At 43.5% G+C, this 70,473-nt stretch overlaps 3 protein-coding genes and 1 non-coding gene across 6 annotated transcripts in view; 3 read left to right on the forward strand and 1 right to left on the reverse strand.

Annotated features, from left to right (window-relative positions):
* The first annotated feature begins 7,536 nt into the window (after positions 1–7,536).
* On the forward strand, positions 7,537–12,537 carry Rgs16 (regulator of G protein signaling 16). Of its 2 annotated transcripts, none has more exons than XM_070034310.1 (5): positions 7,537–7,690; positions 8,418–8,528; positions 9,200–9,264; positions 9,549–9,715; positions 10,791–12,537. In XM_070034310.1, the coding sequence occupies exons 1-5, from the start codon at positions 7,647–7,649 to the stop codon at positions 11,013–11,015; spliced, it is 612 nt and encodes a 203-aa protein (XP_069890411.1). In that variant the 5' UTR covers positions 7,537–7,646; the 3' UTR covers positions 11,016–12,537. The 2 variants fall into 2 exon arrangements, with proteins under 2 accessions (XP_069890411.1, XP_069890412.1); XM_070034311.1 differs by having other exon boundaries at positions 9,203–9,264.
* Positions 12,538–19,831: 7,294 nt separating this feature from the next.
* Positions 19,832–33,551, forward strand: Rnasel (ribonuclease L). 2 transcript variants are annotated; one of them, XM_070034313.1, is made up of 8 exons: positions 19,832–19,877; positions 22,848–24,364; positions 25,026–25,111; positions 26,714–26,919; positions 27,817–27,946; positions 30,353–30,486; positions 31,652–31,808; positions 33,017–33,551. In XM_070034313.1, exons 2-8 carry the CDS (start codon positions 22,897–22,899, stop codon positions 33,026–33,028), a joined length of 2,193 nt encoding a protein of 730 aa, XP_069890414.1. In that variant the 5' UTR covers positions 19,832–19,877; positions 22,848–22,896; the 3' UTR covers positions 33,029–33,551. The 2 variants fall into 2 exon arrangements, with proteins under 2 accessions (XP_069890414.1, XP_069890413.1); XM_070034312.1 differs by having other exon boundaries at positions 31,652–33,551.
* On the forward strand, positions 21,956–22,058 carry LOC138835888 (small nucleolar RNA U13). The gene has a single exon (XR_011374775.1). It is a non-coding gene; the product is annotated as a small nucleolar RNA U13 (small nucleolar RNA).
* Positions 33,552–43,015: 9,464 nt separating the features above from the next.
* Rgsl1 (regulator of G protein signaling like 1) overlaps positions 43,016–70,473 on the reverse strand; it is a 56,628-nt gene continuing 29,170 nt past the window's right edge. Inside the window, exons 11-22 of the mRNA XM_070034114.1 lie at positions 68,700–68,805; positions 64,070–64,263; positions 62,317–62,434; positions 60,190–60,304; positions 56,860–56,989; positions 55,119–55,293; positions 51,345–51,483; positions 50,992–51,116; positions 48,354–48,463; positions 46,439–46,540; positions 44,179–44,276; positions 43,016–43,280 (exon numbers count right to left, since the gene is read on the reverse strand). Of these exons, the coding sequence (XP_069890215.1) occupies positions 43,254–43,280; positions 44,179–44,276; positions 46,439–46,540; positions 48,354–48,463; positions 50,992–51,116; positions 51,345–51,483; positions 55,119–55,293; positions 56,860–56,989; positions 60,190–60,304; positions 62,317–62,434; positions 64,070–64,263; positions 68,700–68,805 (1,439 nt within the window). The 3' untranslated portion in view covers positions 43,016–43,253. The remainder of the gene's footprint in view (positions 43,281–44,178; positions 44,277–46,438; positions 46,541–48,353; positions 48,464–50,991; positions 51,117–51,344; positions 51,484–55,118; positions 55,294–56,859; positions 56,990–60,189; positions 60,305–62,316; positions 62,435–64,069; positions 64,264–68,699; positions 68,806–70,473) is intronic.

Below are 70,473 nucleotides of genomic sequence, written 5' to 3' on the forward strand. Positions count from 1 at the left end.
TGACAAAAGGGAAGGAGACAGAGAAAGCTGGTAAGAAAGAGGAAGACATTGAGAAACTCAGGATCCTTGGGTAATCCCACCATGGAAATGGTGGCATTAAGATAAAATGTGGCCCACTTAAGCCAATGGTTTAGTCGGTCCTTTAGAGCATGCACCTACATAGCAACAGGGGTGGTGGGTAGAGCTGTGTGCAGATGAAAGCTGAGGTGGCTTGGGGTAAGCAAGTATAGGGAAAAGCCCCGGAACCTGGGCACTGCTGCTGGGAAAATCAGGAGTCTGGAGGCAGATGGACAGGCAGGCTCTGTGGTGTAGAGTAAAGCACACATAGCCAGGCAGATAAGCCCACACTTGTCCTACCAGGAAAGTCAGCATACAAGAACCAAGAGAGCTCAAACCTCAGAGAGCCAGGCTCCAGAGGGCGCAAAGGAACAAAGGTTCTCAGCTCCCAACACATTTCCCAAAGACTTTTGGAGCTGAAGCTGTGGCTCCAGGAAGCTGCTGTGGACTCTCTTCTAGATAAGAACTAGGGTCTTCTAGGAGCAAAAGGGGTTAGGGAACACAGGCTGGCAAGATGGCAGGGCAGTGCAGGGCTCAGATGCTGAGGGACGTTAGTAGAGAAAGGGGTTTTCCACGACCCACATGGGAACTTCAGACACAGGAAACTGGGAAGTAAAGAAGCAAATATTCCCAAGTCAGTGACAACACCATAGTGGAGGGCAAGGATGAAGTGGAAAATGTGAATGGGGAGAAAGGAATGGAGTGAGCAAAGACAAATGGTAGGGGGAGAATACAAGGAAACTGGATTATAGAAAACAGAAGGATGAGTTACAACATCCTGCCATTATTCCCCAAGGATGTGAAACCAGTTCTGTGGAAAACACCGCACAGCAGGGAAATGCCACACAGCAAGCCGACAGGGTGCATCCTTAGGAACACAGACTCTGAAGTTACACAGAGATCAGAATTCAGCACAGCCACTTCCTAGCTTTGTGCCCGTAGGCAAGTTACTTTCTCAAACTTTACTACATTAGCCCCAATTGCAAAATGAAAAAACCCCAAAACCCAGTATGATACCTCCTGTGACCAAGTAACGGTTTTTGTGAGAATTGAATGATAATTTGTCTTGAAGCACATAGAACAGAGTAAGTATTCAGTAAACATTAGCCTTTATTTGTATTGGAACAGAAGCCATCTTCCCAACCCATGTTCAGGGACCCTGCGCTTCAGTGAGCTTGTTGTTAGAGGCTGAAGATAAAAAGATGGCTTAAGCAATGGTTCCTCCTCTTCAGGTGACAGAAGTAACAGTAAGTACAGGGTAAGGGAGAAAAGGCTAAGTACAGGGATGGCTGAAAGGCCATCTTTGCTTAGAAATGAAGTATGGTGAGAGAATTAGGGAAGAAGAAGGCACTCGATCTAGGTAGAAAAGCCCCAAAGAGTTAACAGTCTATGGTTCTAGAACTCAGATCACTGTGTGTGTGTGTGTGTGTGTGTGTGTGTGTGTGTGTGTGTGTGTGTGTGTGTGTGTGTGTATGGTGGGGGGGTAGAGATGGGCTGTAAGAGCATAAAGGAAGTTTCTACAGTGATAGGATTATTCCACAGCTTGACTGGGTATTGATTACGTGAGGTCAATTGTTTGTCAAAGCTCATTAAACTGTCTAGAGATTGGAAGAACAATGGAAGGGGTGACACTGATTGAGAGGTATTATAAAGTGATATGTTGGATTGAAACTGATACGTTGAATTGTACAACTACTTCTGGATAATACTAAAATACAAACTATCCTACTATCTATGCATCTAGCAAGGTCTGGTAGTTCGAGTCTATAATCCTAGCTACTCAGGAAATGGAAATTGGATCAAGGTTCAAGGTCAGCACAGGTAAAACGTTTCTGTGATTCATCTTAAAAGAAAGAACTGGGTATGGTAGCATGTGCTTGTCATCCCTAGCTAAGTAGGAAATGCAAATAGAAGGACTGAAGACCATGCCAGAGTAGGAAAAAAAGTGAGATCCTGTCTTTGCCTTTTTTTTTTTTTTTTTTTTTTTTTTTTTAAGGTCTGGGGTGTGTTGGGCATAATCGAAGTGCTAGAGTGTCTGGAGCGCTTGCTTAGCAAGAATTCAAACCCTGGATTGCAAAGAGAGATGGGGGAAAGAGGGGTCCAAAATAAAATTGAAAAAGGGGGGGAACCTGTACATTTTATTATCTGAATTAAATATATAGATAAAAATCATTTATTGAAAAAATACTTTTAAATGGGGCAGGACTGAGAAATCCTTATGTAGGTATTGTCAGGATAAGAGCTCTCATGGTCAGGGATTTACAGTAAAGGCACAGTACCCATGGTAACCCTCTGACTTCTGAATGTGCCAGGACTTTAGGGTATGAAGTTCAGGACGTGAGACCAGAGCACTAGACCTTGAGATGCCACTGGAGTAACTATGTACCACTCTCTGGGTCTGAGGATGAAGGAGGGCAGGAAGAAAACAGAGAGGCTAACGTAATTCTAAATGAGCTGTACCTTGTGCCCTGGAAAAAAGAAGTTCTTTTCTGTACCCACTTCACATTTGGTATGTAGGGTACCCAATGTATATGCCATGACTTGACGTGGAAAATATTCCCAGGAACAAGTTCCTATTTTCTAGGGGGTGATTGCTGTTTTCTCATCAGCACACGTGTGGCCAATGCAGTTTTCCTGCTCTAAAATCCACAGCGGCCTTGTGTCCCACAGGCCTACGCAGCAATTCCAGTATCTAAGGAATTCTTTCTAAACTTCATTACTCTGCCCCCAAACGACAATGGCCTTTTTCTAACTGCTTCTCCCACTTTGAAGCATCATGTACCCAAGTCTCATTCCCTCCTGGGGCCCCCTAACCCCCTCACTTTTATAATACTTCCCATCTTCTCTGATCAGTTGGTTCAATGACAGACAGTGGTTCCGGTTACTTCACTCTGCTCTGTAGTTGCATTCCCTGGTGTGGGGGGTTGGGGGATGGGAAAGGATGGGAAGGGGAAACAAAGGAGGAGGCAACAATGCTTGATAAGAAATGTACTCATTACCTTGCTCATGTAATTGTAACCCCTCTGTACGGTATTTTCACACAAAAAATGTCTGGGAAGAGTCTTTCTGACTTGAGAATATTCTTAATGAATTTGGTAGATGGATGATTGAATTTGGGAGATCCTGGTCACTGTGAGTAGAATCAGACAGTGAGAAGATATTTTTGTCTCCCTCCCCCATGTATGTATGTATGTATGTATGTATGTATGTATGTATGTATGTATGTATGTATTTGAGACAAGGATCCTCTTGCCTCAACCTCCTGAGATTGCAGGCATGTACTACCACATTATTTTATGTAGGCTTCTACTGCTGTAGCAAGAATGGTGTTGTGGACAGGACTTGATGGAAATAAAAGACAATGTGGGGAAAAAACTACAACCAATTCTCCTAAAATCAGGAACAAGGCAAGGATGCCCACTGTCTCTACTCCTCTTCAATATAGTCCTGGAACCCTTAGCCAGGGCAATAAGGCAAGAAAAAAACATTAAAGGGATCCGCATAGGGAAAGAAGAAGTTAAACTATCCCTTTTTGCAGATGACATGATACTATACCTTCATGATCCCAAAAAATCCATCCCCAGACTCTTAGAAGTTATAAATCACTTGGGCAAAGTAGCAAGATACAATATCAACCCACAAAAATCAGTTGCCTTCCTGTACACTGACAATGTACAAGCAGAGAGGGAAATAAAGGAAGCAACCTCATTCACAATACCCCCCAAATAAAATATTTAGGAATTAACCTAGCCAAATACATAAAAGAACTATTTAACAAAAACTATAAAAACTTAAAGAGAGAACTTACAGAAGACACCAGGAAATGGAAAGACCTTCCACGCTCTTGGATAGGCAGACTTAATATAGTGAAAATGGCAATACTGCCAAAATTAATATATAAATTCAATGTAATTCCTATTAAAAATCCCAATGAAATACAGAAAACAGTCCAAAAGTTCATATGGAACAACAAATGACCTAGAATAGCCAAAACAATTCTAGGCAAAAAAGACAACATGGGAGGGATCTCTATGTTTCTTTGCTCTTGGCTTACCTCACTCAACATGATTTCTTCTAGCTCCATCCATGGTCTCCCTGATAAGTGGATGTTAAATCCAAAATGTTAGGTGATATGACAAAATTAACAAGACTTAAGAAACAAAGGACTTTCACTCATCTGGTCAAGTCACTACTGAATAACCTCACACTGCTGATCACATATATAGTATATATGTGCACACCGGAGGGAAACCAGGAGGACAACACAGAACTAGAGGGAATCAGGAAAAAACACACAACAGCAGGACCCATCAGCTGCACTGGACATGGATCAAAATGAACTAAGCAACTCAATGGCAGCGATGGGAGGGAGGGAACAAGTGGGAAAGAGGGAACAGCTGATGCTATGCAAAACAAAAGAAATGTACATATCACCCAATGTGGAAGAAATAACTGTATTGCAAAGCTCACAGAACTCAGAAATGTTACAGATCATGATAGACAATTTACCTCATGAAAGGTAGAATGTGCTTGTGATTTTAACTAAGCATCGCTATCCCACAGTACTGTGAAATTTGGGAAATTATGTAATCACTTACTCACAATAAAGAATTTGAAAAAAAAAAAAAGACAATGTGGTTAGAATATCAGGGATGTTTAATTCTGAGCCCATCTCTGTCTAGATTTCTTATCCCAGACAATTCATGCTACAAACTGTGTCCTCACACCCTCCATTAAAAAGATGGCAGGTTCGCTGGACATACTGAGCAAAAAGGAGGTCAGGTTTTGTGAAAGCCAGTGCAATTCACAAGTGAGTTCAACTGACTGGATTTACAGCAACCGCCGAGTCATCCACATTACAGAAATTGCAGCTACGAAACAACCTGCTGGGAAGAGAATTTGGGATACATTGTCAACTTCAAAAAAGTTTCTCCTGGAAACTGCAGAGGTAACCATGGCAACTGGGAGGCAGGTTGAACTCAGACAGGGCTCTTCATCTTCAGCAGGGAGCTCTATGCTCTCAGATGTGCCCGTCTGTGCTCTCTCTGTGCATTAAGATCCCTTTGTCTCTGCGTTCTTTGTGGAATAGGAGCAAGTACCAGTTCAGACAAGGGCAGATGCCCCCTTTCCCATTTGGGCTGTTTCCAGTTTCACTCTCCTTCACAAAGGCACTATGGACACGGCTGTTTTATTGTCTAAAACAGAAATGACAACACCTCCTCTGGCCTCCTCAGGGAGGAGGATTCGCTGCCTAGTCATTGTTGTTGCAATGTGACCATGTCCAGGTTAATTCATAAATGGTACTCCTGAGGGCAAGACTATGGGTTTAGTCCACCTATAAGCTCCTTTTTGTTGCACAGAGAACACCTGTCTCGTAGACAAACACCCACCTCTTCTCTTGGCAGCTGCATAATAAAATCATGCCTAGGGGCATGAGTAATACCAAGTGAAACACCAATGCTTACCTCAGCTGACCACCTCTGCTCAGCAAAACTCCTGCTGATGGGCTGAATGGATGAAGGACGGCAGAACTGAAGAGGTCTAACTGCCTGGCTGCACACCACTGCCCCACACCTGTTCAGAGGAAGGAAGAACCAGAGCTGAGGTTGGCAAGATTTGATTGTAAGGGCTGCGGTCCTGCCTGCCTCTGTTCTCCACTAAGCAATGGGAAGTTAGGGAAGGCCTGTTTGCCTTTTCAGAGCACATTCTTTTGACTAACTGGGTCATCCTCTACCAGCCCTCACTCAGTGAGAGAATCTACTTGTAGAAATCATACCCCACAGTGTTCTGATTTTTGCCTCTGTTACCCCAGAAGCCTGAAACACTAGCTCAAGGCCTCTCTCCATTTCTTCTCCCCCTCTGTTTTTTTTTTCCTTTTCATTCCTCTATTACCTTTTTTCTGCCTTCTCAATGAGCTCTCAAGTAGGGCCCTCTTCTCTCTTCCTTTCTTTCTCTCTCTTTTTTTGTGCTGGTCTTGAACTGAGTTCTTTGGTGCAGTCCCTGAGCTTTTGTGCTCAATGACAGCACTCTACCACTTGGGCCACAGCTCCACTTCCAGCTGTGTGTGTGTGTGTGTGTGTGTGTGTGTGTGTGTGTGTGTGTGTGTGTGTGTGTGTGTGTGATTAATTGGAGAGAATTGTGTCTCATGGACTTTCCTGTCTGGGCTAGCTTCAAACCACAACCCTCAGATCGTAGCTTCCTGAGTAACTAGGGTTACAGGTAGGTGTCACTAGTGCCCCGCCTTTCTCTCTTTTCTGACCTTTTACTTTCAGAAACACAGAACAGGTCTTCCTGAGAAATCATAATTCTGTTATGAATAATGCCTGTTGTGAAATTTTTAAAAAAAATCTGTATTCCAAAAACACTATTTTCTTTTATTGTTCTGAACTCCAGAGTTTCAGTGAAGGAAATCTTGAAGGCTGACGGCAGGCCCAGCCCTGGTTTAAACACCTTCTGTACCCCAGAGCCCCTCCTCAGGACTGTGGCCACGGTTTCCCAGCCTGGGGTCTGCTGCAGGCTCTCTCTGGGAGTTTCTCTTGGCCCAAGGAGCTGTCTTGCTTAATTAAGCTCAGGCCAGCTGTAGCTTATCTGGGATGTAAAGGCAGGAAGAACTGCGGAGGAGCAACCGGGTCCAGGTGATCTGGGGCCTCTGCCTAAGGCATCCGCTTTTCCCTTTCTAAGCTCTGCTGCCTTTGCTCTATCACAGTTCTGAGAACTTTGCCCCAGCAAACCTCCTGCATGGGTGTCAGTCTCCAATTTGGTCTGTATCCTGGGGAAAACTCTTAACTAAGCTACAGAGCTGGTGGTATTTGGGGGAGGGAGCGAGGAGAGCAATAGGAAAAGTCTGGTATAGTCACATCTGAATTCTGGCACCAACACTTTGAGCAAGGGGATTTCACAGTCTGTTCAGGGGTCTGAAACAGAGAAGCTGTTCCATAAAGTGGCCCCTTCCCATCTATCTGCCATTCCCAACTCTGAGGTCGGGTAAGATCAGATCTCGCTTTGTTGTTGTTGTTGTTTTCATCTGTGAAGAGCTCCCTTCGCGCCCCACCCCCTGCCGGCCCGGGCGCAGCTCAGTGCGCCCAGGTGCGGGGTCGCCCAGGCCGCACCCTCTGCGCCTGCCCTTCGGAGCCCAGCTAGGCCCGGGCTTCCCTGCGACCCCCCGCACAACCCCGCGACCCCGCGGGCTCCCTCGGCTGTCCGTGTGCGCTACTCATCCTCGCGCCTCCCCGCGGTTTCTGGCTTCCCACGTCCTCCAGGGACGGCGGGACGGAGTGGGGGCGCCGGGGCGGAGGGCTGGGGGGTGCGGGGCAGACCCTCCGTGGGTGCCCCGTGGGCCGGCTGCTCCCCAGCGGGCGGGCTCATCTCCGCCCTCGCGGAGCCAAGCCCCGCTCTCTGATTGGCCGTCGCCTTCCGGCCACGCCCACCCCCGATCCTAGAAAAGCCTGGGACCTGGGCCTGCCCGGCGCGTGCAGACAGTGGAGCTCAACCTGCGCGTGTTGGCGCTCGCTGCGCTCGGCCTTGCGCTCGGGGACCCTCCGGAGCCCTCCAGCTTCCCGTCCAAGACGTATTGCCCCTCGCCCGCCAGCATGTGCCGCACCCTGGCTGCCTTCCCCACCACCTGCCTGGAGAGGTAAGACGGAGACGTGTCCAGCTGTCCCCTAGGAAAGCGGCCCAGCCCCATCCAACTCGCAGGGACCTGGCTGGGCCGCGGAGTGCTGCGGTGGGGACTTGAGTTGGCAAGTCGATGCCAGGATCGGGAAGAAGCGAAAACAAAGGGAAACCTAACCACCCTGGCACCTCCAAGCAGAACCGAGGCTGCCTCAATTTCCTGAGCCCTTGCCTTTCATCCCACAGCTCAGGACTGGGAGCATGGTGTCCTTTGCCCCTGGGGAAGGCACTGTCTCATGGGAGAGAAATATGCAAACTTCCTAGCTATCCAGCAGCTTCCTGCGTTCGTGGAGCTGGTAGCTGGGAAGGAAAAGGTAAAGAGAAAAGCAGGAATCAATGTCCATACAGTTCCAGAAATACCCAACAAGCCTGGATGTGTTGAGCTGCTTTTTGGTTCATCAACAGGCAGAGGGACAGATTGGTGACTTTTCATAGGGAAAAGCTTATTTCTGTAGTTCCGTACACCCAGATACGCACATGGAGGCAAGCCCAGACATTGCTCTTGTTGCTTTGGGGGTGATGGCCCTAATGAGAAAGGGCATAGGCCGAACCCTGGGAACAGCCGAGTGTTCCCTTGAGCTCTTGACGCTGACATTTAGGTGCTAGAGTTCTCCTGGGTTTCCACCGATCTCCCTGAGCTGGCTGAGCTGACAATCCTTTTTCACATTCCTGATTTATTTGTCTTCCAGAGCCAAAGAGTTCAAGACACGTCTGGGGATCTTCCTTCACAAATCAGAGCTGGGCTCTGACTCTGGGAGTCTGGGCAAGTTCGACTGGGGCAGTAAACACAGCAAAGAAAGGTAAGTCCTGCCATCAAGCCCACCTGCCTGTGAACCTGGGGAGTAAGAGATAAGGAGAAACTAGGAGGTGCTAGAGTGGACCTGGGCAACCCCTCCTGGAGAGTTCAGCAGGACTTGGTGGCCTGCTGTGGCTGCGGGGTTCAGGGTAAACTGGTAGGTTGATCCAGGTCTCAAGTCCACCAGCAGACAATGTCCAGTCATTAGACTCTCCCACCTGGGATGCAGTACTGCTCCTGTAACCAGGGTCCAAGACCACCTGGCGTAGTTGCTAATAACTCTACTTACATGACCACACCTTGCCTAGAAGCCCTTTATTAAAGATTCTATGTTAGGCTCTGGGGAAATATAATCTCTCTGAGATCTTTATTTCCTTGGAAGAGAAAAAAAAAACACCCCCAAACAAACAAAACCCCTAAGCTTTGAGAGTCCTGGGAATCAAAGTAGTTTTGGACAGAGAAGAAGCAGCCTTAGGGATACTGAGGATTCCAAGCTCCCTGGCTTTGGTTCCTGGATGAACACCCTGATTCCAGCTGAGTTTGAGGAGCTAGTTCTGACAATTCCTGAGCAAGCCTTCGTGTGAATTATGCATCTTCCTAGCAGTTCTCACTAGGATTTTTTTTTTGTTATGTTTACTTGTTTAGATTTTAAAATCTTATGTGTTCTTTCTCTAGCAGAAGCTTCTCAGAAGATGTGTTGGGATGGAAAGAGTCCTTCGACTTGTTGCTGAGCAGTAAAAGTAAGTCGGACCCTGTTGTGTCTGTCTGTGGGTGACACGTGTGCACTCATGTGCTTTGGAGTCTGTCTGAGCGGTGTTGAAAACATGGGGAAAATAATAGTAGTAAGAAGAAGAATATGGATCCCCTAGTGTGCCAGCCTCTATTCAAAATACAAAGACAGGCCCTTGTTCAGGAAAATTACATTCTAAAAATAGAGCCATTAACTACAATTGCTGTCTTTTCTTTCTCTATTCCCGCTGTTCCCCAGTCTGACCTGTCTCCTCCTCTCTCCTCTCAACCCCAGATGGAGTGGCTGCCTTCCACGCTTTCCTGAAGACAGAGTTCAGTGAGGAGAACCTTGAGTTCTGGCTGGCCTGTGAGGAGTTCAAGAAGATCCGATCCGCAGCCAAGCTCAGCTCCAGGGCTCAGCGCATCTTTGATGAGTTCATTCGCAGCGAAGCCCCTAAAGAGGTCAGTATCTAAGCATAATCTCCATCACACACAGCTGCCCCTGCCCCACTGAAAATCATGGATAGCTGGGGCCAGGAGGTGAGGGGCTAGGTTTTGACGCAGTCTGACCTTTTCGTCACGGGGCAGCGGGCTTGTATGGCCAAAGACTAGGGTCTGTGCTGCTTGATGCTGTCACCCTCTGACTTCCCATAGGACAGGATGGTTTGTCAGGCGGTTATGGCTTCTCTGTATGCACCCTGGAAGATCAATTCTTTTAAGAGCCTTGCCAACTGGGGAAATAAAGTCATGACAGGGACCTTGCACAACCTGGCTCAGTCCCTGAATGCTGGACCTTGCAGTGTATGGCTGTTGCTCTGCCTGGCGGCTTCATCTGATAAAGAACGTGGAGCCACCTGGTGGCGAGATCAGGGTCCTGCCTCACTTTTGCATCATTTTATATTTTACTTTTTAACCTCTTTTATTCCATGGTTGCCCATAAAAATTTGGTAAGCACCAATTACGCACAAGACATTGTTATAGTCTCGGGGGGTATGTTCCTTAATAGAACATATCTTCTAGTGGGAGAAGAGGTTAATAACCAATTAAATATAAGTCTTATCAGATTTATGCTCTGATACAGATAAAGCAGGTAGTGAGAGACAGTGCCAGAGTCATGGAGTAGAGTGAGTAGAGGGATAGCTGGTAAGGTAACATAAACAGAGAGCTAAAAGAATTGAGGAATGCTCTAGTACAGGAGACTGCCAATGCAAAGGCCCCTTGAAGCCCCAGAACGACAAGCAGACCTACATAGAACATGGAGCAAAAGCAGGAGTGAGTTCAGGCAGAGGACCTAATGCAGGCCCCACAATTGCATGGGAAGACAACAGAAGTGCTATTAGACCAAGTGGGCTTTTGAAAGCCTCGCACTAATTCTGAGAGGCTGGGGGCCAGCCACGAGAGCTGATGCGGGGACAGGCCCTGAGCTGAACAGCTGCTTAGTGACTCCATTCAGAATCTGATGCTCTGTCCACAGCCCCGCCTGCCACTTGACCTCAAAGTCAGCCCACTCACTGTGTGTTTGCTCCCCTACCCACAGGTGAACATAGACCACGAGACCCGGGAGCTGACCAGAACAAATCTGCAAGCGGTCACAGTCACCTGTTTTGATGTGGCCCAAGGCAAGACGCGCACGCTGATGGAGAAGGACTCTTACCCGCGCTTCCTGAAGTCATCTGCTTACCAAGAGTTGGCTGCGCAAGCCTCAGCTGCCGCCACCACCTCCACATCCAGCTGCAGCCCAGCCGAACCCTCACACACATGAGCCTCTAGGCAGTGAGCCAGCCAGCTGGAAGCGAGGTGGGGTCACCCTTCCCCGAGGCGGCTGCCCCTGCATGGAAGGCAGGCTCTGCCCTGCAAGTGCAGGAGGACAGTGCAGGGCAAGGTTTCCCAGCAGCCTGGACAAAGCGAGCTCATCCACCCCCCTCCTCCAGACACTGTGGACAAGGGTTGACCACAGTGGCCACGTGGGGCTCTCTGGGGAAAAGAATGGGGCGCACAGCTAAGCACTGACTCTTCCCAGGGGTGAGGAAGCATTTCCAAGGTGGGAAATGAAGAGCGAGGAAGACGACCTGATCCAATGTTTGCCTGGACATCCGTTGACTTTGAGCGAATCTTCTTTTCCTAATTCCCAGATAGGGCCCAGAAGGAACTGTGGGTAGAGAACCTTCGTGTTGTCCCCTGCTCACCTGGCCCAGGGCACTCCAGGGTCCCTGAGCTTCGGCTTCTTAACACTGTACTGTACCCATCTTCAAAGTCTCAAGGTCAGTGAGTCAATGTGATTTCTTGCCCAGAATGAGATTTTGATACCTCAAAAGCTGGGCCTGAGTGCCCCTTCAGGTCAGGAGCGAGCTCTGAAAGAGAAACGATTGCTCCTGGGACCCCAGTTAGGGTGCTTTAGGGTGGCCTCTGACAGCTAGCTCCTCACCCTGTGTTTGCAGCAGAATCCACTTAAATCAGAGTCCATTGAAGGGCCTCCCTGACTTATTCCCTGCCCTGGAAGGTGGGGCGTGGAGAAGGGAGGGGGCAGGCCTTCCATGGCCAGTCCACTTCTCACTTCAAGCTGTGTGGAATGAGGGAGAGAAGGGTCCTAAGAAACAAATCTCTTGGCAAAGCCCAGAAGTCTGACTGGAATCAAGGAAAAAGAGAGACGCTCAGGGTAGAAGGAATGCTTGTGTTTCTTTCCCCAGGAACACTAGAGGGTGGGGAGTAACAGGGACCAGAGACCATGCTGGCCCTGGGACAGAAGATAGAAATTGGGAGTGAAATTGGAGAGCAGAGCCACTGGGAAGAGTAGCATCTGGGAGGAAGTTAGATTCTACCTATCACCTCAGGGCCTCACTGAACAAACTTTGTGTGCCGGGACTTCCTGTACTGAGCCCAGGAGAGGGAGATGAGTTTGCCAGGCAGCCCAATACCCCTTGCCCGGGGGAGGAGGGGGCTGGATGTCCAGGATCCCACTGTTCTCTCTGCACTTGAGCTGCTCCAGGAGGAAATTATTTAAGTACTATTGGTATTGTGTTGATTGTCAAAATTCTTTTATTTGTTGTTCCTTCTGTTGCTGGTATTATTTATTATGCCTCTACTGGAGAATTTCAGCAGGAGTTGCTGCCTGCCTGCCCCTTTCTCCACCAGACTCTACCTCTGCATGTATTAGGAACCACTGAGGAATGTCCGGAACTCCTCACTGTTTAAATAGTTATTTATTGTTGACAAAGGGAGCTGGATTCCTTGATTACGAATGATGTATGCAATCCCCATGTTCCTGTTTCAGCATGTTATATTCTTATAAAATAAATAAATAAAGCCGAATGCAAGCTCGTTCGCTAAGGACCGTGTGGTGAAGAGAGAGGAGGGGTCCTGGGGGACTGTGGTAGGCGCTGGCCTCTGGGGAGTCTGTAGGATAAGTGGGAGAGCCCCGTCATGCGGGTGCAGACACACGTGGTAGCACTCTGTTCACCTGTAGCAGGCTGAGCCAGAGGGAAGGAACAGGTAACTCCCTTAGCGGAGGGCAGTCACCCTGTATTGAACGGACTGCCATTACTGCACATCTGTTGCTTTTCTTTGCCCATCTGGCACTCACACAGGCCATTCCCGTGCCTGCCTGTAGCACGCTGTGGTCTGGTGGGTACCGCTTAGACACCTGCCTAGACCTGATGGGTTAGGCATTAGTCAGCTTTCCATCACTGTGACAAAGTATGGGAGAAAATCAACTTAGAATTTGGGTTCAGATTCAGTGGTCTTGGTGTGGGTACTTGGCTGTGTTGGCCTAGGACAAGGGCATATCTCCAAGGACTAGGCCTCTTGTTCTAGGTGATTTCTCTTTTTTCTTTTCTCTCTCCCTCCCTCCCTCTCTCTTCCTCTCTTTCTCCCTTCCTCTCTCTCTCCCTCTCACTCCCCCCCCCCCCCCGCTCTCCATGCTGTTCCTGGGGCTTGAACTCAGGGTCTGAGTGCTGTCCCTGAGCTTTTTTTTGCTCAGGGCTAGTGTTCTACCCTTTGAGCCACAGCTCTGCTTCCAGCTTTTTGCTGGTTAATTCAAGATAAAAGTCTCCTGAACTGCTGGGTGCTGATGGTTCACACCTGTAATCCTATCTCCTCAGGAGGCTGAGATCTGAGGATCACAGTTCAAAGCCAGCCAGGGCAGGAAAGTCTATGAGACTCTTACCTCCAATTAACCATGCTGTGGCTCCACGTGGTAAAGCACTAGCCTTGAGCAAAAGAGCTCAGGGGCAGTGCCCAGGCCTTGAGTTCAAGCCCCATGACAGGCAAAAAATAAAAATAAAGAAGAATTTTACAGACTTTTCTACCAAGGCTGGCTTTGAACAGAGACTCTCAGACCTCCGCCTCCTGAGCAGCTAAGATTACAGTTGTGCACCTAAGATTCCATCACCTTCCTATAGTGTAACAAACTATGAACCTATCAACAGATTAACCTATTGATGCAGCTAGAGCCTGGAGATCCAGTTACTTCTCAAAGGCTCTACTTATAGACTTTCGTATTCTAGACTACCTTCAAAACAAACTACAACTTTTATGACTTCCATTTAAATTTGAGGAGTTACTATTGTTTTATAATTTCATATATGTCTGAGATGAAGTACATAAAGCCACGGTATCTTTTCCACAGGCCAAGGGCATGTGAAGGTTGAATTGCTCCTAAAAGAATTTGGGAGAAGGGCTGGCAAGGTGGCTCAGTGGTAGAGTGCTTGCCTTGTATACATGAGGCCCTGGGTTCGATTCCTCAGCACCACATAAGCAGAAAAAGCCAGAAGTGGTGCTGTGGCTCAAGTGGTAGAGCACTAGCCTTGAGCTGAAGAGCTGAGGGACAGTGCCCAGGCCCAGAGTTCAGGCCCCACAATCGGCAAAAAAAAAAAAAAAGAATTTGGGAGAAGGTTTGTAAGAATACAAATCTGCTGCGTCCTGGGTCCACTCACCTTAGGAAGTTAGATAAGACGAGGTACAAAATGAGTCTCCTCAGAATGCCCCCCTTCCAGAGCATATTGAAGCAAAGCGAAGTGTTTGGTGCACTGTGGAAGCTCCATGCATATTAGCTATTGTTATTACCTAGTCTTAGTACAGAGCCTGTGCACAGAAGGCATTAGTTACTACAGTTTATTGTGTTTTTTAAAATAAATTCCACATCAAATTTTCTTTTTAGAAAAATGGATTCAGTACCATAGTTTGATGAATAGAGCATTCTAGAATTTCAGAGGAGGAAATGAATGGTGGGAGGTACTAAGCAAGCTAGTCATAGGAGACATGGAAATCACTCAAACACCGGTCAGCTGGTGCTGTTTGCTTGCAAGTACCAGGTGCTGCTTCCACAGTTGTGGAAGGCCAGCCTATCTCTCACTCTCTGCTGCCTCCCTGTGGCCATGCTTTGAAATGGCAGCTTTTTCTTAGGCACCACAACTTCTAACATTAGTCTGGCTTCTTCCTTTGGAATTCCATCTAAGGGCTAGACTTTGTTTTTACTGTAGCTCTTCTGTTAATTTATTTTAATAACACATGACATTAGAATTATCAATATAGTTGCTATCATACCGAGATTTCTTTAGTCCACAGAGCTAAAATTAACTTTAAAATCGAAATTCTTGCTTAGCTAAAAGGAAAAGGTCTTCAGAACCTTTTATTTTTTTTTTATTTTTATTTTTATTTTTTTTGGGTCCGGTCATGGGCCTGAACTCTGGGCCTGAACGCTGTCCCTCAGCTCTTCAGCTCAAGGCTAGCGCTCTACCACTTGAGCCACAGCGCCACTTCCGGCTTTTTTCTTTTTGCTTATGTGGTGCTGAGGAATCGAACCCAGGGCCTCTGGCATGCAAGGCATGCGCTCTACCACTGAGCCACCTTCCCAGCCCCTTTCAGAACCTTTTAAGTGCTCATCCCAAGTTAACTTATGGTCATTCGATATGAAATGATGCTAAGCAGAACGACCTTCAAGATATGGAAACAAGGATTTTTTTCCCCTACATGTACTGTGTGAATTTCTTTCCCTTCCTTCCTTCCTTTCTTCCTTCCTTCCTTCCTTCCTTCCCTCCTTCACCTCCTTGCCTCCCTCCCTCCCTCCCTCTTTCTTTCTTTCTTTCTTTCTTTCTTTCTTTCTTTCTTTCTTTCTTTCTTTCTTTCTTTCTTTCTTTCTTTCTTTCTTTCTTTCTTTCTTTCTTTCTTTCTTTCTTTCTTTCTTTCTTTCCTTTCTTTGTCATGGGACCTGAACTCTGGGTCTGGGCACAGTCCCTCAGCTCTTCAGCTCAGAACTAGCACCCTATCACTTGAGCCACAGCGCCACTTCCGGCTTTTTCTGCTTATGTGGTGCTGAGGAATTGAACCCAGGGCCTCATGCATGCAAGGCAAGAACTCTACCACTGAGCTACCTTCCCAACTCCGGTTATTTCTTTTTTCTTCCCCCCTCCCACCTTGGTTTATCCCCTGTTGTCACTGTTTTTGATTGTGGTCCCTGTGTCTTGTATATAGTTTATCTGATCTGGGGAAGGGAAGGAGAATAATAAAATGGTGAGACAAAGGACAAAGGGTGAACCAATGCAACAGTGATACCCATAAGACATTATGTTGGAAATAAACTTTGCAACTTGGGGGGAGGGAGAGGGGAGTCAGAAGGAAGGAAAGTGGGAGAAAAAGAGGGAGGGGGCAACAATGTTCAACAAAAAATGTTCTCATTACCTTACTTGCTGTTTATTAGCAAGTAATCTTCAACACACTACTTAATTTCTTAGAGTCTCACTTTTTTTTGCTAGAAAATGTGAATAGCAACATTTTGGGACTCAAAGAGCTTTGTGATGACCAAATCAACAAATTTATCAAGAGGATTTATCATAGGGCCCCATCGTAAATGCTTAAAAAAATAGTAGCTACTTGAATGCGACAAGTTCTGTTCTAAATAGTTCACATATTAATTTCTATAATCCTCATAAAAATTCCTATAAGGTGACTACTATTATTGTCATTCCCCACTTTACAAATACAGAAACAAAGGCCTGGAAAGTTGAAGCAAATTGTCTCAATGGAGCTAGCAGGGTAGCTACATCAGTTAGCTATTACGCACAACAAACTTTTGGACTATTCTCATATAACTGGTTTTCTATTTGATTCAACTTGATCCTATTTTCTTCTCATTGAGATCCCCAAAGAAGGTTATTGATAAGCTAAATGCAGGTCATTACCAAGCTCAGAGTCAGTCTGGAGGGTCTTTTTGGTTAAAGGAAGGAATGATTGAGGATTCTTCTCAATTTCAACATCTTGGGAATGGAGGCACTGGAAGACAGGCGGGAGATGGCCTTCCAGTTCTGTCTTGGCTTTGTTTAAACCTCCCAATGCTCCCAGTCTAAGATTCCCGCCCATTTTGGGTCCCTGCTGTCTTTTGCTTTTGTTGGTTTATTCCTTCCCTCTAGAGTCTGGACATCTGAGCCCATCTTAGTAGCTGGGGTCATGTTGTGAATGATCTCTCCTTTTGCCAGGACCCATTACTGTTGAGAATATGCCATTCTCTGGGGCAGGATGGTTGCCCTGGTTCGGGATGGTCCGGGGGCAATCACAGTTCCTTCCTCACACTCATTCCCATTGCCTAGCCTTCCTCCATGTTTTCACATCCTATCACACATGTTTTTTTTTTTTCTTTCTCAGGCGGGACAAGTAGCGCTAGGTACCTTCCCTCTGTGCACACTTCTGTGATACTTGTGCAACTGTAACTTGCCATTGCAAGCCAGATTTTGAACTTCTACATTGATATCTTTCCTTTATGGGACATGAATTTTTACAGTCTTTGATTTGATCTTGACCCAGAATTTCCCATTGAAACATGGTAGCTAGTTTCCTCATTGCATGTCTTGTTTTTGTGTTGATAATTTAAGGTTTTATTATACTTGTGCTTGTTATTATACATGGACTCAACCCTTATTTAATGGAAGTGACCATTAAACAGGCAGCTTCTGTATCACCAGAAAAATAACTGATAGCGCCTCTTCTGGCTCCTGAGAGTAGATAGCTCTAGCTCTACTTTGTTTTTTTCCCCAGATCCCAGGATGATAATAATTACAGTCTCAATACTAAAATGGCTCCTAACAGCACCCAACTTAGAACAAATCCCTGTTTCCTTGAGCTCCAAATCACTTAGTAGCCCAAATCCTGGGACAAGTCTGCTGTTCCATGCTGTCAGATGTTTCTCTTCTTAAGATACACTGTGGATCCTGGGCTGAGTTCTTTCTGGTGTCAATAGTGACCTTGAGTTTCACTGCAGGTGTGTCCCTACTCACTGGGCTGAAATACACATGTGTCATCATGACAAGAAAGACTGGCTTTCCAAGACTCTTTACCATCTCTTCTCTTTGGAACAAATTGATATCTACTGCTACCTCATTGGCATTGGATCTCAGCTGGGTTATTTGCCCTCTGTCAAAAGGAAAACTTAAGACAAATTACACTCAGTAGACTTTATGTGATCAAAGAATGACTTGTGGGTCAGATAGAACAAGTTTGGAGAATTCCAGGTCGGGCAGCATGTACGGAGAGAAAGTAGAAATGAGATTTCAAGACCTTTCAATTGGTTGCAGTTTGGCCTATCAGTTGGCTTCCCACAGTTCACTGAAGCTTCGCTGCTCTGATTGGCTGACACACAGCTATTTGTCACAGTTAGTGTACTCAGTGCAGCTGTAGTTCATTACACAAGGACTCAAATACGGAGTCAGCCTCAATTCCAACTCAGATTAATGCCTCCTACCTGACTTCCCAGTTCTACCTTTAATTCAAGTCTTTTTAACACAGCATTGAAAATGATCCTCTAAAAATAGAATGCAGACCATATTTGTTAGATATCTCCACTGGATAAAGCATACACACATGTCTGAGGGAGGGTTGGTGGGGGGGAGTTTAATGCCAGAGAGACTGGCAGGCTGACTCCATCAAGACAGAGGGTATAGACAGAACTGCATAGTCAGAGGGATGTAATTGGGAACTTTATGGTAAGGGATTGTTGCTGATGGTCAGGCCGGCTCAGGAGGACCTTGAGACTCAGACAGTCAGGTGGAACAAGCAGTCAGACCCAGAGAATCAGCCACCAGGTAATAATTTTACTCCTCGGTTGCACCCTGGTCATCTGGATGAGTAGAAGGGGAAGTCCTACTAATGTTCCCTAAGCCATAGGAAACCTCTCTCCTTACTGGCCTCCAGACTCCTCCTTGGTCACACCAGGAGTGTTCCTGTCTTAGCGACTAGGCACTTGCCCAGGCTTTCATACTCGTGTTTCTGCATTTTCCTCATCTTTGCTCAGATGTCACCTTCTGAATAAGGCCTTCCCAACTCCCCTGTGGAGAATTGCAGTCCCTGTCCTGCCATTGTTGATCCTTTTTATTCTACTATTCCCTGTACATTTCCACTGTAAAATATACTATACGGTGTGTTTCTTTTGTTCATTGTCTGGCTGCAATGAGAATGGAAGTCAGGTGTCTCTTCTGTGTTGTTCAGTGATAAGAGCCCAAAACTCCAGAATAGAGCAAGTAGTTAACCTCTTTATGCTTTGGTTTCCTCATCTGTAAAGAAGATTAGAGTATTTGAGTTAATTCCTGTAAAATATCCTTAGCAGTTCCTAGAATTCATTGAAAAGCTCTGTGAATGTCTGCTATCCTTAACCTGGTAATTATGTTCTTATTACTATTATTATGTATTTGCATATAACACAACATATACAAAGACACAAGTGTGAGAAGCAGTGTGATGTATTGGGCACTGGGTGGTTGGAGTGGGGACAGAGTCTACATCATAACTCGAAAACCTATTCTGTGGTAGGTTTTCTTCTCCCTGCTGATTATGATCCATTTCTTGCCACTAGGATAAACTCCACGCAGAACTCTGTGTGTGCAGGCAAACCACGGTATCCCAAGCAATAGTCACTGGCAACCTAGTGGCCCATGATTAAAGTGAATCACATAGATATTGGGTTAAGTGTTTATTTTGCATTCTTTTATATTTTTTCAACAACAGAGAAAAGATCCAGGAGTTGTGAATGACAAGTTGAGAGGCGCAAAGCTGGTCAGCATGACCCTTGACACTCAATCAGACATCAGAAGAAAGGGACAGGCCAGGGATTTGTTTAAAAGTGTCTGTTCTGGAGCTCATACCTGTAACCCTAGCTACTCAGGAGATCTAAGGATTGAAGTTTGAACCCAGCTTAGGTAGGAAAGTCCATGAGACTCTTACCTCCAATAAACGACTCAACAACAACAGCAACAAAAACAAAAAGCCAAAGTGGAGCTCTGGCTCAAGGGGTAGAGCACTAGCATTGAGCACAAAAACTCATGGACTGAGCCCAGACCTTGAGTTTAAGCTACAGGACTGGCGTGTGCACTCATGTATACACACACATGCACACACACACACACACACACACACACACACACACACACACACACACACACACACACACACACACACACACACGGTGTTTCTGTTGAGGGTGAGCCCCATCTGTGGCTTGCCCTTTGCTTTTCCCTTCCTCCACTTCTTTCTTTCGCTCCACCCAGTCAGCTCAGCAACCAGCCATTTCCTGCTGGGCACAGTCTTCAAGAACTCATTGCCACCGAACCAATGGCTGCAGAGGAGAGGAGCTGGAGTTGGGCAGGTAAGAAGGGCAGAAGAGCTGGGAAAGCTTGAGAAGATTCTTACCCGTGGGCTGTGGGGGTCTAGAGAGGAAAGGGACCAAAAGAGTAGTCAGAACTTTCTGTCCACCTCGAAGGCACCCAGGGCTTCTGAGCATAGATTTTTTTTGGCAAGAGTTTGTCATCATCCATCCATTACTTATTTAAGTCTGCTTTCTCAGACTCCTTTGTATGCCTGGAGCAAATGAAAGTGAAAGTGTGGGAGGTTTGCTGCCTGCTTTCTTCTCCTGGGGCTGCTGCTTCACTCACGCTCTCCCAGGCTGCTCTTTTCTTCTTTGCTCTTTAATTCATGCCTGTCTGCCTGCGATCAGGTAGTAAGTCACCAGGACTGTCCACTCAGACACTTTGCTTCAACAATTTCATCGCCAGACAATCCTGTTTATGTTGTAAAATTCATTAGACCTTACAAATTGTGGCTTTGTGGAATTTGTAGCTGATGCAGTAATATAAATGTTTAGGTAATAAACTGGCTGCCGATGGCTCAGGCCTCAAATCCTAGTTACTCAGGAGGCAAAGATCTGAGGTTCACAGTTTGAAGCTGGCCCAGGCAGGAAAGTCTGTGAGACTCTTATCTCTAATTGGCCACCAAAACCAAAACTAAATCAAAACAAAAGCAAGAAATAAAAACCAAACAAAAGTGGAACTATGACTTACCTGGAAGATCATCAGCCTTGAGTGAAACAACTAAGGTACAGCGCTCAGAGTCTGAATTCAAGCCCCAGAATCAGTGCATGCACACACACACACACACACACACACACACACACACACACACACACACACACACACACACACACACACACACACACACACACACAGAGCACACACAGTTTAAGGCTATCTGATGACTTAAATCTACAGTATCCAGAGCCGGTTGAGGGTAGATAGACTAAAGGTACATGTCCAGCTTCCTGTTTGAGTAATATTTACACAAACAGTGGTAGGCCAATAGTGTTCATAAAAATCTTTTTCAGTGAGGGCCTAATATTTGCTGCCCATTGTATTTTAACATACTTTACACACAGGATCATATTTATTGTGATCTTTCCATTTCAAGAAACAGAAAATTAGGACTCAACAATCTAAGATTATGCAACCAGGAAGTAACAGTCAAAAGCTACACAACCCGGGGCTCAAACTCAGCACTCACTGAGGTAGGAACCCACCACTACTTTGAATTGAGGTACACAGTCATAAAAAGAGTACGTGAGATAATCAAGCACAAGGACAGACCCTGATGGAGATTTAAAAAAATGTAAATGGACAAAAACCATGGAATACATTTTTCCTATGAGTAAAGTGTTGCTTATTTTTTTAAAGCCATTACTTGATGGTAAGAATATGTTTTTCTCTTCCTCTTTTTTATTAGCATGTATTAGCTATACAAAAGGGCTTCATTGTGATATTTCCATGTGCAATAGTATAAGAAAATAAGCTGAAAGAGGCTGAATTTATGGTATCATTGGAAATTGCTTAATTTTTTTTTTTTTTTTGGTTGGTCATGGTGCTTGAACTCTAGGCTTGGGCACTGTCCCTGTGCTCTTCAGCTCAAGGTGAATGCTCTACTCCTTGAGCCACAGTGCCACTTTTGGGTTTCTGGTGGTTAATTGGAGATAAGAGTCTGATGGACTTTCCTGCCCAGGCTGGCTTTGGACCGAGATCCTCAGATCTCAGCCTCCTGAGTAGCTAGGATTACAGGCGTGAGCCTGTAATTTAAATTTAAGCGGGAATTGCTTAAAAATTTTAAATTAAAAAATCATTTAAGCAGTTTAACAAAATGAATACTAGAGATTTGAAACTTCTTCTCTGAGGGGGGTGGGGATTAAAGAAAAGGAGGAGTATAAGTGAACAGAGGGATGGTGGGTAAATACAGTCATAATACTGAATGTACCTAAGTGAAAACAGAGCTAGGAAACTTGAGGAGATAGGTGGTTATGGGATAGATGGATGAGAGAATCATGGAAGAAATGCCACCGATCAAGATGCACTGACATGTTGAATTACAATGAAATGCCTTTGTACAACTAAAGGTAATAACAAGATCCTCTCCGGTTCACAGTGTGATGATTGGAGTTCTCAGGTGCTTGTGTGACGTGTACCTCTCTCAAACCTTCTTAGGATGTAAGCACATTACCGGTCTGAGGTAAAATAAATAAATAAATAGATAGATCATAAGTAAGTAAAAGAAAAAAAAACAGAACAAGAAAAATACTGTCCAAATATTTGGGGAACTCAGTCTGCGATAGGGAAATGAAACAAGCATACGATGGCATATTGAAACACCATTAAAATGTTTCAAAACTGGTTGGGTGCTGGTGGCTCGTGCCTGCAACTCTAGCTACTTGGGAGGCTGAGATCTGAGGATCACAGTTTGAAGCCAGCCTGCACAGGAAAGTCCATGAAACTCAACCACCAAAAAGCTGGAAGTGGAGTTGTAGCTCAAGTGGTAGAACACTAAAGCTCAGCGACAGTGCCCAGGCCCCGAATTCAAGCCCTAAAGCTGCCCCTCCCCCCAAAAAAGTTTGAAAATGCTTTGCAATAACTTAGGGAATTATAGTGAAGGTATCAGAATAAAAGGTTCCTTTATCCTGGTATAGAGCACAATCCCAACGAGATCCCAACTCTTAAGAAATCTATAGATACGTACTGAATATTACTAGTGGCTGTTTCTGGTAGTAGGATTCTAGAGTCATACGTTCATAATATTCTGTAATTTATAAATACCATAATAAATAGAAAAGGTAGCTAGCCAAAAATGACTTGTGAGATTCCGCTATGCCCCTCTCCCCCACCCCCCAATGCCACGATTTCCAAGTGGACTCCCATCAAACCGAGCCCATGCTCTTCCTCAGAGAACCCCACTGGGCCCCCAGAGGCCATGTCCCCTCGACTGTGATCCAGCCCCAAAGCAAAAACGTTTTCACTTTCTCGAGGGGGAAACAAAAAAGAAGCAGAAGGTTGTCACCACTGGCGCTGACCATCATGGAGACCCAGGGTGCTCAGCAAGAGGCCTCCAAGCCTTCCAGCTGTAGCGATTCCATGGCAGAACCCCGGCTTTGGGTGATCCAGGCTGTGCAAGAGGAGGACGTGGATGGGCTGCGGCGGCTGCTGGAGGAAGGAGCCGACGCCAACGAGAGCGACGAGTGGGGCTGGACCCCGCTGCACAACGCGGCGGCGTGCGGCCGGCAGGACCTGGTGGAGCTTCTGCTGCGTTATGGCGCCGAGCCTGCGCGCAGGAAGAGGAACGGGGCGACGCCCTTCATCGTGGCTGGCATCGGCGGCCATGTGCATCTCCTCCGGCTGTTCCTGTCTAGGGGCGCGGATGTCAACGAGCGTGACTCGAATGGCTTCACGGCCTTCATGGAGGCCGCCTGGCACGGCCGGGTGGAAGCGCTGCGGTTCCTCTTCGAGCAGGGAGCGGACGTGAATGCGAGCCGAGAGACCCAGGAGGACCGCAGGCCGCTGAGGGGAGGCGGGGCCACGGCGCTCATGGACGCGGCGGAAAAGGGCCACGCGGATGTGGTGAGGATCCTCCTGGAGGAGATGGGGGCCGACGTCAACGCCCGGGATAACATGGGCAGAAGCGCCCTGATCCACGCTCTTCTGGACGGCGGCGAGCAGGCGGAAGCGGTGGCCGGGCTCCTGCTGGACCACGGGGCTGACGTCCGGGTGAGAGGCGAGCAAGGGAAGACGCCGCTGATCCTGGCGGTGGAGAAGCGGCGCCTGGCGTTGGTGCGGATGCTTCTGGAACAGGACGCCTTGGAGATCGATGACACGGACCACGAGGGCACCACCGCCCTGCGCGCAGCCGTGGAGCTGGGAAGCCGGGAGATGGTGCGCGCCTTGTGCGATCACGGGGCCAGCGTAAGCTGCGGGGATCTGATGAGTATCGCCAGGCGGCATTACGACCAGGCCCTCCTCAAGCTTCTCCGCGAGTACGGGGCCCAAGAACATGTCCAGCCTCCTGCGGAGGACTGGGAGCCGCAGAGCTCACACTGGGGAAGAGCCCTGAAGAGCCTCCACCGGATAGACCGCCAACCCATCGGCAAGCTGAAGATCTTCAGGGAGGAGGAGTATAAAATCGCAGACACGTCGAAAGGGGGCATCTACCTGGGGTTCTACGAGGGCCGAGAGGCGGCTGTGAAACTGTTCCCTGAAGGCAGCCCAGAGGTGCGCCAGGAGATGGCCTGCTTGCAAAGCTGCCGCGAGAGCAGTCACTTCGTGACGCTCTACGGGAGTGAGAGCCACAGGGGGTGCGTGTACGTGTGCATGGCCCTCTGTGAACAGACCCTGGAAGAGCGCCTGCAGGGGCGCCCAGAGGAAGGCCTGCAGAGTCGGGAAGACGCCCTTGCCCCCAATACCCTACTGTCGATCTTTGAGGCTGTGCGAGATTTACACGTGTCTCATGGATACACTCACCAGGATCTGCAGCCACGAAACTTCTTAATAGGTGAGTCCTCGCCTTGGTCTTTTTTATGCCACTGTGACAGAAGACCACGGACGGGGTAGATGATAGAGAACAGAGATTTGTCTCTGTTCTAGAGGCTAGGAAGTCCAAGAGCAGCCTAGCATTAGCAAAGGTCCCCTTGCTGTGAAAGAAGGAAGGACCAGATAGTCTCAAAGGCGCTTTATCACAAACCCATTCTCTCAAGACTGCACAGATCCATTCCAGAGGCCAGATTAACTTTCAAAAAATATGATGTTATTGTTATCATTAAGGTGTTATACAGAGGGGTTACCATTTCACAATTCAGGTAATGTGTACATTTCTTTTTGGACAATGTCATACCCTTCCATCAGAGGTGATCTTAACTGCTACCAACAGCTCCTTATAAATCTGAGTACTTGGCCCTAGAAACTGAATGAATGAGGAACTTGTTCATCTATTTTCTTTATCCTTTTCGATTTTCTGGCCTGGAAAAATATGAAATGCATGTCCTTTTCTTGGCAGATACCTAGGAGATCAAATAAAATAATGAACACAGCAGGTTTTGAGGAGAAAATAGTATTACCTTGTAGAGAGATGATGAATTGTATAGCATGTCTAATGAGTTGACTGTCACAACATGGATAATGTGTATTTTCGTGTACCTCTGTAAACTATTCCTTAGATTCCAAGGATGCAGTTCGCCTGGCAGATTTTGATCAGAGCATTAAGGGGACTGGAGATCCACAGGAAATCAGGAGAGATCTAGAGGTAATTTTTGCAATCTAGATTTCTTTTTCTTCTGTTTCCTTATTTGTTCGTTACTTTAGTTTCTAGGGAAAACTAAAGAATGTCTTTATTTTAAAGAGGAAGGAGAGAAAGATCTTTCTAGGTTTCTGGTCTTTTCCACTGCCCTCTCTTGCTATAGACTGAAATGTTTCCTTGGGTTTCTTTTGTAGCTGAGTTTGCAAGCTGCTGAGAAGAGGTACAGGCAGGATCAATATGCAGTTGTCTTTTGCTATGACTCCTTTATGATTCTCCTCTCTCTTTCTCCTTTCATTAGCTAAAGAAGTAACTAAATTGAGCCTGTATTATCTCTTCCAGGAAATATTTCCAAATATCTCCTATATTCCTCTGAAATATATTCTTTTTGCCTTAGAGTAAAGTAAATGGGATTTCTTCTTCCACTCTATTCAGCTCTCTCATGTGCTGAGCTCTGAGGAAGGGTAGAGCTTTTCTGCAATGGGTGGGATTAGAATTAGTCCTGGACTTGGAAGAGATAAACCTTGGCCAAAAAAAAGTGAAGATCCTGAAATAGCTGTTAAGAGGACAAGAGGCCTGGGCATACAGACTGAACCCTCAAGACCCCTGTTGGGTAGTTCTGTTCTAGACAGTAACAAATAGGTAGGGGCTTTGCACCTACTTTGCTGGCTTCTTGGTTGGGTGGCTCCATATTTCCACACCTCTCTTACAGATATTTAATACTGATGACTCCTATGCCAATCCTTTATCTTTCTTCCCTGCAAAGGCCAGCCTTTATATCTCATCCAACCTACACAAATGCTATTATCTGCAACCTCATGTAACCCTAGACCCAAAGCCCCAGTTCCCCAGGTAGTACCAAGACACTCTCCTCTGTAAACACTCTCCTCTGGTTTATATATACTCTCTCAGGGTCCAACTCAAATCTCTTTGGTAACAAGAAGTTTTTTTTGTTCTTTTTTTCTTTTTCTGACAACTCTGGCCCAGGATTATCTTTTGTTCTATATAAGCCCAAATCACGTACTGCATTGAAGGGGCCTCTGTGTACAGATCTGTGTCTTCTCTCCTTAACATGCTGGCAGACTACATGAGATTTTCCCCCATCTTTCACTTGTACAAAACCAGCATCACAACTTCTCTGTTCATTACTTTTATATAGCTGTGATTAAAAAAATAAAGCACCAAGAGAATCATTTATTGGGGGAAACATTTTGATCACAGTTTCAGATCGTCATGGCAGGGAGGGTGTGGCTGAGCAGATTGCGTCATGGCAGACAGGAAGTAGAGCAGAGCTAGAGTAGGAAGGCGCTATGTCTCTAAGGATGTGTTTCCAGTGACTTATTTCCTCCAACCACACTCTGCCTTTCACAACCCCACCACCTCCTGGAGTCTGTTTAAATTTCAGGCTTTCAATGGATTAAACCATTCGTTAGTTTAGAATGCTCATGATCGAATGGTCTATAGAAACAACCTTCACAGATATACCCAGAGGTGTGGCTTTACTAACTTCTTCAACATTTCTCAGTTGAATCAAACCAAATGAACGGTTGTACTTTCAAGGTTACCCAAATAGAAAGCTATGTCATAAGCACCTTTGTGGCTTTTGTGTAGGCCCTTGGACGGCTGGTCCTCTATGTGGTAAAGAAAGGAGAGATTCCTTTTGAGACACTGAAGGGTAAAAATAATGAAGAAGTGGTTCAACTTTCTCCAGATAAGGAGACTGAGGATCTCATTCACCACCTCTTCTATCCTGGGGAAAGCATGACAGACTGTGTTGGTGACCTGCTAGGTCATCCCTTCTTCTGGACATGGGAGAAGTAAGTAAGACTTGAGTGTATGTCACAGTTCTCCAGAGTGGAGAAGGTGCAATTATGCAGGAGGGTTCAGGGCTGGGATGAACAGATCTAGGCTTTTCTGTCAGCTCGGTGTATACTGGCTATGTGATTCAACCTCCTAGATTCTGTTTCCTCTTCTGAACTGAAGGAAAAGATGGCTGCCACTCTCATCATGAAGAATTTTTGAAGAGTCTTACTTCTTAAAAAACAAAAAACAAAAGCAAAATATAGAAAGGTGCTGGTGGCTCATTCCTGTCATTCTGGGTACTAAGGAGGCTAATATCTGAGGATTATGATTCGAAGCCAGCCCAGCCAGGAAAGTCTTATTCTCAGTTAACCAGCAAAAAGCCAGAAGTGGAACTATGGCTCAAGTGGTAGAACACTAGCCTTACCAGTAAAACCCAAGTGCAAGGGCAAGGTCCTGAGTTCAAGCTCCAGTGTTGGTGCAAAAATAAAATACAATAAAAATCAAAATATATCTGTTTCTTATTTCTGAAAGAGTGGAAAACCCACATGGTATAACCCCTGTTGTCACTGTATTTGATTCTGGTGCCTTGCATCTTGTATATACATTTTTCTAATTTGGGGAGGGGAAGGGAAATAAAATGCTGAAACAAGGATACAGGTTGACCCATTGTAATAATGAGATGTACAAGACACTGTGTGGAAAATGAACTTTACAACTTTGGGAAGTGGGAGGGAAGAGTTGGGGAGGTGGGGAGGGAAGGGATGGTAGGAGACAAACAAAGGAGGGGGTAACAATACTTGATAGGAAATGTACTCATTACGTTACTCATGTAACTCTAACCCCTCTGTACAGTATCTTTACAAAAAAAAAGTGTAGGAAGAAAGAAATGACCCTAATTTTGTCATCTGCAGTAGGTACAGGACACTTCGGAATGTGGGAAACATATCCGATATCAAAACTCGAAAATGTACAAGTGAGATCTCCAGGCTACTGCATTCTGATCCATCTGTATCTTACAGCTTTGACAAGTGGACATCTAAGGTATGAACAATTCCTATGGTCTGGGAGTTCTTCCAGGAGAAGGGTCTGTCATATGTTACTATTTTCAATTTCTTTTGTACCATTTTGTACCAATATTATTTTGTACAATTTTCCTGTTCTTTAAGCATAAAATGAGTGAGATGATTTTCCTTCTTCTCTCCTTGTTATCTTTTTTTTTGGGGGGGGGTGAGGCATCCAGAACTCAGCACCCCTGATAGACTCCTTCTCAGGCTCCACCTTAGGCTGGCCTTTATCTAGCCCATAAACCTTTCCGTCAAGCCTGGCCAAGACTCCTGTGACCATAAAGGACTGTGATCCTTTGTGAGGGCTCAGTCCAGAGACAGTCTGGTTGCCTCTGCTGCCCATCAGCAGCTCAGCTCTGAGGAGCCACACATAAGAAGTACATTCTGTTGGATAGCACACACACAAAGAAGAGGTGATTTCAAATTTCCCCCTTCAAGAAAAGTCCACTTAACTTGAACTAAATAGTAGAACTCTACGGAGTCAATCATCATCTTAATTTAGTCTTCACTATCACAACTTTAATTACTATTAATTAGCAGACATCTATCAAGTACTGATTACATATTAGAGTGATGTGAAGGCCCGGGCACATAAATTAGAATAGACAGGAACATGTGGCACAGAAAGATCTACAGAAATGCAAAGCACTATGCAAAAGCCCGAGGAGAGAATCCATAAGCTTTAGTCCTTTGAAATCAATACCTTTCCTATCTTAGGTCTTTGCTGCTTGGCTTCTGGTTCTTATTATGTGTTTTCCAGCTGTCTTGCTGCTGACTGTATCCTTGGCATGGTGTAAGTGTGCCATGACTCTTTGCTCAATGATTGTGTATAAAACTCTGGGTTAGACTTTAAGCTTATAGAAATAGATAAATATAAACTAGAGCAGATGACAGTGACAGTTAACAGGGAGAGCTAGACTACTCTGTGGCAGATAGAGCTCTTAGGACTGTGTATTTGATCACATTTAATCCTTACAACAGCTTCTGTGGCAATTATCTCTATTTTGCAGATGGGTAAGCTGAGTCACTGACAATTTTCCCAGAGGCACATAGCCCGTGAGGGATGTGGCAGGCCTGGGTGCTGGGAAGTATAGCCATGTGCTGAAGCTAGCCACTCTACAACGTTCTGATGCCATCCACTCTACCAATTCATTTAATCCCACAGGAAATAGAGGTTGAGCAATAATACTTGAAGAATCCAGGATAGGACAGCCAGAGATTGGCTAGGCTGACAACAGAACTCCATTTAAACCCAGTTCATGGATTCTTTCCTTTAAGTTTCACTGAGCTATGTTACATTTTGACTGATTTCCAGTCTTACCCTTTAGGCTTTGCTTTTCTGTTGATGTCAGTGCATAGTTGTTTTGAGCAGGTCTTGAACCTAAGTTTTGTAGAAGTCACTCACTCCTACGTTTGCTTTTGGTTCTGCCCTATCATCCAGCTGCCCACACAGCTCGGCTCCTCTCGCATGCCATTCTCAGAGCGCACCTGTGCAGTCTCATGCGGGGCCCACACTACTGTGAGCCCAGTCTCCAGTCAGATACCTTCCCAAATGGCTCTGGTTTCAAGGTTATTGTATCTGGTCCTCTGATCCAAAACTTTCCCTACAAATGGGAGCCACATACGAGGGTGATGAGGTTGTCCTGGGGTATCAGAAGAAAGAGGAAACAAGCAGCCTTTTAGAAATAGACTAAACAAGCACCAACTCCACTCACTCACTCTACTCATTATGATAAGCTTTTTGTCAGAGGAAATATAATTGTGAAGTTACAAAGGGGTCATAAGGATAAAAATGATGTATAATATAATGAACAAGTTTCCTAATGTAGCAGATTGTGTGTGTGTGTGTGTGTGTGTGTGTGTGTGTGTGTGTGTGTGTGTGTGTGTGTGTGTGTGTGTGTGTGTGTGTGTACTGGGGCTGGCTTGAACTCAGGATCTGAGCACTGTCTCTGAGATTTTTTTTTTGCTCAAGGGTAGCATTCTACCACTTGAACCTCAGCTCCACTTCCTGCTTTTTTGCTGGTTAACTGAAGATAAGAGTCTCCTGGACTTTCCTGCTTAGGCTGGCTTTGAATCATGATCTCAGCTTCCTGAATAGGTAGGATTATAGGCATCAGCTACTGGTATCTAGCTGACAAAGATTAAAAAACAAACAAACAAACGGTTTAATATATTTAATCTTGTATGGAGACAATGCACTTAGACAAAAATGTTACTACACATCATGGTGTATATCATTTACTTTAATTATTTTCTATTATTTTGTTATATTAATTAGTAAGGGGTAATACATATTCAAATTTCTATTTTGCCTTACAGTATAGCACCATCAAAATTTATGTTGTACTGCTGCCATGTTTTTGTGTAATGGTCTGTTTTTTAGATTGATGAGCATGTTATGGAAAAAATGAATAAGTTCTATGCTAAAAATGGCAACTTCTATCAGGACATTGTGGGTGATCTGTTAAAGTTCATCCGGAATTTGGGAGAACACATCGATGAGGAACAAAATAGAAAGTGAGTATTGTTTTCTTTCTTATAAATCCAGTGTAGAATGAGAACATTTAAAAATCCAATTCTTGCCAGATTCCAGAGGCTTACATTTGTAGTCTTAGGTATTAAGGAAGTTGAGCCACAGAGGACTGACTGTTCAAAGCCAGCCCAGGAAGAGATTTCATCTCCAAAACAATCAGTCTAAGGCCAGCCTTGAGGCATGACTCAAGCGGTAGAGTAAGCAAACTGCACAAGTGTGAGGCTTGTGTTCAAGTTCTGGTACCATGAAAAACAATCCAACTCTAAATTCCTATCTGTGTGGAAAAAAGAAAATTAATTTTGATAAAAACCTAAAATATTCTTCTTTTCTGTGGTCTTCAAAATTAATCATGGACATGTCAGAAGCTCTCACCTTCTTTTAGAGTTTTGGCTGGGACCTACTGAACAGAAGTAGTGACTTTTTATGTAAATAACAGAAAACAGGACAGCTGGGTAAAGGGAGCATAGAGCTACGAAAGTCACAGTAACATGCTAGTTAAATCAGCTTTTGCTGCCAAAAATGTATCCTGCAAACTCACACAGACACAAGAAACCTTGTAATGCAGGGATTTTGTGGGGAGGAGAGGGGAATTTGAGGAACGTACTCAAGAGACTTATAAATTGTATTGTTTACAATTTTATGAATGAAAAATAAATTTCAGAAGGATTGAGTGGCCAAAGATTGCACAATTAGTGATGAGTGTTGCCAGATTCCAAACTTCTTATTAAACCTGCTTTAGGATGAGGGTATGGCTCATGTGGTAGAGTATCTGCTTGGCAAGTGTGAAGCCCTAAATTCAAACCCATGTACTCTCAAGAAGAAGAAGAAGGAGCTGGGAAGGTGGCTCAGTGGTAGAATTCTTGCCTTACATGCATGAGGCCCTGGGTTCGATTCCTCAGCACCACATAAGCAGTAAAAGTGGGAAGTGGTGCTGTGACTCAAGTGGTAGAGCGCTAACCTTGAACTGAAAAGCTGAAGGACAGCGCCCAGGCCCAGAGATCGTGCCCCATTACCAAGTAGGAGGAGGAGGAGGAGGAGGAAACAATTTACAGTAGACAGCAGAGGTACTTCTGGGCCAGATGGTCTGAGGCAGGAAGCAGGGGAAAAGAGCTTGGGACAAGTATGATAAACCATTTGTGTTTCTTTCAGGATAAAGGAGACAATTGGAGATCCATTCTGCTATTTTCAGAAGAAATTTCCAGATCTAGTGATCTATGTCTATAACAAACTAAAGAACACAGAATATAGAAAGCATTTTCCCCAAACCAACAAGCCAGCCCAGCCTCAGTGTGAAAGAGGTGTCAGGGTAGGTGAGCCCTGAGTGCTGACAGTCTCTCATGCTCAGGGAGATAATGATTAGCTGTGTAGTTCTTGATAAGTTGCAACTCTCTGGGCCCAACCAAGCTGTTAGTTTATGAAGGATCAGCCAGATAGCTGATGTGTCTGTTTCTGGCACACTGTGTTCAATATACATTTATAACAAAAGCAAGCAATGACACTAGTCCATTTTAGTGGACTAGTTAGCTTCCTGACTGGAACTAGAAGGGAAATCTATGATTCCTTTTGTTAACACAGGAAAGGAGTGAGTGCCAACACCTCAAAGATGGCATGTTTTACAACAATTATCTCAAGCAATTTTTCCAATAGCCTTGCAAAACAGAATTGATTATCCCCATCGAAGAAACAGAGGCTCAGAGAGTATGACATTTTTTTTTTTGCCTCAGACCAGATAATTACTATTGAATGCTATATAAATGGACGTGGTTATTATTATCTTCTAGTTGGACATTTTAAAACTTAATTCAAAGTTCATGATCTTTCTGATTGGAACCAAAAGAACATGGCAGAGTATCAGTGTAAGTCTAGGCACTGGTTGCATGACTTTTATTCCTTTATTTTCCATGACTTTTATTCCTACACTGGTTTTCCATGCTCTCAAGACAGTAATTCTCAACTGGGGGCATCTGAAAGACATTTTTGGTATCACAGATGGGGGCTGGAGGGAGTGGCCCTACTGGCACTGAGAAGGAATGATGCAATCAATGATGTAGATAAGATGCAAACAATAATGTAAAAAAGTAGAATGCAATGATGTAAACAAGACAATGCTACTACACCAAATTGATCAGTGATGCTGAGGTTAAGAAAACTTGTCTTATGAGCTCAGGATTCCAGACCATGGTGTCTCGAGCAGTGACCAGGCGCATTTTTTCTACTGGGTTTGTAATGAGGCTTTGCCATCCGATGTCAGTCACTAAAAGATGTCCGCCATCCATCTTCACTTCCCATGCTGCATTCTCAGTGCTGTCTGTAGGTTACTGATGTAGCACCCACAGCCACATCAGAACATGCTTATCTCCACCTCATGGATTTGGTTTCTCCACTGAAATGGAAGCTTCTTAGGGCTAAAGACTAGTTTTTGAACTTATCTCTTCACTGCTCAGTAAAATAATTATTCTATCTCTCTCTATCTCTCTATTTCTCTATCTATTTATCTATCTTTTTTTGTTCCAGACTGGGGCTTGAACTCAGGCCCTGCACACTGTCCCTGAACTTTTTTGCTTAAGACTAGTGCTCTATCACTTGAGCGTGGCTCCACTTCTGGCTTGTGATGGTTAATTGGAGATAAGAGTCTCAAGGACATTCCTGCCTGGACTGACTTTGAACTGTGATCCTCAAATCTCAGCCTCCTGAAAAGGAGCCTGTTTACAGGGGTGAGACACTGGTGGCCAGCCGATCTATGTATGTTTACCTCTATAAAGTCAGCACTATTCTGACACATTCTGGTGTTGAGGGAACTAAGGTTAGAAATACTTTGATTTATTGTAATACATATTGTGAGAAAGTATCCCTGCTTTCATCTGAACAGATTTTCTAGTGCTAAGTCTGATGTTATAAGATTTATCATTGTGGTAGTTAAGATAGTTTTGGAATGGGAATAAAATAATATCAGTTTCTTTCTGAAAAGAGGTGTCCCAGGGATGGACAAATGGGTGTCAATGGATGGAATTAAAATGTACTGGAAGAAATGAAATGTTTTTAATAAAAATGATTTTATAAGGAGTAATATTTCTTAAGGTTTTAAAATTAAACTTCGGTAGTCTGATTTGCAGTGAATACCTGCATATGTCAACCAAATGTCCATGTGAGAAGCATACTCAATAAAACTTTGAGTCATATCAAGTCTGACTATCTTTGAGTGACATTTCTACTTTGGACACTGGTGGTACCTACGATAGAAAAACAGAAAACATTAAATAAGCATTTCTAGCATAAGTTTTAAGAAAGGACATCTTTGTAGTTCAAAATGTTAAAAGAAGCCTAGCTTCAGCCCTCCTGTAATTCTGGAACACTGTAGGCCTCATGTGTCCTTAGAGAGAGAAAGGAGGAACTGTCACTTACCTTCTGCTCACATTCTCTGAGGCTTTCTACTGATAGTCATAAAATATTTCTCATTCAGAGAGAGAGAGAGAGAGAGAGAGAGAGAGAGAGAGAGAGAGAGAGAGAGAGAGAGAGAGAGAGAGAGAGAGAAAGAGTGAGCGAGAGAGAGGGAGAGAGAGAGAGATCTTCCCTTTCCCTGATGGGTGAGTACATTATCAGAGAAGGAAGCTGCCTTTTAAGTGAAGAAGAGAATCCTGGAATCAAATGAGAAAACCAAAGAAAAACAAGGAGCCAAATGGTCATCTTTGATCTTGGACTTCTAGTCTCCAAAACTGAGACATAAATGTCTACTCTTTTGGCCACTCAGTCTATAGCATTTTCTTATAGCAGTTCAAATTTACTAAGCCTACCACCTGGAATGTTTATGACTGTTTTTCTCTTACCAGCAGAAACAGAAATATTAAAGGAAAAAGAAAAGGATAGTACGATCTTCGTCATCTGTGTTTTTCATTTTCATACTTTATGGCAGTGCCTCCTCTTCCCATCTGGTTTTCTTTCTCCTGGTTGGTGCTCTATTACTTGAGCCATGCTCCTAGTTTAGCATTTTGATAACTAATTCAGTCTCAAGGACTTTTCTACTTAAGACTGAGCCTTGATCTTCAGGTCTCAGCCTTCTGTGTAGCTAGAATTACCTATGCCTGGCTCATTTGCATATATTAAAACTTGTCTTTTGAGTGGGGCACTTGTAGCTCATGCCTGTAATCATAGCTACTCAGGAAGCTAAGATCTGAGGATTGTGCTTCCAAGCCAGCTGAGCAGGAAAGTCTGTGAGACTCTTATCTCTAATAAATTACCAAAAAAGCTGGAAGTGGTGCTGTGGATCAAGTGGCAGAGCGCTAGTCTTGAGCAAAAGCAGCTTGGGTACAGGGCCTAAGCCCTGAGTTCAAGCCCCAGAATCAGCACAGCAAACCAGTTACCTTTTGATCTGTACATTTAGACTAAGAACAAGAGATGGTAGCTGCCAGCACAGAGAAGGAAGTGGGGAAGGAAACAGGTAATTGGATTTCTTTTTGAGGCTGCTGAAAACTATAAATGGGATTAGATGTAAATAACATTTGCTTCTTTGAAGCATTTAAAACCATAACAATACTACATTAGTCACTAAGATTGACCTGTTAAATTTGATACAAGAATCTTGAATGGGTTTGATAACCACAAAAGGATGAATTCTAAACAAAGATAAATGTAAACCCAGGTAATTTCACTTTCCGTTTCTTGAAAATTCTCTCTTCTCTGGGAATATTAGATAGGTGGCTTTTTTATCATATGTATTTTGTACAATAAGATAATCAGGTAGAATTTATTTAGCTGTTTCAACAGAGACCCAAGGGGAGTGACTCACACAAGGCAGAAGGCTTAGGATTCCGAGGTGTTAAATCCTCAGCCACTCAGTTCTCCAGAAGGTGAAGGGCAATGCCTGAGTCAACAGAATAGTATTTCCCCATCCTTGGTATCTGAACACCAGAGAAACCCTGCAGGGCAAATCAGGTCAAAGCTCCTGTCCTTATCTACAATTTCTTTTAATAATCTATCTGGAAAAGGCTGACTAGAGCCACAAAGGGCAAAGTCCTCTGTGTTCACTTTCAGTGCCCACTTTTCTCCTCCAACAATGGCATGTCTGTGATGCACATTGGTAGTTCACCCAGGCTGCATGTCAGGATCATTTGTATTCATTCCATGCCAATGGGGCCAGAACTTTAGGTGAGCCCCAGGCTCCAGATACTTCCAGATACTGGAAGTCCAGTATCTGACCTGCCATATAAGAAGCTTAAAAGCCACTAGCTCCATCCTCAATGACTTTTCTTAAATCCTTGGATAGTAGAGGGGTCATAGGGAAAATGGTTGCTCTCCGGAGTAGAAAGACAGGCAGGCAGATACAGAAAATCACCACTTACAAGGGGGAAAAGCTCACTTTCATGGGAACAAGTATTGAAATCGACAAGTTGCTGGGAGTCTGTGGGGAAATCTAGGGATAAAAATATGGAGGAAACACTCCATACTTACTGAAATTTCCTCCTGGAGATCTACGGCTCTAACAAGAAAGATCACAGAGAAAAATATCAGGATCTCATGGGGAAGAGGAAAAACAATTGTTTTGAAATGTGTCAGCATCATTTGTTCTTAAAAAAGACCTGCCCTCAAGAGAACAAACTATATTTACTAGAGCCCAACACACCAAAGTTTGGTCAGAGATGAAACAACCTGGTAGAAAGAAAATACTCAACTATGGTTCTGCAAATCATCCTCTTCTACTAAGGGGGTGAAAATCTCAACAACGACAGACTGACTAAAATTACTTACAAAGCTCACAGTTTAGGAGAATAAGCTCACTGAAAGCCAAATATTTCATCACAGGGAAGGGATGGTAGGGGAAAAACAGGAGGAGGTAACAATGCTCGATAGGAAATGTACTCATTACCTTACTCATGTAACTGTAACCCCTCTGTATACTATCTTTACAATAAAAAAGTATTAAAAATTTCATCACAGGAGCACTGATTTTTCCTCTTCCAGCACCTTAGGGCCACATTATTAAAGATCTATGTACCAATTTTTCTTTTACCCAGTAGATGAGGTTCAATATTTAACAAGAAACAACTAAAAGCAGGAAACACAGCGTGAATACAGAGAAACATCAGAAATAAAGCCACATATTACAAGGATATTGGAAGAATTTTTTAAAATTATGACTGCAGTAAGGACTTCCAAAGGAAAAAGTAGATGATACATTGTACATTACCCAATAGGGTAATGTAAGCAGAGAGACATTGTGTAACAGGACTGAAGGCATAGCTTATGTGGTAGAGCATCTGCTTAGCAAAAGAGAGCCAATGAGTTCAAATTCTAGTACCTCGAAAATGTAAAAAAAATTATGAATGCTTTGAATAGACTCTTTAGTAGACTGAGTAGAGCTGAGGAAAGAAAACTATGAGCTTTGAAAAGAAATGTATTCAGTGACTTAGTCATGTAACTGTAACCCCTCTGTAGAACATCTTTACAATAAAAAAAATTAAAAAAGAAAACTATGAGCTTGCCAGTAAGAAATTAATATTTTGAAAGAGAAAATACCCTGGACATGTAGAATTCTATATACTCAAAGAATGAAAATACAAGCCATAGTTTGGAAGAATATTTTCCAAAAACACATATTGATAAAGTATTTTTATTCCAAAACATGCAAATAAACTCTAAAAACTCAGCAACAAAAAGTGACAAATTTGATTAAGAAATGGATGAAAGGACTGAACACTTCTTAAGATATACAAATAGTGGCTTGTGCTTGTAATCCTAGTTACTCTGGAGGCTGACATGTGAGGGTTGTGGTTTCAAGTTGGGGGGAGGGGGTAGAAAAGTTTGTGAAATTCCATCTCCAATTACCAACAAAATGTCAGACTGAAAGTATGGCTCAAATGATAGAGGCACCTGTGAGTAAAAACGCCTATGGGAGCATGAGACCCTGAGTTCAAACCCAGGCATGGAGAGAGAGGAGAGAGAGAGAGGGAGGGGGAGGGAGGGCGGGGGAGAAACAAGATCTACAGATAGAAAAAAGCATATGAGAGAGAGAGGGAGAGCGAGAGGGAGGGGGAGAGAGGGGAAGGGGGAGGGAGGGAGGGAGAAGGAGAAACAAGATTTACAGATAGAAAAAAAGCATATAAAAATATTCAGGGAACTGCAAATTAAAACATCAATGACACCAATGCACACCTATCAGAATGGCCAAAATCTAAACTCTGGTAGCACCCAATGCTGGTGAAGATGTGGATTGACAGGCACTCTTATTCATTGCCAGTAGTAAGGCAAAAATGGTGCAGTCACTTTGGAAGACAATTTGGTAGTTTCTAAGAAAACTAGACACATTTTAACGTATGATCCAACAATCACACTATTTGGCATTTACCCAAAGGAACTGAAAACTTCCGTCTAGCCAAAAACCTGAACATGGATATTCATAGAAGTTTAATTCATGATTGCAGAAACATGCAAGTAATTAAGATGTTCTTTAGTATATGAATGGATTACAAATTTATACATTCAGACACAAAATATTTAGCACTGAGACATGGGAGACATGAGAAAAGACATCAGGGAAATCTTAAATGCATATTAGTATGTGAAAGAAAGCAACCTGAAAACATTATATATGTACTGTAGAGTTCCAGTTGTGTGACTGCAAGGAATAGCAAGACTAGGAAGACAATAAAGAGAGGTGTGGTTGCCAGAGGTTGGGAGTAAAAGGAAAGATGAATAGGTGGAGCAGCAGGAGCTTCAGGGCTGTGAAATGATTCTCTATGACTCTATCATGTCAGATATTTGTCCTTATACATTTGTCAGAACCCATAGAATTTACAATGCCCAGAGTGACCTTTGGTAAAACCTGTGGACTTTGGGTGGCAATTGCTGTGAGAGACCATATCAGAGGCACCACACTGGCACAAGGTGTTGACAGGGAGGAGTCGATGCCTGCATGGAGACAAGGAGTCTATGTGTGCTTTGTACTTCCTCTTCCTTTCACTGTGAACTTGAAACTGTTCTTAAAAATGAAGACAAAGCCAACAAAACCCCCCATGGATTCCAATGTGTAAGCAGGTTAGAAGAGCTACAGTTCACAGTTACTTATAGAAAGTCAGAGTCATGGTTAATAGTGGGGACTTTGGAGATAGGTTTTTAGGGGGTCTGATCCCAGATCTGCAGTTTCCTATCGACTGTGAACTTCCAGATGCTTGTTAAATTGATCTTCTTACTCACAAGAATATAAATAATATTGTATACTTCTGAGGCTTAGTAGACAGATTAAATAAGATGATACATGCAAAGTGTTAGTAATTGTCTTGCATATAAGAAGTAGTCAATAAATGCTAGTGATTATACTGTGTAATCCTATGATCATCCTGCACTACTGTTCCCTCATTTATGTAAGACTTACTAAAGCAGTGTGGTTCTGGAAACCTGCTGGGCTCCCTCTTCACATCCAGACATTGGTGAGCTTCTGCAGTCTCAACTGTCTCCTAACACCTCCTACTCTCCCCCATCCCCTGATCCTGAGACCTGTCAGATTGCAATCCTTCCTTCCCACCTCAGTTCAGGGATGGCCGATGGGGAGCATCTATGACTCTAGTGTGGACTGATTGTGTCCCCACCCTCTCCATCCTGATCTCTGTCCCCAGGACAGATGGGTCGCATCAATGAGCCTCCTCACTCTTGGGCTGAGAAGTGAGTTGAGCCAAGGTAAAGTCTTAGCAGGACGTCAGCTGGAGAAGAAAGATAAGGTCTGGATATTTATTTCTCCACTTTCTTCTTTTCAGGCATTTCCAGGGCTATGAAAGTACCAGGAAAGAAGTCCTAAAAGGAATCTTACAATTCTTTCCATCTTACATCAGTTACTAGGCATTCTATTTCCAGGGTCTCAGGCTGGTCTTGAAGCCCCTCTGTGATCTCTCTCTCCTCCACGACTCTATACAACCACACTTGTGCCTTTTAAATGGTTCCTGTACTAACCAACCACAGGACACCCTAAATTGAGAATGTCATCCGTTTGCTGTTGAGATCCTCTCATGTCCTCCTGCGGCTTCTCTCCTTCCTCATCATCTCTGTTTTCAGCATGAACAGTAGCTAGAGGCAGAATCAGAACGCCTTTCAGAAACAACTGCTCTTAGGTTTTAAAGATGGTAACATCAAATGCCCAAATAGACTGACTCCTGTCGGATCAGATCAGAATCTCCTAATTGGAGATTCTAGTTTTACATGGAGCTTTCTGGCTCTTCCTCAAGTTGCCCAGATAATTTGTGATTTCCCATCCCCCTGCTCCTTTCTGTGTCCCTTTGGGCATTGTCTTCACTAACTTGTAGAAACGCAGCTCCCCTGCATTCTCAGGAAATCCAGAACAGGGCTGTAGAGGACAGGGTTGGAGGAAGGCTACCTCTGCTCCCCGCCCTCACCCTGCCCGCCATTAAAGTAGATGCCTCCCTTCAGTCTTGCTAGGACTCATCTTGTTCCCTGTTCCAGTGCTGAGTATCCAAATCCCAAGGCATATCCCATTTTTTTGGAGGGTTGTAAGACCAAATATCGGCTAAACTGAATTTCAAGTGAGCAACAAATACTGTTCTCAGTACAAATCTCCCTCATGCAACATTTGGAATACTTATCTAAAATATTACTCATTGCTTATCAGAAAGAAAATCACATTTAGGTGAAATGTTGTATTTGTTTTGCTTTTTAACTGATAACTGCACGTATTTGTTGGGTACAGTGTGATGTTTCCATACATATCTACAATGTGTTTGTGATCAGATCAGGTACCCATTGCTTCAACCATTCATTTCTTTGAAACATTCCAAAGTAGCAGAGTGCCAGTATTGAGCAAAAAAAGCTAAGGAATGGCATTCAGGACCTGAGTTCAAGCCTTGGTATCAGCACATGAGCACACATGTGCACACACACGTATGCATACATACATGGTTAAAAATGTATGTATAATTAACATGTTGACCATACATACCTACTGTGCTATACAATATTAAAGTTTATTTATTCTATCCTATTTGAGTACCAATGTACTGCCAACCATTCTCTCTCTACCCACACCCCTTTTCAGACCCCTGGCAACCAATATTCTATTGCTTCTTTTTCTCCTTCTCCTTCTCCTCTCTCTCTTCTCCTCTCCCTCCACCCCCCATTCTTCTCTTCCTTCGTGCTAGTACTGAGGCCTGAACTCAGGGCCTTGGTGTTGTCCCTTAGCTTTTAGGCTCAAGGCTGATACTCTATCACTTGAGCTCCACTCCATTTCTGGGTGTTTTGCTGGTTAATTGAAGATAAGTGTCTCATAGACTTTCCTGGTGGATTGGGTTCTATCTGAAATCCTCAGATCTCTGTCTCCTGATTAGCAAGGATTACAGGCATGAGTCTTCAGAGGCAGGCTACGGCTTACTTCTCTGAGACAGCCTCCACATGAAATCACATGATGGTCTCTCAGTGCCTGACATTTCATTCACTATAATGTCTTCCAAGCTAATCCATGTTGATGAAAATTGATGGTATTTCCTCCCCCTACCCCCGCATAGTTACTTATTATCTTAATTGTGTCTCCCACTGATTGTGTAGCCACCTGAGCTATATAGCTCGGGCTGGTCTCAAACGCTGGCCATCTTGCCTCAGCCTCCTGAGTGCTAGAATTATAAGTGTACACTATTACTCCCACTTACTGCCTTGTTACTGAAAAATTGAAATGCCTAGATGGGGTACATGTATCTCTAAGAATTACTTCCATGGAGAGAGAAAGAGAAGTAAAATGCAAATATTTACTGAAGAAAAAGATAAGCAGAGCTTGTTAGGATACCACCTGGGGTGTTTTGTGCAGGGGTGAGTAAGGTGTCTCTAGTAGAGAATTACACGACCCTCAAAATCATTGGACAGTCTATAGGCCATAACAGTCCCCAGACCCAATCAGAGGCTCCACATGGCCTGCCCAAACTCTCTATGCTCCTTTAGCCCCTCTGACCGGGGGTGCCCATTCCAGCACATACCTCTTGGGTCCAATCAGTCTGCTGTTCACATTGCAAGTCTTCCAAGGGGAAATGAGCCATGATGTGATGTCCAGGAGCCCACATGGGAGACTGCTCAAGGACACAGTGATATGATGTCTAGAGGCCTGCGTACTGGACTGCTCAAAGCCATGGTGAAGGGTAAAGAACCTCTAGGGGAGGGGCCTTTGCCTGATTGCCCCTCAAGGCTCTATTTCTGCTATTAACATCTTTCCCTACTCATCTACTAATGGAGATGTCTGTATTTTTACTCACGGAGTCTAGCAAGTCTATAACTCTCCAGTCTTTTTTGTCTGTTCTCACTCCTGCCACCCTAAACCCACATCCTGGCACAATCACAATTCCCAAGGAAAAAGCACCAGTTAAGGATCCCTGATTTCCCTCTGACATTTATATGAAATAGCTTTCAGAATAGAATCTCAGCCTGGCACCATGAAGAATCACAGATCTTAAAGCTGCATGCCAGTTTTCTAAGTCTTGGGTGACATCTGACCTTTTTCTTCCCTTCATTACCTTACCTGAAGAATGAGGTTTCTGGTTTCTCTTCCTGCTATATATTCAATGGAAGGCTGTTATTTTCAAAGTGTCTATTAGAGCTCAGGATGAGTAAGTACTTAGAGAAGCAGAAGTCTTGTTTGTTCAATATTAATTGTAAACACATATCATGAAAATCTTCCAAAAAGCTGGGTGCCAGTGGCTCACGCCTGTAATCCTAGCTACTCAGGAGGCTGAGATCTGAGGATTGCAGTTCAAAGCTAGCCATGAGACTCATATTGCCAATGAACCACTAGAAAACCAGAAGTGGCACTGTAGCTCAAGTGGTAGAGTGCTAGACTTGAGCTGAAGAGCTGAGGGACAGCACCCAGGCCCAGAGTTCAAGCCCCATAACCGACAAAAACAAAACAAAACAAAACAAAAAATTCTCCAAAAGACCAGATTTGTGATATGCTGACCATTCTAGCCCCACCCCACAACGATGTAGTGTTTGGGAGGAAATGCATTGGGTCAACTACTTCCTAGTGTTCTGGGAAGCTTAGGGAAAAGATGGAAAGAGACACAGCAACCATTGCCCCAACCTCCAACTATGTGCCTGGCCCTGTACTGTGCACATGACCTACATTACCTCAACCCAACAACTCTAGAAGGTGTCTGCCAACTGTGATTTCACATGTAAGGGTGCTAAGGACTTTGTAAGGGTAAGAAATTTGATAGTAATTATAAAATTACTCAGGAACAGAGATAGGAATTAAAACCATTTTGCCTTATGGAAAACCTTGAGGTCTTAAAGAATAGCAGCAGGGCCTCCTACTTTGAACTCTGGGTCAGGGAAAGACTCACATTCACATGATGGGATTGGCTCTCCATCCCAGACAGCAAATATTAATGTCCACTCATCTTTTGCACTAGAAATGAGCCTGAAAACCCTCTGGGGAGCAACATACGCTTTTCCCTGTATCCCTTTCCTTAAGCAGAGGATGACAGGCCCACAGTAATGAGTATGGAAACCCTTTATTTTAGCTAATGACTTGCAGCTCTGGTTGAGTGGCAGAGGTGAGAACTAGCACCCTGAAGGGCTGTGCATACAGCTGTCCCCCTTTCTCTAGGGACAATACTCCAGTCAGTGGGAGACCCTTATGAGGAATAGATGTCTTCATACTTCTGGCAAAAGGCGAGACTTCATGTCACTCCCATGAACTCATTGGAAAAGGTTGGTCTAATGATGGAAGTAGATCTCTCAGCTTTCTTTGACTCTCTCGGTGATGCTTTATTCTTTATTCTGCACGGATTCTATGAACTTCCTAAAACAAAACAGACAGCTCTTAAAGTTCATATTTACTAGACTATTCAAAAGTTCCACCAAGACTGTAAACTTATCTGTTCAGGAGACTGAGATCTGAGGATCACGGTTCAAAGCCAGACTGGGCAGGTAAGTCTGAGAGACACTGAGCTCCAATCAACCCACTAAAGCCAAGAATGGAACTGTGGTTCAAGTGGTAGAGTGCCAGCCTTGACTAAAAAAGCTAAGGACAATGCCCAAGCCCTGAGTTAAGCCCCATCATGAGCACACGTGAACACACGTGCATGTGCGTGCACACACACACACACACACACACACACACACACACACACACACATTTACATCAAGAAAATGTATTTTTTCTCTTGATCTGGTCACAGTGTTTTATTATTTTCTAGTAATATGTCAGTATAAACTTCACATCCTATTTTCTTTTCTGTATTTGCAGTACCTATCACAATCCATTTATTCCGACACTTAATCCATATGTATGGGCAACTGATATCTGCATGCTACTATGTTCAATACTGAAGGTAGAAAGAGAAACAATGTGGAATCTACTCAATCAAAGTATACAGCTTATGTCTATGAAGGGCAAAGCCCTAGGTAGCTGTTTGTCACTCTGTTAATGCCAACTGGATTCTCATCTAAGTCATATTTTCTATTCCATTTTCACCACATTAGATCATTATTTTATAACAGTCTCTTTTAGCACACTGAAGAGACTATCTCTGATATATCTCAGGGTTGGGAAAAGCAGAGATGCATGGAACAGCAGAGATGCCCTTGCTCTCAGCCACATCTTATTCAACATAGTTTGTCCTGCTGTATCTGACTGTTACCCCATTCCCTTCCTTGATCTTTCCAGGGGAATTGGTGCCAGGGTGTATTATTCTTACCGGCAAAGGTTCTGTCAATGTTGGGTGGCTTCCTAGAGATGGTTTGCTTCCGTTGACTTGATTACTTATTCTCTTTTTTGATATGGGTTGAGTTTTGTCTAGGAAAAAAAAGGATATCAAATTATCACCATAGCAATGAAATAACTAGAATCCCACTATTGCCAGGTTGTTTTTTCCTTTAGAGATAACAATGGCCAAACTTAATACCCTTCCTTCAGAACAGAGTTTCCCATGGACTTAGTATCACCTTCTTGCCCAAGAGCTTAAGACTTCTGAAGTTATGCATTGTCTTTTCAAGGCAGAGCGATCCAGGCTTTCCTGGTTTGTTTCCCAGGTACCACCACAGGCAAATAATGTCGGGGGCAGTAATAAGTTCTTGTGGGAAGGACAAGTCTCGAAGCAGGTCTGAGCAGGTGGAAGAGCTAGTAAGGAAACCCAGCCTGCCATTCACAGAGGCTGCTATCTATAATGCGAACCTTCAAGCAACCTTTTGGTGGTACTCAGCTGTGGTTGCCATGGCCCCTGCAGACCTTCCCAGAGCCCTAACTTAGTTAGCATCGTTTCACCTTGATGCTTGTGCAGAAGTGAGATAGGCTCAATCAGAGTTTGGCAGGCTGGAACGATTCCTGGATTTTTCTACCAGTGTTCTACCAAGCACAATGGCTCCACCTTTTCCACCTTATGCTTCTTGCTGTTAGAGCTGGAATTTGTGGGAAGTTGGGAAACAAAAAGAGTCATTTGGAATACTCTTCCTCCAGCAATACAGGTCTATTGGAAGGTACAGCCAGGGTTTCAACTTCTTAAAAGTACATGGCCCCATTGGAGGACACTGAACAATCCTTTCCTAACTACCCTGACTCTAGAGGCAGCAGGCCAACTTGATTCTACATGTAGGAGTGTCAGGACTTGAAGTGAGGACTCTGGAAAATTTATCTCATCTCTCACTGGATGCTTGAACATAGCAGCTTTCAGGAGGAGGACTTTCTGTCTCATGCCTATCCTGGGACAGGATTCAGCTGCATGCTAGATGGTCTAGCTTTTGGTTGGGTGAAGTTGTTAGAGGAAGCTAAAGAGAAATATAAAGTGACAGAATTAGAGATCATAATACAGAGTTTGTTGGAAGAGCTGTGTGGGAGAATTAATCCAGAAGAGATTTCCCCTCCAGGAAAGGGTTGGGAAAATAAATGTCAAGTTGTTGTACCACTTGTTTATATTTAGAAACACAACTTGTATGCAGCAATATCGTTTTGTTCCCAAGACAATCTGGATATAAAGGATATGAGGCCCATATATATAGACCCTGGAAGTAAAAGCAAGGAAGTAGGAGGTAGACACCAGAATCACAAGACCTTCAGGCTGCCTGGGTTCATGGGCCAGGGGTCTTGCTTCATAGAGACCTCCTCCATCAGGGTGCAAGACAAGATGTGCATTGTAGGTGGTTCCTACAAGCTGGCATTCCATGCCTATGAGAAACAGCAAAGCAGTACCCCTGTCTTCCTCCCCAGGTCAAAGCTAGTAATTGGAATGGAAAGTAAAGGTTTATTGGGAGAGACCAAAAGTGAAATCGAAGGCACAGTTAGTGCTGTTGGATGAGAAATTGATTCCTTGAAGTTGAAGCTAGAGAAGAAAATGTCTGGGAGGTGAGAAACTAAGCAGCAGAAGCCTCCAAAAAGCAGAATAGAGGCACTATTCAAGCCTTATGGGGGGGGAAGCAACTATTGGGATGCTACAACGGTCATTAAAGATGGCACATCACACCTGAAATGGGCAGAGTAGTAAACACAGTGTAAGACTAATGGGGAGAAGGGAAGGGATAGTAGGAGAAAAACAAAGGTGAGGTGAACAATGTTCAACAAGAAATGTACTCATTACCTTACTCATGTAACTGTAACCTCTCTGTACCTCATCTTTACAATAAAATTAAGTTTTAAACAAGACTAATGGTACCTTCAAGGGGCCAGAAAGAATCCAGAAGATGGGCTAGAGGCATGGCGCAGTGGTAGAGCACCTGCCTAGTAAGCACAAGGATTTGAATTCCAGCTCAACTACCACCAAAAGAATCGCATGAGTGTGCAGATAAGACCTGTACCCAGAGCCCACAGAACCCTGGGGAGACCAGGAGAACCACTTGTCACTGATGTCTGCCACTCACGAGCTGTGTGACCTCGAGCAAGTCACTTCCCATTTGGGGGGCAGATCTCCTAAACAGACTGGCCAATCTGGCCTTGAGTCACTGTCTGACTGTGGGGTTGCAACTCACAGTTTTGAGTGGAACTTATTCCATCCCGCTGTGGCTGCTGAGGCCGTATCCACTCAAGACCTCTGATTAAGGAGAACCTTAAGACAGCGTGAGCATGATCACCTGGGGAAGGAAGGGAGCTCATTAAGAACAGCTGACAGAATCGACCTTCCCACGTAAGCACTACATGTCGTACATCCTCAGATTCCAGGATGTACATGAGAGAATGATATCTAGATCCAAACCTTGCGCCTGGGTTCAGTGGTCTGGGACTGAGAGTGTGAAGTATTGCTCAAGACCCCGCAGTTCAAGCTGAGACTCTGCAGACCTGGGACCCTGACCTCTTAATTTAGGGCATTCTTGCCACCCGCCTTCTCCTCTTCTTGAAACCAGAAGAGAATTTGGGAAATGACTTCCTTGGAGATCAGCATAGGACGTAAACCAAAGGCTGGAAGCACCTTTAGCTCCCACTAAGGGGCGTCACTAGTCTACCTGAATACTGTTTGCTTGCCCTGCCTACCTGCCTCTCCTTTGTTTCTTACAATTTGTTCTTCATTCACTGTCCTTGTCCCCATTCTAAATAAGACCGCTCACTCACAGGGATATTTGGCCCTAAGTTCTAAAGCAGTTGTTGGTGTTTAGCTGCTGCTAAGGCGAATAAACAAGGATACTGAGTAGTGTTCGTGTATTATTGGGCACTTCAGCCAGGAATGTAGGGATAGAAGTCAGGATGTCTAGCCAGCCAGCCTTGTTTCCTGTTTGCATGGATTTGGGTCTCCAGGGCACTTCTGCATTCTTAGCGGAAAGTGGGATGCATGCATGTGACAGCTGGTGTGAGAACAGAGGTAGCCATCTGGGTGTACAGACACGACAAGAAAGCGGGTTTGAGCTTGATAAGGAGCATGCTTGGCCCTATCCAAGGGCCGTCAGTTGCTGTCTTTAACATTCCTTGTCTTGGTCAGGCACTGCCCTGTCCACCCCTTCTCCTTTATGAAACTTCCTTCAGCTCAAGTATGGATTTGTGTCAAGAAAATATAATGTGTGTGCGCATACATATGTCATCTACACACATCATACACATACATCACATACTTATATACACATATCATATACACATAAATATACATATATTATACAATACAGATATATAAATCCTTCATAATCACTCAGCTATAACCCTATTTATATTTTATCTCTAAGCTTATTTCTATGCTTTCATAAAATGTACATATAGAAGTATGATTATCTATGTATATATATATATATATATATTACATTAAAGCTATATCATGTATTTAGCTTTTAAATTTTCCCACATATCTCTGTATCAAATTGGCTCTTTTCGGATGGTAGAGTCTATTTATTTATTTTCTTTTATGCCGGTACTGGAGGCTGAACTCGGGCAGAGCCTCATACTCTCACTTGGCTTTTCTGCTCAAGGCTAGCACTCTACCTCTTGAGCCACATCTTTACTTCTGAGATAGTAGACTTTAATGAAGTTCACAAATAGCTGTGGTTGGGGCTGGGAAGGTGGCTCAGTGGTAGAGCGCTTGCCTTGCATGCCTGAGGCCCTGGGTTCGATTCCTCAGCACCACATAAGCAAAAAGAAAAAAGCCGGAAGTGGCACTGGGGCTCAAGTGGTAGAGCGCTAGCCTTGAGCTGAAGAGTTGAGGGACAGCGCCCAGGCCCAGAGTTTAGGCCCCACAACCGGACCCAAAAAAAACCCCCAAAAAACAAATAGCTGTGGTCACCACCGTGATGTGAATCAGGAAGAAGTTCATGGGTAAACAGTCTAGTTTCTCTAAGGGTCACACTAAGGAGATGCCCACTGGGCCAGCAAACACTCCCAGAACCCCAGAAGGTCATAGAATTCATTATCTCTCATCCCATGTCTCAGTGGCTAGAGAATAGGAACATGAGTCATTGTGGAGCTTACCTGCATTCCAGACAGGGCTCTTGTATATAGTTTTGGGAAGAATTTTTCTCTCCCTGTGCACCTTCCCTACGTAGTGCAAGTAAGAACAGACTGCCTTCCAGGAACAAAACCTGTGGGAAGAATGGCTTCTGATCACAGAGGAGACCTGGGTGGGACCAGTCCTCACAGTGTAGGTGTCCAACAGAGAAAGGGAGATGAGGCTGACCTTTGAGGGCTACCTGTCAGAGGCCCTTCTTCTGGGCTTTCTTCTTTGTGCAGACCTGGCTCAAGTGAGGGCTTGGCCTGTGGGCAAGGCTTTCTTCTGGAACCACCAGTGGATAGAGCCTGTGTAAAACTTGCTGTGCCAAAGCTTAGGCTGCCATTTAATCTCTGGGTGCTCATTTGTGCATCAGAGTATAATAATCTCATAACTAGCCAGGCACCGGTGGCTCACGCCTGTAATCCTAGCTACTCAGGAGGCTGAGATCTGAGGATTGCGGTTCAAAGCTAGCCCAGGAGGAAAGTCCGTGAGACACTTATCACCGATAAACCACCAGAAAACCAGAAGTGGCGCTGTGGCTCAAGTGGGAGAGCGCTCGCCTTGAACTGAAGAGCTGAGGAACAGCGCTCACGCCCAGAGTTCAAGCCCCATGACTGACAAAAAAGAAAAAAAGAAAAATCTCCTGACTAGTGCCCCCCAGTGCAGGCATCAAATGTCTCTTTCCAGCATCCCCTCGTGTAGACAGTGTCTGACTGGTTTCTACCTGCTCCTTCCTGAGAGCCTGACTACCATATTCCTGGAATGCACCCAGGTTCCTCAGACTCATGGCCCATGAACTCTTGCTCTCAAAAGCCCTCACCACATTTGCCATTGCTTCCTCCCTGTTTCCCTAGCTCCTTGTTATGTCTGCCTTCAGCCAGCTCTGGGATTGGACCCCTCCCCATTCCCCCCCCCCTGCAACTTTGGTCAGTTCTTGATAAGACTAGATTTATTTTTTATGCTCCCTTGGCTTTGGTGGACTTGCTACCATGCCCCCCTCTTCAAGGGGCAGAGTATTCTATTACTGTTGGTTTCTCCCATTCCAGTTGCTGAACAGTTTCTTTCCCTCTTGGAACTTCCAGTATGTCACACTTGCATTATTAGTAGCAGTGGCAAGTGACTAGGAGATCTGGATTTACCTCTTACTAAGTGATCCTAGGCAAGTCCCTTAGCTCCTCTGAACCTCATTGTCCTTGTGGAAAGCAGAGATACAATACAGTGCTCAACCCACCTCAGAGGGTTGTTGGAGATGATCTCTTGTTTGATCTTTGGTGGAGATAATTTCTTCACTGGGGATAATACCCACTAATGTGGGTTGTACAATGTAAGCAAGAATGAGAAAGCAAGAAAAGAACCAACTACCCCAGAATCAGGGATTTGAAACCTCCTTGAAAGAACTCGGATCTTCCAAAATTCATAAGGAGGGAGCTGAGCTTTCAATCAAGCCAGGAGATACATATATTTTCTAAAAATATCTGATCCTTCAACGGTCTCAGGATGAGTTTGTATTTAGTCCTGGTTAGAAGCACTAGAATGAAGTGCTAGATAGCAATGAAGATTCAAAAGGCTAATTACTTGTCTTGATCAAAGATTTTGTGTATATTTAATTCTGGATTTAAAAAATACTATTTTTGGAACTTAAAAATAAGAATTAGACTTAGTGCCTGTGGCTCACACCGATAATCCTAGCCACTCAGGAGGCTGAGATTTGAGGATTGCAGTTCAAAGCCAGCCCAGGCAGAAAAGTCCCCAGGAGACTCTTCTCTCCAATGAACCACCAGAAAACTGGAGGTGAAGATGTGGCCCAAAGTGGTAGTGTGCTAGCCTTGAACAATAGAGCTCAGGGACAGCGCCCAGGCCCTGAGTTCAAGCCCCACAACTGACAAAAAGAAAAGGTTATTGATGTTAAGCATTTTTTTAACCATTGTTACTATAATAAAATAATTTAATTTTGGAGGACAAGAACCCTAGAAGACAGAGTTAAATAATGATCCAAGCATTCCTTTAGCTAGGCTTGGGGAAACCTCAGTCACTTGTTCTATGGCCATTGTCATGCCCCAGGTAGAGGACATAAACAAGGGCTAGGGTAGACCCAGGAGTCAGCCAGTGACCAGCTGAGAGAGCTCAGACTTCCCTCTCAGCCAGAATCTTAGCAGAACAGGCTAAGTGGGTATGGGCTGCATGTGCTCCATGGGCATTTTATTGGATTCATTTCTGTGTTTGAGCCTTTTCAGTCTTCTCACCACGTTTTCATTTCTAGTTACCTGCCACCTTGCCCCTCAGAAAACCCCTCTAAGCCTACACCTTCTATAAGCCTTCTGTGTCTAAGCAAGTGTGTTTCGCTTTGACAGAATTGCTCCCAAAGAACTATAATAGCCTAGCTAAGAAAAACTCATACCCTCAATCCATAAACACACACAGGAAGAAGAGAGGTAGGAAACCCAGAAGATTTGTTCTTGGTGCCATTCATGCTTCCATCCTTTAGTTCAGGATTCACTGTGAGGAGCAGAGTAGGCAGAGTAGGATTAGAATGAAACTGGGAACAACGAGACACAGGCCCAGAGGAAGAGCGGAAATTATTTTTCTAGCTTGGCAGTCATCAGGTGGGGAGATAGTTACCTTTTCCAGAAGTACATAATGACGGGGAAGATAGTCAAGATAGCCCCATGGAAGATGCTCCGGTCCATGTGGCCCTCTGTAATGGCAGCAATGATCGTGTCCTTCTGAGACTCAGAGATGTTTACCTACCCACGGAGTGGGGACCTGTCACTTGAGGGGTTCCAGGACAGGCAATTACCTCTTGGTCCCCAGGATCCTCCAGACCACCCCTTGTCTTGAAAGCAAAGCTTTTTATGGGCTTGCTAGGGAAAGGCAAGGAGTTGGTTCAGGACTGAGGAGGCACCTGGCAATTCACTTGCAGGATTTTAGGAGGAAAATTCTAGAGGCCCAAGTGGAGGGGGATTCCCCCTTACCCTGAGCTTGGGAGGGATGTCAGAATGAAGGAAGAGCTTCAGGATAATGTTAAGTTTTGACCGTAGCAGGATCACGTCATTCTCATTATATGCTTTGTTGATCAGCAGCATATGAGCTGAACTCACCATTTCATTAAACCTAAAACAAAAGAGGAGTTAAATTTGAAATCAGCAGGGAGGAGATGACAGCGGAGGTTGGATAGAATAGGCTCAGACCTATTTTGGGCCTGTATATTGAAAAGAAAAAGTAAAGACAGAGGCCAGCACTGATGGCTCATATCTATCATCCTAGTTACTCAGGAGGCTGAGATCTGAGGGTTGCCATTCAAAACCAGCCCAAGCAGGAAAGTCAATGAAATTAATCTCCAATTAACCAGCACAAAGTAGAGTTGTGGCTCAAGTGGTGGAGTGCTAGCTTTGAGCACAAAAGTTTAGGGAGAATGTCCAGGCCCTGAGTTCAAGCCCCATGACCATCACAATAATAATAATAATAATAATAATAATAATAATAATAATAATAATAATAATAATAATAATAATAATAAAGTGAACCAATTCTGAGCCAGGTTGTGATGTCATCCATTCAATTACAATTCAGCCACTGGCAAATACTGAGTACAACCAATGTATCTGACAATATGCTAACACTCCTTCCAGTGCTTTTCTGTACCACAAACTCCCTTCTCCATTCAGTGTTCTTTTTGTTGTTGTTGGTGGTAGTGGTGGTTGTGGGGCTTGAACTCTGGGTCTAAGCACTGTCCCTACACTCTTCCGCTCAAAGTGAGCACTCTACTCTTTGAGCCACAGCGTCACTTCCAGTTTTCTGAGTGGTTAATTGGAGATAAGAGTCACACCAACTTTCCTGTTTGGGCTGGCTTTGAATGGTGATCCTCAGATCTCAGCCTCCCGAGTAGCTAGGATTACAGGCGTGAGCCACCAACGCCTGGCATCCTGTGTTCTTATTTACCTATCTAGGCAAATCACTTCAGCTTTTCCTTCTGAGGATCTCAAAGACTGAGGATTGTGTTGCTCTTTCCTCTTCTGAACTGGTGTGAGGCTCACCTGGGATGCAGGCAGGCCCTGCTTATGGAGACAGAGTAATGGAAGATCTGGACTTCGTTCAAATAGTAATGGGAAGCCTCTGGAGCATTTTAGGGAAGAGGGTAACTTGACTTCTTTTTGTGTTTTTTAACAGGCTACTCATTGCTTTGCAAAGCAGAATTTGTAGAGGGCGAGCAAGGCAGCAGATGATAGAGGCAGCAGATATTAGCCTATTCTGACTGATATCTGATGTCGAACTATGCTCCCTACCACCTCCCTGCTACACAGTTTGTCATCTAACCCTTACCTGTCTTCAAAGTTCAGCTCAGGATGCATTTGGGCATGGTAGCCTAGACGTGTAATTCCAGCTACTCTTTTTTTTTTTTCCGGTCATGGGGCTTGAACTCAAGGCCTGAGACTGTCCCTGAGCTTTTTGCTCAATGATAGAGCTCTACCACTTAAGCCGCAGTGCCACTTCTGGCTTTTTCTGTGTATGTGGTACTGAAGAATAGAACCCAGGGCTTCATGCATGCTAAACAAGTACTTTACCACTAAGCCACATTCCCAGCCCATCAGCTATTCTGTTTGAGGGCTAGCCCTGGAAAAAAAAACCTTAGAAAGTTACCTTTCTTTGTAGATGGGAGAAAGGCTTAATATGCACAGAATAAAAGAAAGCCAGATAATATATTATAGCAAGTATTCACTGTACGTGGTTAGTTTACTTCTGTGGAAATTTAATATCAATAAAAGCATGCGTGGGGGTGAGGTTATAGCTAAGCATGTGCTTAGCATGCAAAATCTCTTAGTTTGATCCTCAGCATTCATGCCCCACCCCCCAAATCCCATGAACATCTGTGACAAGAAAGCGCAGTGTGACAGGAGAATTTAAGAACAAAGGAGTGTGAATCATCAGAGGTGAGGTTGTTTAAAGAGCCTTCCAGTGAGGAACAGTCGGTGGTCTATGTGAAGTTTCTACTGAATGTGTCTGGAAAAATGACTGTACCTTAGGGAGAAGGTAATGGTTTACCAAAATATTTTTCATCCTAAATGCTGACTGGCTTGTTGCTACCTCTGCTCATTGAAGCTCTTCTGGGAAGCATCTTGCAGAAGGACCACTTACAGAACACAGTGACTGCATTATAAATGCATAAAGGACAGGAAAGCTTTTGAGTCTGAGATACTATATTCTGAATTTAAGTTGAGTAGTGATGGCGACTTCATAAACAGTTTTACTCATTCTCCACTTTAAAATACTTATTGGTAATGTGCTTCAGTTATGAAGAGGCTAATGTTGTTATTTTAATATTTAAAAATAAGTAAAGTGTAAATTCTTTAACAATTGAAGCATGTGGTATGTGAATCTCTAAAGAAATGGCTTAATAGTTCTCTATTGGAATTTACTCATGACAGATTTCTGACTGGCAATTCTTATCTGAAAACCTAATTGGTATAAGAATTTATGTCATAAATATGGATGCCACATAATTCCCAACTAGAATGATGACTCCTGGGTGAGTAACAACATTGTTATTTAATGGGCAGGCCTCAAAAAATTCGTTTCTACTTTAAAAATTCAGAATTCAAGCCAGTTGACAGAATTTGGGGTATAATTTAGAATTTACAGAAGAAAAATACATGACTCTCCTACTAGTGGACTGGCTTTGGCATTACATAAAAAATTGGCAAGTGAATGGGGATGTTCTAATTTTAAAATATCAGTTACAAGTCACACATACACATAACTGTTAATTATGACACTTCCTGCCTTTGATGGAATAGTTAGTGGCCATTTGTGTTATGTAAGAAGACTTCCATATTCATAAATCATGGAATATGTAAATGTCAATACTGGGGATTTAAGAATACTGAAGAACTTTACAACTCTCCATAAAGAATGGTAGAACTTGGTGAAGTGACAGCAGACTGGGATTTTTAGAAGATTAGATTCCTACTTGGCAGAGCTGAAATCTCGAAGTCTCATACAAGTTAAACCAGTATTTTCGGGGAAGGTAATTCTTTTTTTATTTATTATTTATTTTTGAGACGGGGCCTTATTATACAGTCTGAGCTGGCCTCAAAACAATGCTCGACAAGAAATGTACTCATAGCTTTACTCATGTAACTGTAACCCCTCTGTACAGCATATTTACAATAAAATAAAAAACCGTAATCCTTCTCTTCTGTCTTCTGAGTACTATTTTCCAGGTATATGTCACCACACTTGCCTTTTAAGGATGACATTGTGGTCAAGATAGGAAGTGATCACCAAAGACCCATGAATTGAAGGCTTGGTCTCTAATGTAATATTCACAGGTGAGTCTTTAGGGATATGATTAGCTCATAGGACTTTCACCCAATCAATGGATTACTGATGGATTCATAATTTGATGACATTAGTGGGAGGTGGTAGGATCTAGAGGATGGAGCCTTGTTGGAGGAAGTAGATCGATGCAGGTATGCTTATGAAGCATATATTTGTCCCCTGTCCCTTCCTCTCTTGCTCTTGCTTCCTGGCCACCATGAAGCGAGTAGATTTTTTCTACCTTGCTTTTCCCCTGTAATGTTTCTGCCTTGCCATGGATTTAAAGACAAGGACTATCTGACCTTGGGCTGAAACTCTAAAACCATAAGCCAAAATTAATCTTATCCCTTTTTAAATTGCTTACCTGAGGTATTTTGTCAGGGTGATGAAAAGTGAATGTCACAAAGAGAAATACAAGAGAAGAAACTTACTTTTCCATTTCACTAAAGAAATATAAATCATTAATTGCAAAGTTGACAACGATAATCCTGTGTCCATATATCCGGCGCCTTGTGAGGACTCCTTCTCCATTCTCAGATTCTGTGTTCCGAGAACTTGGGGACACTGGGGTTGGCCGTCCTGATGGAGTAGGGGATGAGGTGATGTCTAGGAAAGAAAGAGGAAGAAGGTCCAATCTGGTTTGATCAAGACCCTTGCAAACCTGTTAGCCTTTAACCTGGGTGAAATACGGTGAAGGAAGGAGACTGTGGCCCAACCCCATAGGTCTATGGAAGAGACACTCCTTATCATTGGGTGTCACTGCAAAGACTTGGAGAGCTGAGCATAGAGATGTGATCAACTTCTAAATGGGGAGTGTGTGGGGTTGAGAGCAGAGTCCAGGTGGAAGAGCGTTTTTCTAGCAAGCATTTTTCACGCACGCATGCATGCACACACAGAGCAGAACCTTGTCTATAATAAAGTCCTGCCAGTGGAAGTATACTCAAATGTCTGTGCATGTATGCTCACACACAGAGACGACCACAAGAATGTTTATTGAACTATAAACAATAGTTATTTTGGGTTCTAGTCAAGTGGAGAGTACAGTTTGGACAATTCTTGTTTCAGGCAAGTAATGTAGAATTGGGCAAACAACATAAAGAAAAAGGCCAAACTTATGAGATGAAGAAATTCATTGAAAAAGCAGAGAGAAAGCTAGAGCACAAGATAGATAAGAATAAGTAAAGGGGGACAGAGAAAGTTCTAGAAGATGTAGATTGCCTAAGCTGTGTGCTGTATTCCTTGGCATCTAGCAGAGTGCCACACAGAGGGTCCCCCAAAAACACTGTGAGTGAAGGAATTTGTGAATGAAATAGTTGGCTGTATCTATTCAGTGGACCCTTTAGAGAAGAAAAAAACAAGTACAAGATGTATACTGACATTTTAAAAAAATGTCCAAGATACAACATTAAGGAAACACCAAGTTACAAATAGAAGTTATGGCATTTTGTGAGAAGGGAGGGGAAATTGGCAGGTAAGTTTATGAAGCATTAACAATGTTCTCTCTCTCTCTCTCTCAGTGGTACTGGGATTTGAAGTTAGGTCCTCTTGATGACTTAGCTTATTTGGCTGGTGCTCTACTATTTAAACCACACCTCTAGCCCAGCCTCTGCCAGTAATTTTGGAGGCAAAGTCTCATGAACTTTTCTACCCAGACTAACTTTGAAGAATGAACCTCTGGATCTTAGTCTCTTGAGTAGATAGAATTCCAGCCTTGAGCTACTAGAGTCGAACAGCAATTTTATCTCATAGGGGAATTTTTACCTGTACCCCCGCTCCCCACCACATTTAAATATATATTATATATATATATATATGTGTGTGTGTATATGTATTGTATATATGTGTGTGTACTCATTTTTATTACCTATTTTAGAAGCATATATTAATTTCACAGGTAGAAAAATATTTTCAAAGAATTTTTAAGACAAAATAACTCAAGGAAATGGTTTTAAAAAATGTGAGACCCTGCAGTTCTTTAAATTATTGGTTGTCCACATGCTGGCTGGCTCCCAGAGCAGAGGTCCAGCATGTCTAAGCATAGCTTGGTACCGGGGACCTGGGGTTTTTGCTTGTTCTAGGCTGATGCAGGCCTGACACAGCAATGTACACTGCAGCTACTTATTTGGGCTAAGCCTAGGTTGAGATCCCATCAGGAAAGTGGGATAAACTTACTTTCTTTGACATTATACATTTCCTGGTGAAGAAAGTCTACAAATTCCTGGAACTTCAAAGGGTTTGACAACCATCTGCGGTACTTGCAGAAACACTTGATGAAGGCGAACATTTTCAGCCAGCCTTTCTCCTTGAGAGGAAAAAAAGGGACTTGATATAATAATTAGTTCACCACTATGTACCAGTATCTTGGCATCTATCACATTTAAAACCCTTATAATATGTCTGAGACAAGCAGAAAAGGTCAGATAAGTTATGTTAGGTAAAATTAACCCCAGGATAAGGATTCAAATGTTTTTTCTTTCTTGCAATTGCTTCTAACATATTTATAAGATGATTTCTTTGTTGCTTTGTATGTCCCTCCTCCAAGGTATAACCCCTGTTTTCACTGTATTTGATATTGGTATAATTTGTGGAGGGGAAGGGTAAAAACAAATTGTTTAAATAGGGATACACGTGGACCCATTGCAACAATCAGATGTACCAGTCATTATGTTGAAAACGAACTTTAGGGCTGGGAAGTTGGCTCAGTGGTAGAGTGCTTGCCTTGCATGCATGAGGCCCTGGGTTCGATTCCTCAGCACCACATAAGCAAAAAGAAAAAAGCGGGAAGTGGTGCTGTGGCTCAAGTGGTAGAGTGCTAGCCTTGAGCTGAAGAGCTGAGGGACAGCGCCCAAGCCCAGAATTCAGGCCCCACAACTGGACCCAAAAAAAAAAGAAAAAGAAAAGAAAGAAAAACGAACTTTACAACTTTGGGCAGGGGGTGGGAGGTGTTGTGGAGGGGGGGGGAGATGGGAAGGGATGGGAAGGGGCAACAAAGGAGGAGACAAAATGCTTGGTAAGAAATGTACTCATTACCTTGTCCATGTAATTGTAACCCCTCTGTACCGTATTGTCACAATAAAAAATAAAAAAAAAAACAAAAACAAAAACAAAACCCTTATAATAAGCCAGATACTAGCAGATCATGCCTGTAATTCTAGCTACTTGCAGGGCAGAGATCTGAGGATCAAGATTAAAGCCAGACCAGGCAGAAAAGTCCATAAGACTCATCTCCAGTTATCCAGCAAAATCAAAACAAAACAAAAAATCCAACAGAAGTGGAGGTGTGGCTCAAGTGGTAGAGTTCCAGCTTTGAGTGAAAATTCCAAGAGCTCAAAGTCTCGAGTTCAGTGTCTAATACTAACACACACACACACACACACACACACACACACACACACACACACACACACACACACACACACACCAACAAAATAAAAGTCCTCATCAAAGGAGTAGCTCCAATTGAAAGATGAGGAAACTCAGGTCAGAGAATAACATGTCTCAGAGTTAGAAGCTGTGGGAGGAGGATTCTGTCCGTATTCTGGCATAGCAAGAGCTGCTGATCCTGCCTCTGCTACCCCTCTTTCAACAGTGGTACGTGGGAATGCTGAGAATGAGAGGGAAGAAACAAGCCAGAGAAAAATGCCACTCAGGTAAAGGGCTGAATGGCTCAGACGGGTTTTGAAATGTAATAAGGAAATGAGTAAAGCCATAGCTGAACATTTTTTAAAATGTATCAACTCACAACTCACAACACACACACACACACACACACACACACACACACACACACACACGCACACACGTGCACAGGAATATACTTTTTGTGTTCCTTTCTCTCCGGTTTTACTCCCAGCTCAATGGATACTGACAGCCAGAAAGAATGTTGGCCAACAAGTTCAGTGGTTTCAGTCTACAGAGAAGTAACGACAAAGTGTGGAGTCCAGTACAGGAAGTACTAGGGTGCTAAAACTTCCAGTCTTGGAACTAGCTTCTTGATAATTGTATCATTTGGGTCAGTTTGCTTGACCCAGTGTCTGAGATCTGAAGATTAAGATTCAAAGCTAGCCCAGGCAAGAAAGTCTGTGAGATTCTTATTGCGAGTCAACCACCAAAAAGCTAGAAGTGGAGCTGTGGCTCAAGTGGTAGAACTCCAGGTCTGAGTGAAAAAAGCTAAGGGACAGCACACAGGCTCTGAGTTCAAGCCCCAGTTGCCTGGGGGGGTGGGGAGCGGTATACTGCTGCATTCAAGCATCGTGCCGGGCACTGAGGTGCTTTAAGTACATACTGGTTTCCTTTAAGTTTAACTAGAGTTCCTGGGGTTAAACCAAGTACCGTAGCTCTGTGCACATTACTCTTTTATTCTTCTTTGTTTATTTTGCTTTAGTTATTTTTTAGAAAGTCTCTTGCTTTGGCCCAGGCCTTTCTGGGGCTCTAACTTTCCCACTTACAGTCTCTCATGGCTGGGACTCCAGGCATGCACACACATGCCCAGCCATGATATTATTCTTTTAAGCTTCCTGGGTGCTTATAGCACCCAGAGAGTCTGCTCTTACACAGAAGAGATAGGAAAGAGTGTCTCCTTTTCTTTTCTAAAGTAGTGGATCAATGCATCTTGCCACTATGTTTAGTGATATTTTAGCAGGATTTTTGCACTCAGGTAACACTGGACTTAATTCTTTTCCTGATCTGGGGGCTTGAATTCAGGGCCTGGATGCTGTCCTTGAACTACGTCTGCTTAAGGCTAGCGCTCTACCACACCACTATGAGCCACAGCTCCACTTCTGGTTTTCTGGTGGTTAATTGGAGATAAAAGTCGCATGGACTTTCATGGCTGGGCTGGCTTTGAAACTTGATCCTCATCTCAGCCTCCTGAGTAGCTAGGATTACAGGCGGGAGCCACAGGCACCTAACTAGGACTCAAATGTTTCTCTGATCTATTTGACTTTGAAACACATTGAGTGAGAGAATTTTTAACAGGAGACAGGTATTTTACTTTCCAAACACAAAAGAAGACTTGCCTAAGTAACATTCTTGTTTCCTGTTTCTCCCCCACACCCCTCTTTTTTTTCTGTTATGGGGACAAAAAATGAACTAGGGCATCATGGGTAGACAGGAGTGAGCATGCTCTGTTTGCTGGGAGCTGCCTGTCTACAGAACATTGCCCCCCGGTCAGACAGTGAGGTGCTCGACTTAATAGTAGGGTCTTCAGTTCTAGTGAACAGTTTTGTAAACCAGTCTAATTTGGGTGCAGAGTAGATTAGTGAAGCCACTTGGCCATATGACTGGTGACTGGACAGCCCAGGTCTGACAAATAAGCCTGTGGCAGTTAATGAACAGCTTCATGGCCCTGTGTCTAACCCTCATGTCCATCTCCCAGTTGGTTCTGAGTACAAGAGAGAAGGGGACTTCAATGCCCAGTATAACAACTTCTCTCAACCTCTGATTCTTCTGTCTTTCTTGGCCTCCAAGGCCAAGAAAGTTTTCAAGTTCTTTCTTACTCACCTGGCATTTCTGTAGGTTAACCGCTGTCTTCGAGGGCTTCCTAGGGAAAGCTGGTACCACTGATTCTAACTCTGTAATAACACGAGCTGGGAACAGTTGCTGGTATTCTACTAACCTGACAGAAGAAGGATCAAGAGCATCAACAGATTCTTGTGGATATGCCCACCAATACATGACTGGATGAAGAAAATGTAGTACATACATATATATATATATATATATAGTGGACAATTGTTCAGCCGCAAGAAAAGAATAACATTGCTATTGGTAGCAAAATGGATGGAAGTAGCAATTATCATGTTAAGCGAGATAAGCAAAGCTCAGTAAAACAAATAATCACATTTTTACTAATCTGTAGAATCTAGATCCACTTCCCAAATATGGTGTAATTGTAAAACAGGGACTGTTTTATGGTGAAAGAACTAGTATTCTGAGGAGGAGATGGTGTTGGATGTGAATATTATAGTAGTATATTGATATGTATAAATATAAGTGTATATATATGACTAACTCAAAATTGTCAAAATGCAGGGGGAAGCGAGGGAAGGTAGCCATGAAAGAGGAATAAAAGGAGTGAATTTGTTCAAAGTATATATACATATTTTAAATATCACAATAAAACACCTTGGTACAATTAATTTGTAATTATATATATATATATATATTTTAATTTTGGGGGGAGGTCCAGTAGTGGGGCCTGATCTCTGGGCCTGGGCGCTGTCCCTCAGCTCTTCAGCTCAAGGCTAGCACCCTACCACTTGAGCCACAGCGCCACTTCTGGCTTTTTTCTTTTTTGCTTATGTGGTGCTGAGGAATCGAACACAGGGCCTCAAGCATGCAAGGCAAGCGGTCTACCACTGAGCCACCTTCCCAGCCCCAATAATATATTTTTTTAAGTATAGCAAAGAAGGAAACAACTTGACACATCTAATAGCCAATAGCAAACTTTCCCTCAGCTTTTGGAGGTAGCTGCTGTGAGCAGGGAAAAAACAGTAACACTCAAAATACTCTTTCTGTGTGTTTGTCTGTGCTGGTCCTGGGGTTTGAACTCAAGGCTTGGCTGCTATTCCTGAGCTTTTGTGCTCAAGGCTAATGCTTTACCAGTTGAGCCACAGTTCCACTTCTGGCTTCTGGTGGCTAATTGGAGATAAGAATACAGACTTTTCTACCCAGGCTGGCTTTGAACCATGATCATCAGATCTCAGCTTCCTGAGCAGCTAGGATAATAGACATAAGCCACCACCATAGGGCTTCAAAAGTCTTCCTGTGATCATGTTAATGCTTTACTAATGTCTTTTCTTTTTTTTTTTTATACTAAAGTTTTATTCCTCTCCACAATGTTTCTTTTCTTCCACAAGGTTTTTTTCATAACAACATAAAACTTTGATGCCTTGTCTTGAGTGGTGACACAACTCAGCCTGAACCCGTATTCTGAAATCAAACTTTCCTTTGAACTATTCTGTTGCATTGTTTTTCTTTTTTCTTTTCTTTTCTATTTTTTTTTTGGGGGGGTCTGGTTGTGGGGCCTGACCTCTGGGCCTGGGTGCTGTCCCTCAGCTCTTCAGCTCAAGGCTAGCGCTCTACCACTTGAGCCACAGCGCCACTTCCGGCTTTTTTCTTTTTGCTTATGTGGTGCTGAGGAATTGAACCCAGGGCCCCAGGCATGCAAGGCAAGTGCTCTACCGAGCCACCTTCCCAGCCCCTGCATTGTTTTTCTTTCATGAGCCATTTTTTGGAGCTTAATATAATATTGATGAATTATAGCTTTTTTTTTCTGGAAGAGACCTACTAAAAGATCTAAATTAAATCTTGCCTTTCCAAGTTATTTTTTAGGAATCTATATGCTAATTTCACTTATGTAATAATTCCATGCTTCTGGAATTTATATGCTGAATTTTGGCCTGTCTTTTCTGATCAACAACGTGTTAGCAATGAGATAGATTGTGTGATTGTGTATGTGCATGTGTGTGTGTATGTATGTTTGTGTGATGTGGTGTGTCCTGTGGGCAGAAAGGAAATTGTGCTATTCCTGTTGGAGCAGATATTTGGCAATAAGAATTGGGTTAGGAAACCTTTGATGACTACATCTTTACCTAGAAGAAATGGCTGCCTCCCCAACATACTCACCACTTTTCTTCCAGAGATTTCATCACGCAGCCCTGGAGCATTAACAAGGCTGTGGTGGTGACTTCGCGCATTTGCGTGATTTCCTTCACTACAGGGGCATCGCACTGCAGCAATTCCTCTGTAAAGGAGGGGGCGGGGGAGACGGGGTTGGGGGGGGTGGGAGGGGAAAACTGTTCTGGACTCCCAAAGCTGAGGAGTCTCCGGAGTCCATTGCAATCTCCCAGAATCCTGTGCTCTCTATAGTCCCATTCTGTGCCCACCACAATTAGAAAAATCTTCCATGTGTACTTGGAATGTTACATGCAAATGCCTTTGTATCTAAACATATTAATTCCATTCCACTTGTCAAAGATGAGGACTTAGGGAAAAATAAAGTTGTGAATGACTCTTTTCTGCCATTGGTATGATTCTTTTGATTTAGGAAGGTAAGAGTAAAGAATTAAAATTAAATTTCTGGGGCAGAGAGAGAACTCAAAGTAACAAATACATATACTAAGCACAACATGGTTCTCCAGGTGTTTGCAAGTGGCACCTTCTTTAGTGAGACTTGAACATATTAGGGAGAGGAAAAAACATTAAAAACATTAAACAAAAAAAAACATTAAACAAAAAAAACATTAAAAAAAGAGAACTTGACATGGTAAGATGCAACAAATACTTTGTTAGAAATGAAGATTTGCTGATACAGGCTTAGTGCACATGACTATAATCCTAGCTCTTGGCAGGCTGAGATAGGGAAATCCTAAATTCAAGCTAGCCTGGGCTACATAGCAGGATCCTGCCTCAAAAATGTTTTTACAAAACAGCAAAAGGCTTCGTAATTTTACCTCTTTCTCTGTTTTTACATTTAGGCCTTTATCTTGGCTAACAGCAAGCAAAAATCACCCCAAGTCCCCATTCTCTTCACTGGTGACTAAAGAGAAAGCTCTAGCTTTGCTTTGCATATAGATTTGCTGACACCCTCCCCCCACCCCCCATGGAGCTGTGCTCACTACCCTCCAATGTTTCTTTAGACAATTTACTTGCAACCTCTGTTTTTTGCCAACATGAGGTTTCATGGACCATGTTTACCTTTCCACTTTAGACAAGAAAACAAGACAAAACTTCTGAAAGATTCTCACGCAAATAGTTCTTTTACCTAGCACAATTCCCAATTTGTTGAGGGCATACACTGCAGTTTTACATATAACCAGCCCTGACCTGTGTATCTAACTGTCCCCTTGATTTGATAGGCATATGGCTCATGCCTATAATCCTAGCTACTCAGCAGGCTAAGTGCTGAGGACCATGGTTTGAAGCCAGCTTGGGTAGGAAAGTCTATGAACCTATCTTCAATTAATCACTAAAAAGCCAGAAGTGGAGCTGGGACTCAAGTGATAAGAGTATCAACTTTAAATGAAAAAAGGTAAGGGACAGTGCCCAGGTCCTGAGTTCATGCTCTAGCACAATAGAAATAATAAAAATAAAACAGGAAGTATAGCTATTTATCCCTAGCTTGCATGGATTTGATTAAGTTGTACTGTTTGGATAAAATGAAACGAGAGGATAGATGTGGCTGTATCTTGTAATCCTTTGCTACTTTGGATTTGTTGTTGTCTGGTTTCACTACTGGAGACTTGTCTCGATACTGCCCCCGTGTGGCCACTGCTGTTTGGCTCAATCTGGGAGATTCCAGATAATGTTCCTAGAATCTAAGGGGGAAGAAGGCTGGGCCTGGGGCGGGGACTAAGGGAGGGAGGAGGGGGATGCATACCAGGAGGGACATCGCTATGGAAGAAAGTCTTGGTTAAATTTTCCAGTTCAGCCTTGTAAATCTTTTCATTCGTCTCTGTAGTGACCTTTTGTACGGCTAACAAGAATTGCAGTGGGGCTTCAGAGTCCCGGTCTCTGAGAAACTCCCTGAAGAAATCCAAGTGCTGTGGATTTAGGATGATTTCTGGAAAGTTTCTAGAAAATAAGAGAGTGTTATTAGTGGTGGAAAAGAGAATGAGGAACCTAAATTTTGTTCTGATTAGAAAATGGGGCTGTAGAATGTTTACCCATGTGAGAAGAGCCTTGTGGAGAGGTTGATTGTCTATTCTCTTGGAGACAAACTTGAACTTTGAACTATCCTTCCCCTAAGATCAGAAAAATCATTCAACAACTTCAATGGAAGAAGAGGGGAGATATTTTTAAGGGGCAATTTGTTTTTCCAAAGGAAATGTGTCTTCCATTATAGATTCAAAACAACTCCCAACTGGCACAGTCATTTCTATGAAGCACAATATGATTATCAGTAATTGATTTATATTTCTAAGTTCCATTTACTGATTTCCTCTTCTATTGCTCCTCAAATAGAGTTAATTCAAATGTCTCATATGCAAATTTCCTCTGGCTTTATGTTTTTTCCTGGACAATTTGTGCTTTCTCTGTGGTTTTGATTTTTATTGATAATGATGAAACAGTACCTCTAGTTTTCATTAGATCCACTCCCAGATTTCAATTTCTCTGGGAGTATCATCTTTATGTCAGTTTTTATTTCAAGTACTCTACATAGAGCTACCTGTTGAGCAATTTGTTCTTTCTTCTTATGCATGAATTAGCCATATGGATTTATTTTTATCTCATTTTTATTGTAAAGGTGATGTACAGATGGGTTACAGTTACATAAGTCATGTAATGAGTACATTTCTTTATAAACAAGGGTCACCCTCCCAAACCTCCCCCACCCCAAGTTGTATAGTTCATTTCTAACATAGTGTCTAGTGAATATCAGTGCTGAATTAGTTCACCCTTTGTACCACTATTTCTGTGCTTCCCCTTCCCCCTCCCCAAACAGATATAAAACTACATACAAAACAAAAAGTATAGAAATAAAAAGCAGGGACAAAGGGGGGAAATTTTTTAAAAGACAAAAAAAATCACAAAAAGTTTTTAAGTTTATCATGTCCAAGTATAATATATTTTGTTTTTTTTTACTATCCATTGTGTTGTAGATTTAAAAGCACATTCTAATTACTACATCTGAGGAAAACCATGCAACCTATGTTTCTTTGGGTCTGGCTTACTTTGCTTAATATAATTTTTTCTAAGTCTTTCCATTTCCTTACAAAGGGGGCAATGTCATTCTTTCTGATGGAAACACAGAATTGCATTGTGTACATATACTACATTTTCTTGACCCATTCTTCCACTGACAGGCATCTGGACTGATTCCATATTTTAGAGGTGGTAAATAATGCTGCAATGAACATAGTTGTGCTGGTAGCTTTAGTGTGGCCTGGTTTGTGGTCAGTTGGATAAATGCCCAGGCGTGGAATTGCTGGGTCATAGGGATGCTCTATGTTTAGTCTTTTGAGGAACCTCAATATTACTTTCCAGAGTGGTTGAAAAAGTTAACATTCCCTTTTGATCGCATCCCTGCCAGCATCTGTGATAATAAGTTTTTTTTGATAATAGACAATTCTAACTGGGATGAGGTGGAATCTCATTGTTGTTTTGATTCACATTTCCTTTATGACCAGAGATGTTGAACATCTTTTTATGTGTCTATTGGCCATTCTTACTTCTTATTCTGAGAAGTTTCTCTTTAGGTCATTAGCCCATTTATTGAGTTGTTGCTTCTTTGAGGATTTGTTTCTTGGGAGGGGGGTTTAGTTTTTTGAGCTCTAAGTTTATTTTAGATATGAGGCCTTTGTCTGATGCATAAGCTAGTAAAGACTTTCTATTCTGTGGGCTTTCTATTTATCTTGCTGGCTATGTCCTTTGCCCTGCAGAAACTCTTCAGTTTGATGCAATCCCATATATCCAGTCTTTCTGTGATTTGTTGTGATTCTGGATCTTTACTTAAGAAGTTTTGGACCCATGCCTAGGAGTCCTTATGTTTCCTCTATCCCTTCTTGTAATATTTTCAAGATAATGGCCTTACATTGAGATATTTGATCCATTTGGAATTGATTCTGTTGCAGGGTGATATATAAGAATCTAACTTCAGTTTTCTACACGTGTATAGCCAATTCTGTCACCACCATTTGTTGAATGGCATAAACCACCAGTGTCTGGTTGCAATGTGTAGAATTTTAAATGACTAAACATATCACTTTTATTTGATTGAGCTTAAGGAACACCCAGTATTAACACAACTTTTAATTTTTTGTGGCTGTACATTTATTCACATTTTCAACTTCTTGAATCTCTTTCAGTAATTTGAATATCTGCAGAAGTTTATTACATCTGAGTTATCTAATTTGTTCCTTATTAATTGCTATCTTTGGGCCATCTCTTCAGCTTGTGGAGAGGGTTTGACCTTACCCCGCACACACCTCCACATCTTTGTAATTGAATTCCTACATACAGTTCAGAGCCTCTTCTGATACTCTAACCATTCCCTGATCCTTACACAAAAGTCCTCTGTGTTCTCTCAAAACATTGTAAGGTCAGCCTTGTGTTTTATTCAGGTGTATGCTGGATTAGTAACAAGGACTGTATCTTTTTCTTTCTTTCTTTCTTTTTTCCCTTTTTATGGCTCTATAGTGCTTACTGGATGTCTGGGACATGGTTTGTAATCCATGATGTCATTATGTTGAATTTGGGCTGGGGTAAGACATAAGCAAATTGTGCCTGTGGTCATCGATCCTGAGCTACTTGCTAATCACCACAGAGATCTTAACTGAAGTCCTGAGTCTGGACTAGGTGACTGCACATTCCAACTAGTACTTAATGCTTTTAAGAATATGTGGTTTAGAAGACTTCTGTGAAACATACCTTCTACTACACTGGAAAATAAGTATTTCTATAGATGTGGCAGAAGGCATTGAGTAATACAAAATGGAACAACAAAATGAATGAATGATTGGAATGCAAGGAAGAATTTCCATTATTTGAAAGGGAGAAAGGCTAACCTAGAAGAAGTCTTGCACTCGCTCATGAGTGCCAAAAGTAGCGGAAAGCATTTTTGTGACTATTTGTACTTTAGGGATTGAGAGTTTCGGGGAGGGGGTGTCCTGGCAGACACAGCATTTGGAGAAGGTGGCAGGTAGAGGCGCACTGGGGTTGCAGGGAGAGGAAAGGAAGGCTGGTGCGTTGTCTGAAGGAAAGACCACATGGTTTTGGTGGCGCAGAAGCCATCTTTCTGACTGAGGAGAGGCATGGGCATGAGGAGTGCTTAGGGAACTATTACCCAACTTTACAAGCAAAACAAAAACCAACAAAAGCCTCAAGTGGGTAAGGATACTTGTACAAAAATGTTTTTTAGGGTACTATTTATTTGTTTGTTTATTTGTTTGTTTTTTTGGTCGGTCGTGGGGCTTGAACTCTGGGCTTGGGTGCTGTCCCTGTGCTCTTCAGCTCAAGGCGAGCGCTCTACCGCTTGAGCCACAATGCTACTTCTGGTTTTCTAGTGGTTTTATTGGAGATGAGTCTCACAGACTTTCCTGCCCAGGCTGGCTTTGAACCGTGATCCTCAGATCTCAGCCTCCTGAGTAGCTAGGATTACAGGCGTGAGCCACAGGCGCCCGACTTAGGGTACTATTTATAGCAATGAAAAAATTAGACAATTCCATTAAAAGGGTATGGCTAAAGAAACAATCCATGTACATACTATGAAAGAGAGTAGGTTGAAAAATACTAACAAAATTATGTCCATGAAAGTTAAAATTTTTTTGGAAGTACTGAGGCTTGAATTCAAGGCCTCATGCTTGCTAATCTGATGCTTATCCATTTGAACCACAACTCCAGCCCTGGTTTTTTTTGGTTGGTCATAGGGCTTGAACTCTGGGCCTGGGTGGTGTCCTTCAGCTCTTTAGCTCAAGGCAAGCGCTCTACCACTTGAGCCATAGCACCATTTCCCCTGGTTTTCTTTTGCTGATTATTTTTTTAGATAAGGTCTCATGAACTTCTCTGCCTGGGCTTTGCTTCACCTGCAATCCTTCTGCTTTTAGCCTCCCAAGTAGGCTAGGGTTGAATGTTGTAGCAGGCTCCATGATAGTTTTAAAAAGTTTCTGTATAGCCAGGTGCTGGTGGCTCATGCCTGTAATCCTCGCTACTCAGGAGGCTGAGATCTAAAGATTTAAAGCCAGCCCAGACAGGAAAGTCTGTGAGACTCATCTCTAATTAGCTACCAGAAAACTGTAAGTGGTGCTGTGGCTCAAAGTGGTAGAGCGAAGTTTTGAGTGAAAAAGCTCAGGGACAATGCCTAGACCATGAGTTCAAGCCCTTGACTGACAAAAAAAAGTTATTGCATAATATATATTATGTCATGCCAATTTGAGAAGATAAACAGTAATTTGAAATGCAAATTGTTCTTATTCATATAGGTATAATACATGGAAAAAAGAACTGGGAATCTACACACAGAGGAAAGGTCATACGTGACAATGTTTCTGTGGCTACAGCCTATATCTTACCTGGGCCGCATTGAAGGCTTCCTCGTGCCCACTTTTTTGGGAAGAGACTGTTTCCTGCGTGAAGAAGACAACACCTTTGGCTCCTTGATTATTTTCACTTCAATTTCTAAGGAAAAAAAAAAGCACAAGGATTTCCCAGTGTTGTTGGGGAAACACATTTTATGAGTAATATTGTAGAGAATAAGAAGGAACAAAAATAGGAGGGATATTTCTCAGTGCACGTGGAAAGCCAATGTCCCAGTGCTGAGCACAGACTGTGACATGCTTTGGTCTCAGGGCCAGGCTGTGTTAGCTGGGAATGCGGGCTGTGGGGCCAGAGCACACACACTTCAGAGACTTCTCATTACATTACTCAACCCCAAATTCCATCCATCTTCCCATCAGCCATTCCAACGGACCCACATGCCAGACAACATTCTGTCAACTACAGATCCTTGACCTCATCTTTAAGAGTTTCCTTCACCTTGCTTTAGCTAGGACCTTTTTCTTTCCAGGGACACTGATTCCAACTGCAATGGTAGACTGCTACATCACACATGATTCAGGTCTGAGTCTGGTTCTCTATATACACAGAGAACCATTGTTCTAAGAAGTATATTAAAACACCATTTTTTAAAGAAATACTGGATCTCATGGATGTTAGTATTTATAAGAGCCCTTCAGGGGTAATGTTTTAGAATAAAAATACAGGCCTATGAACTCACCTGGAGTGGGGATGGTGTTATTGATCATCATTGCCAGAAAGTAGAGTTTGACCTCATCATAGTCAGTACTTTAACATGTCCACTAAGTAGAATGTACATGCAGAGGAAGTTTGATGCCATTTACTTTCAGAGACAGACATCCGACAGAAAGGGTTGAGCCTTGTGCCACTGGCTCACACTTTTAATTCTAGATAGTTAGGAGGCTGAGCTCTGAGGATTGAAGTTCAAAGCCAGTCTGGGAGGAAAGTTTTTGAGACTCCATTTTCAGTTAACCAGCAAAATGCTTAATTGGTGGTATGGTTCAAGTGGCAGATCACCAGCCAGCCATGAGAGAAAAAGTTGAATGAGAGTGTGAGGCTCTGAGTTGAGGTTCCAATACCCCTTCCTCTTACTCACACAAAGAGAAATGAAGTAACAAGAATCACTGGGTGCCAGTGGCTCACACCTAGCTAGTCAGGAGGCTGAGATCTGAGGATTGCAGTTCAAAGCCAACCCTGGCAGAAAACCTCTCAGAAAGGGCTGGGAAGGTGGCTCAGTGGTAGAGTGCTTGCCTTGCATGCATGAGGCCCTGGGTTCCATTCCTCAGTACCACATAAGCAGAAAAGGCTGGAAGTGGTGCTGTGGCTCAAGTGTAGAGCGCTAGTCTTGAGCTGAAGAGCTGAGGGACAGTGCCCAGGCCCAGACTGGCAAAAACAAAACAAAACAAAAAAACCTCTCAGAAAATCAGAAGTGGTGCAGTGGCTCAAGTGGTAGAGTGCTAGCCTTGAGCTGAAGAGCTGAGGGACAGGATTCAGGCCCAAAGTTCAAGCCTCATGACTGACAAAAGAAAGAAAGAAAGAAAGAAAGAAAGAAAGAAAGAAAGAAAGAAAGAAAGAAAGAAAGAAAGAGAATTTATACAGATCTAAGTATATACAAATGAGTTGATAAAAAAATGAAATTTAGACTGTGGAAAACTAGATATATATTTTTAAATAGAAAGAAGAATAAAGATAAAAGGAAAACCCAAAAGACTCTCAAAACAAATCTTTCTTAGGATAAACCACTTACAAATGCTGGCTTTAAAAAAAAAT

Source organism: Dipodomys merriami, unplaced genomic scaffold (assembly GCF_024711535.1).
Source record: "Dipodomys merriami isolate MVZ:Mamm:240054 unplaced genomic scaffold, mDipMer1.0.p SCAF_24, whole genome shotgun sequence".
NCBI classification, from domain to species: Eukaryota; Metazoa; Chordata; class Mammalia; order Rodentia; family Heteromyidae; genus Dipodomys; species Dipodomys merriami.

Excerpts from the sequence above, each read along its gene's own strand:
- Rgs16 (XM_070034310.1), top strand. The coding sequence starts at position 7,647 with ATGTGCCGCACCCTGGCTGCCTTCCCCACCACCTGCCTGGAGAG. Across the intron at positions 7,691-8,417 it reads CCCACCACCTGCCTGGAGAG|AGCCAAAGAGTTCAAGACAC; the intron begins GTAAGACGGAGA and ends TTTGTCTTCCAG. Across the intron at positions 9,265-9,548 it reads CTTGTTGCTGAGCAGTAAAA|ATGGAGTGGCTGCCTTCCAC; the intron begins GTAAGTCGGACC and ends TCTCAACCCCAG.
- Rnasel (XM_070034312.1), top strand. The coding sequence starts at position 22,897 with ATGGAGACCCAGGGTGCTCAGCAAGAGGCCTCCAAGCCTTCCAGCTGT. Across the intron at positions 24,365-25,025 it reads GCCACGAAACTTCTTAATAG|ATTCCAAGGATGCAGTTCGC; the intron begins GTGAGTCCTCGC and ends ACTATTCCTTAG. Across the intron at positions 27,947-30,352 it reads TTGACAAGTGGACATCTAAG|ATTGATGAGCATGTTATGGA; the intron begins GTATGAACAATT and ends TCTGTTTTTTAG.